A 67,484-nucleotide genomic window follows, 5' to 3' on the forward strand; every position below is an offset into this window, starting at 1 on the left:
TGAATTGAGATGTGCTGGACGACTTAATACCAAAAAAGTACGTAAACGATCTTATTGGTATTTTTGTATTGATTATGTGTTCAAGTTGTGAACTTAAAAAGGGGGGTCCTGTGGAAAGTAACCTCGCCAGGTGATCTGAGCGTAAATCCCGAACTGGGCCAGTCCTAGTGGGTAGTCACACCCCAGGCATACAAACTTGTGACTAAAAGGCTCATCTTTGCCTTAAGCAAGCCGTCCGTTGCTCCTGTCCATCTAGGTTAACACACCTTTGAAATGCCCCCTTTCAGACCCCTCGAGACAGCACGTAACCTTAACTATTCTGTAACCCCCATTTCCAGATGGCTTCCTCCTGCCTTCACGTAATCTTCCTTACATTCCCTCAATTTCAAATGCATAAAAGAAGCTGCCACACTTTTTTCTCTGGAGCATTTGAGAGCTTCCTCCAGGCCTATGTCATCAGTTTGACTCAAATTCTCTTATAAAAATTCTCTACACTTTTGGACGTTTCTCACGTGGACCAAGTGATAATATTTTGGATAAATTGATTTAAATAAAATATATTACTAAAATTAAGTTCACTTGTTTCTTTTTACTCTAAGAAATGTGGCTACTGGAAAATCTAAAATTGCATAGTGGCTCGCTGTGATATTGTGGTTTATAATAATATATACACACACACACACACACACACACACACACACACACACACACACACACACACACACACACACACACACACACACACACACACACACACACATATATATGGTCTTATATGGTCTTTGTCCACTGTTCCTGGCACATAGCTCCTGAAATCCTTAAAATTTTCTATTTAAGAACCATAGGGGCATCTCGTTATAGTACTTACAAATAAAGTCATCAAATAAAGGTGAAAGTGGTATCTTTTGTTACTGGTAACAAGCCCCCTTTCATCTGAGTTGATGTTAATGAGTGACTTTTGGAAAGCTTCTCAGGCTGGGAGCTGGTTGCCAGGGGAGCCAATGATGTGATTAGAGGGTTGGAACTTTCAGCCTCCCCACTCCCTCATCTTCCTGGGAACCAAGAGGAGCTGGACATTGACTTGATCACCGATGGCCAATAATTTAATCAATCGTGCCTTGGTAATGACGCCTCCATAAAAATCCTTGAATTACGGGATTCAGAGAGCTCCCAGGCTGGTGAACACTTGGAGGTGCTGGGAGGATGGTGCACTTGGAGAGAGCCTGGAAACTCCTCACCCCTTCCCACATACTTTGTCCTATGCATCGCTTCCATTTGGCCATTCCCAAATTGTATCCTTTTATAATAAACTGGTAACTAGTAAGTAAACTGTTTTCCTGAGTTCTATGAGCCACTCTAGCACATTAATTGAACCCGAGGAGGGGGTCGTAAGAATCTCTGATTTATAATTGGTCAGTGAGGGGAAAATATAATTTTCCCTCCTACCCTTTTAAGTTCCTCTGGCTGGACTAATAATCAAATTAACATGAGACAGATTTACAGGAGGAAATTGCCAAATTATTATATATGTACATACATGGGTTCCATAAGAATATGAGGCCGCCCCCAGGACAGATGGGGCAGTTAAGGCTTATATGCCATCTTGAGCTAAGAAGAAGGGTGGGGGTTGTGATTTGGGACTTCGAAGGGCAGGAAGGCAATTCATGTGGAAATAGAAAAGTAAATGTTTAGTAAATAATTGTTTGTTGGGGAATTAAAACCTGTGCTCTTGCAGAAAAATAATTGTTTGCTGGGTCATTAACATAGGACACAGAGAGGACCCTTAATTTTGCCAGGCTCCTATCATACCTATTTCACATTAAACTATAATTATCTATGAAAATACTCTCTTCCTGGAGCAGGACTTCTATATTTATTCTTTTTTATTTTATTTTTTTAGAGAAGGGAAGGAAGAGAGAGAGAGAAGCATCAATTTGTTCCACTCATTTATGCATTCATTGGTTGATTCCCATGTGTGCCCAGACTGGAGATCGAACCCAAAACCTTGGCATATCGGGGACAACACTCTAACCAACTGAGCTACCCGACCAGGGCTGAATTCTTTTAGTTAGGAGGTTAGGGTTTGGAAGGTCAATGGTTCTTTCTGATCTTTTGTTTCTTAACCAGCTTAAAATAATCAGTATCCCAAAAGGTGCATTTTGGGCGGCAAACTCTTCCTCTCGTAGCAGCACAGGTGACAACCTGGATTTGTGACTAGTGTTTGAATAGGGGAAGGGGCAGTCTTATGGGACTGAGCCCCTAACTTGCTATCTCCAGGTAGATAGTGTCCGAATTGAGTTAAATTTTTAGGACACCCTTTTGGTGCCTGCTGAGACTTTGGAGAATTACTTGGTGTGGGGAAAACCCCACACATTTGGCGATCAGAAGTTTCAGAAGTGGAGTGCTACGTGGAGCATAAAGGGAAATAGAGTTTTCTATTTCTACTGGACAGCACTGATCTGTAACCATGGAGAACCTGGCCACAAAGACTGCAGGAAGCAAGCCCGTACCGCGGGATCTACCAGCTTATCTGTTCCCAGTGGGGTTGCTCAGAGGAAGTTGTCCAGACCTATTGCCCTGAGCCAGCCAGTGGCCTGGAGTCAGAGTCAGACAGACTCTGGACCTTGGGGCTGCAGCCAGACACTGCCTCGGGGTGTGGCCAGGCCTCTGGGACGTGATTGCCATCACATCAGGCCTGTAACAGCAGCCTTGCAGCGCTGCTGCTGCTTCCCCAAGCTCCCTGGCCCCCAAGGAGATGGGCAGTTCTGCCAGGGCAGGATCTGCATTCCACTTCCTTTCCCTTCTGCGGCAGTCTCGCCCCAGTTAGGCGGAGGCCTGGAGGGTCTCCTTCCTAAAGATCTGTTCTATCTCTTCCCTCCTGCAAGCTCTGGCCTAGGCCCTGGTCACCTGCCTGGACGGCTGCAGGAGCCTCGGCATCCGTTCCAGCTTTCCAGTCTGGCCCTCCGCCCTGTACCCCGCGTTTCCTCTGAAACAGCTTCAAGCTGTGAGGCCTCCACGACACGACCCCCAGTGCGGCTGAGTGTTTCTGGGGCGGACTGCAGGGCAGGACACTGTGTGCATCTGTAGACCTCTCTCTTCTACATTTCCTGTTTCTATTTTGATGGACTGGACGAGAATTTCTCAGTGGACTGGAATTGCATTTGTAATCAGAAAAAGCTAAAAATACCCCTAACACAGACACACAGACACACACACCTTGGATGTGCACAGATCAGCTCAGAAAGGACACCCAAGAAACAGATTAGATATGGTTGCTTCTCAGAACTGGGCAGTCCAGGGTGAGAGAGGAGAAAGGAGTTAAGATTTGTGCTGTTTGTGTTTTGTTAATCTGCACCCGAGGATATTTTTGTAATTGAATTTTTCTTAGAGAGAGTGAAAGGGAGGGAGGGAGGGAGGGAGGGAGGGAGGGAGGGAGGGAGGGAGGGAGGGAGGGAGGGAGGGGAAGGAAGGGAGAGAAGAGAGAGAGAGAGAGAAACATGGATGTGAGAGACACATCGATTGATTGCCTCCCACATGTGCCCTGACTGGGGCGGGGATGGAACCTGCAACCCAGGTATGTGCCCTTGACCAGGAGTTGAACCCAAGACCCTAGGTTAGGCCGACATTCTAACCACTTAGCCACACCAGCCAAGGCAAGATTTGTGCTGTATGAATTTACCATGGGCCAATTTAAAAAAAAACCAAACATCTTTAGAAGGCATATGCAAAAGCTCCAAATGACTCCAATTAAATCGTAAAGCCCACCTCTCGTTAGCCTGGGAAAATGGGCTCTGAGTCTGACCCTTCCACCCCGCCCATACCAGCCACCCTGCATTCTCTGACCCTACCTGTCCCTGCCTGGCTGGCTCCAGCGCCTGACCTGGGGAGTCTCCCCGCCTACTGGAAACCTCCTCCCGTGCAGGGCCTGCTCAAAGAGCAACTTCTGCCAGGCTTCTGTCTCAACACTACTCAGATTCTGGCCTCGGTAATTCTTGGTTGGAGGGAGGAGCTGCCCTGTGTACTGTAGGATGTTTAGAAGCATCCCTGGCCTCTACTCACTAGTGTAGTAGCATTTCTCGCCCCTTCCAAAAATGCCTTCAGACATTTCCAAATGTCCCCTGGGGGCAAAATCACCTGTAGTTGAGAAGCACTGTGTTAACACAAGCCACCAGTATGTCCTGTTCCCCGCAGCAGTTCTGACAGCCATGTGGCACTTATCACACTGGTCCACAGTGAACTAAGTGCATTTGGTTCTTTTTGCCCTGCCTGCTTACTGCAGGGTGCCTGAGGGCAGGGACCAGATTCTGGCTGAAATCATAATCAAATCCCTGTCCCTACCACTTACCTGTGTGACCTTAGGCCAATTACTTGGCCTCTCTGAGCCTACATTTCCTCATCTATAAAAAGGAAATAACAGCTGTATCCTAGAGGGCTGTGTGCCTAGTGCCCAGCCCATAGCAAGGGATGGACAGATGCTGGCTTTTGCTATTAATAAATGCCCCGAGTTGTCAGTGCCACAAGAAGAGTCTTCCAGGGTGTGGCGGGGCCACCAGCAGTTTGGAAGTTCTCTATTCTCTGAGGTTCGTGTTTGCAGGAAAGGCAGTCAGCGAAGGCTTCAGAGGGGAGGTGACACCCAGTGCAGATCTCGACAGATGGAGCAGCGTGCCCCAGGTAGCCTGTGCCGGCTCTCGCGTATGGGTTTACAGAATATACAAATGACACCAAGATCCAGGCTTGTTTGGGAAACACAGACCCTCAGTGTCCTGACGGCCTTTCTTGCCAATCATGGGCTCTTAACACCTCTCCCTGCAGACCCCCGCCCTGGCACGCATGCACTCAGCCACCCAGGCATCTCCCACTCAGTGGTTTGAATGACTTTTAATAGAAACTCTCCTGCCTCTGCCTGTCCCTCCCTCCAGCGACATCCGGGACAGGGTGACGCAGTGCAGTGTGTGGACATATCACTCCTTTCTCCCCAGCAAGGATCAAGTAGAGGATGGCGCTGTGGCCTCCATGCCTTTCCTGCGTTCCAGGAAGTCTGCTGAGTCACCATCTCCGGGGACAATGTGTTGCTCCATGACAGGAGCCAGGAAAGGGGGGGCTTCCACAGTCCCAGGGTCAGGGTGAGGACCTGAGTCTGACCCAGGTCTCGCGTCTACCAGAAGCTTGAAGCGGAAGGCCCTGGGGCTCAGCTCTGCCTGGGAGGAGCCCGGGGTGGCACCTGCCCCTAGAGTCTCTCTTCTGCTCAAGTGTCACAGACGGAAGAATCAGAGGATGGGGGGGCTGGGTTTGTCAGGAAGACAAGTAGAAAAGTTGAGTTGGTACAACACAGTGAAAGTGAACAAGCAGCCTGGGGCTGGGCCCAGAGCACCAGGAAAGCCAGAGCCAAGGAGGTGTCCTCGCCTCGGCCTACGGCCCAGTCTCTCCGATGGCAGCTCCAAGAACAGCGGGAGGTCAAGACCCTGGAGACCGTGACCGGGTTCCCTGGGACCCCGAGGCCCCAGAGGCTGCTGGGCAGTGGTTGTTGGCAGAGAGGAAAAGTCCGAGGTGGCCGGGCCTGGCCACTTAGGGATCGACGAAGGAGACGGCGATGTAGCGGGTGCCCTTGGTGGTGGGGAGCCCCTCGTGGTAGTGTGTGAGTCTCCCGGGGTGCATGAGGGTCCAGCCCTTCCGTGGGGCTCGGATGGAGCAGTTGTAGCGCAGGAACCGACAGCCCCCGCCCTGGGAGACATGAGGTGTCAGTTTCCCAGCAGGAAGCTGGGCCCTTCCCCCACCGCTCCCCTCTCTTCTCCCATCTGAGCCCCCACGGCCAAGTGCCCTCCGCACAGCCTGCCTGGGATGCCCTGTGGAGTGACAGCCATGCGCTGCCTAAGGAAGTCACTGGGCAAGGCAAGTGATCAAGGTCAGGCAGCTCCGGGCAGATGTTGGGCACACCCTTTACCAGCTTAGTGACCAACCTGAGCCTCAGTTTCCCCTTCTGGAAAATGAGCGTTAAACTGCACAGGGTTGTGAGAATTCAATGAGATGATACAAGTAAGAGTTTAGGGCTGGGTTTCTCAACCTCAGCACTATGGACATTTTGAGCTAGACAGTTCTTTTTTTTTTTTTTTAATTGCAGTAAAACATGTAACATGAACAGTTCAGTGGTATTAGGTATATTCATACTGTTATACAGCATCACCACTATGGGCCAGATAATTCTTTCTTATGGGGGCTGTCTGGGCATCCCTGGCCTCTACCCACTAAATGCCAGCAGCACCCCCATAGTTGTGACAACCGAAAATGTCTTCAGATATTGCCAATGTCCTCTGGGTGGGGAGGGGGGGAAAATCCTCCCCTATGAGAACCCCTGGTACATTGTCAATTCTCAAAAAAACATAGGTCTTTTTACGGTGTCCTTCACAGTGCCTAACCTAGGACTAAGTCCCGAAAAACTCCTTAAAAATAGCTTATGGAATGAATGGACGGATGAATGGCTCCAAAGCTGATCACACCCGGAGGCCTCCCTTGGGGTCCTGGGGCCCCAGAACTGCTCCCTCCTCGCCCTCACGTCTTCCTGGTTTCCCCAGATTTCCCTTCCAGGCACAAGCCTGTGCCCCATACCCAGGCTAGCCTGGGTTTAGTCATTCCCAAAGCCGCCCTCTTCCTGAACTCCGTTACTAACAGCTATCATTCCTGAGTACTTACTATGGGTCCACGGGAGAGTTCTCAGGATGAGCTCATGTCATCCTCACAACTGTGTGGAGGGCACCCAAGTTTTCCTCCTGGGCCCTCGCTCTAGCGTGTCTAAAGCCCTCTCCCTCCTGCCAAACTGTTCTCTGAGCCCACCCCTCCCAGGAAGTCTTCCCCAGGGACCTGGCGCCCTTTCTCTCTGGCTCTCTAGTCCTCTGGTGCTGGTGCATCCGGGGCCCCTTAGCTTCAAACGCCCTGCAAGCTGCCCACCAGCCAGCCCTCCCTCCTGCCTGCCCCCTGGGCCGGGGCGGCCCCTGCTCACCTCATAATCCACTCCGACCCTGTTCAGGGCAATGTTGATGGTGAAGGTGGAGGCGTCGTGGTGTGGCATCAGCGAGGGCTGCTCGTCGGGCTTGTAGCGGACAACAAAGGCCAGGTCGAACTGGGCCTGCACCAAGGAAGTGACACAGAGAACCGAGTCAGAGGCTCTGCGAAGGCCGGGAAAGCCAGGGGTGTGCAGAAGGGCCCCTCATCCAGTCTGCTGGAGAGTCGGCTCCCTGGGGGCGGGTTTATTGAACACTGTGTTCTTTACTGCCTGGCACAGAAAACGTTCTCAATAAAAATGTGGGGAGGAGCCTGGCCCACGTGGCTCAGTTGGTTGAGAGGCGGCTGGGGAATGTACCATGAGGTTGCCGGTTCAATTCCCGGTCAGGGCACAGGCCCGAGTTGCGGGCTCCGATCCTGGGCAGGGGGCGTGCAGGAGGCAGTGGATCAATGACTCTCTCTCATCAATGCTTCTATCTCTCTCTCCCTCTCCCTTCCTCTCTCTGAAATCAATTAAAAAAAAAAAAAAGCTATTTTAAAAAAAATGGGAGGAAGGGAAGGAAAGGGAAGGAGAGGAGGGAGGGACAGGTGGGATGAAGAAATCTAATCCTCACATCCCTTTCTGGCAACTCTCTAGGCTGGTGATCCCTGGAAGGCAGGGCCCAGGCACACCCAAAGCATGTATTTGGAGAAAACCATGGCAACGAGGAAGTGATGGAGGGAGGGAAGCACCAAAGCCAAAGAGGCGGTCAAGGGATTCACGAGTGAGCAGGCTAAAGGGAAACCGAGGGAAGAGGGCAAGCTGACCACTGACTGGGGGCCTGTCTGGTGAGCTGGCATCGCAGCCACTGGTGGATGCAGCTCTTAAAGACACAGAGGAAGGACACAAATGGTCAGGTGATATCAGAGACCAGAGGCAGAGTGGCCCCACGTTCTCTGGCCCTAACACCTGATGGGAGACTTGGCTCCGGCCTGGAGACCAAACATTCAGTCCTCTGCCCAAGCTGGGAATGCTTCTCTCCCCTCCTTTCGCCCCCTCCCCTCCCACTCCACCCCGGCCTTGGTCCTCACTGCATCCAGGCCTACCCACCCTGGTATAGTAGCCAGGGTAGAGCTTCTCGGTGATGGGGGCGATGTACTCCACCAGGAACTTGTGCCACTCCCGCTCGAAGTTGATCTGGTTCATGTGGATGTCGATGGTCGGCACGTTTTCGTAGCCACCCTGGATGCGGTTGTCCTGGAAGGGACCCAGAGAGGGAAGTAAGCAGAATTCTATGACACCCCGATTCTAGCTACCTGTCTAATCCCCTCCCCCTGACCTTGAACCTGATGGGATAAGGTTAGGTTACAGGGCAAAGATGAAGGGGTTTTGCGGGTGTAATTAAGGTGACTAATCAGTCAACCTTGGTTTAATCAAAGGGAGACATGCTGGGTGAGCCCTTTAAAGGAGGACCTTGGAAAGAGAGAATCTTCCTGCTGGCCCGGAAGAGGCAAGTCATGGTCAGTTCCAGAGCTGCAAGGAAAGGAATTCTGCCCTGTGAGCTTGGACTAGGACCCTGAGCCTCGGATGAGCACCAACCGGCTGACACCTTGATGGCAGCCCTGGCTCCCCTGGGCAGAGCACCTAACTAAACCACACCCAGAGTCCCAACCCACAGAAACCCGGAGACAGATAATAAACGGGTGTTTAAGCCATTAAACTTGATGTTAACTTTTTATACAGCATAGAAAACCCATGCAGAGAGCCAGGGTTCATTCAGGCACGAGAGTCCCACGGCAGCCCGGTCACTGCGGCCTATGGGTGAGCCAGGCCCCAGAATGCACGGGCCATGCCAGTTACTGGGTTCTGGAGATTAATTCTGCCTCCAAAGCACATGATTAGGCAGGTAACCAGAACCATGGGTTAGTCAGCTGCCAGGTCAAAGCTAGCCAGTCTCCAAGACACCGGCCCAGGGGCTCACAGCCTTTAAAAAGGGTTCCTGGACTTTGCGAGATGCGGGCAGGCCTGGGATTCCTCCTTGAGCAGAGCGCCCCTTGCTTCTGCTGTCTGGTGACGCCGCTTCCTAATTCCTCCCCCATCCATACCGCTCATCCCTCACCCGTCCCCAGCCCAGCCTGGGGAGGGGGCTCCGTCGCTCTAATAACAAAGCAGAACCTGGAAACCTCGCACCCAAGGCTCAGGCAGCTCAGTCGCCCAGCGGCAACGGCAGCTCGGGGACCAGCACTCCACCCCGTTTCTCGATCCCCCTACTCCTAAGCGCCTGCAGGTACCTCTCCAGCGCCCCCATCTAAGAGTCCCAGAAAGGTTGGCGAGCGTGCCAGGAAAAGAGCCCAGGGGGCAGGCGTGGGTGGAGGGGCAGCCTCCCAGCAGCCCCAGTCCAGGCGCCTGGGGTTCCCACCTTGTTATCTCCCAGAGACCACTGGCCGTAATGCTCCATCTCCTCCACCAGCTCGTCACAGGCCGTCTCCGTGAAGATGGGGAACCAATAGACGTCCGGGCAAGGCTGGGGAGGGCGAGGATTCGGTCACAGGGGTCCAGAGTGGCACCACCCCACCCTCACCCCTGAACCATGGCGCTCTGCAGAACCCACCGCAGGCAAGACCCCTAGTGTGGTCCATGCCCTGCCCCACCCCAGTCTGAGAGCCTCTGAGTGTCCCCATGAGGGTCCCCAGGGAGCCGGGACTCAGTGAGATGCTGAAGGAAGAAGGAAGCAGAACTCAGAGCTGGCCAAGGTCACAGAGCTACCCGTGTGTTGGAATCAGGGGAGCAGAGGCCGGCCGGCTCTGGGGGAAACAGAGGCGCACCTGCTTCTGACTCCTGGCCGATGGGCCATGGTCTGCAGTTGAGACCACATTTGGGTATATTTTTCTTCCCTTTCCTGCCTGGCCCAGGGAAGAAGCCTAAGGTCCCCAAGGCCCTGCAGACTCCAGCTGGAAAGTGCCAGAAGCAGGAAGGGGCCACCCGCTGTCCACTCTGCCAGGGCACAAGAAAGGTGCCTCCCCTCCTCCCCCAGGTCACCTAGTTTCATTCCTCCGCCCTCCATCCCAGCAGCAAGGGTCAGGTATAACCCAGCAGCTCTGTTCCCAGGACGTGCCCCGGCCTCACCATCTCCACCAGCTTCCCCGCCAGCGCCTTGGTGTAGTTCTCGTGGATGTACTTCTCCTTCCAGTCCTGTGGGGAGGGGGGAGCGAGCTGGGGTCCTCAAGCCTGGCCTGGGCCAGCTGGGACTCACCCCTTGCTCAACTCCATGGGATGGTTCCTCCGCCCAGGCCACACACAATGCAAGCGAATGTGTGTGTGCTTGGGGGAGCTGGGTTGGGTTGCGCCTGTGCCCGCTGGGTGCACTGTGTTTGAGCGCAAAAGTGTGCCCACAGGAGCAGGTGTTTGCACATGTCTACACGTGTGCATGCATGCAGGTATAGGCCTGTGCCCACATCAGCCACAAGCTCACAGTGTCTGGGAATATTGTCACAACTTTCTGAGCATCACACTCTCAGGGGCAAGCCAGGCTGGGACAGTATACCCATTTTAGAGCTAAGATAACTGAGGCCCCAAGGGTTGAGAGGCTCAACTAAGCCACAGCTGATGGGTGTGACTCCTAGTCCCTCCTCCACTAGATGGCGCTGCCACTCAAAACGCCCTCCTCTCCTTACATCCAGCCCCACAGGCTACAGGATCACTGCGGGCCCCTTCCACTCCCACCCCTGTCCACCCACCCAGGGCCTCACCTCAGGGTTGCTGAACACCTCCCAGAGGTCATTGTGGAGGTGGGTGGTCTGGTAGTTGTCCAGGGAGAGCAGGTGGCCAAAGGTGTGCCGGTTGGTCAAGAACATGAACACATCCTGGGGAGAGCAGGCCGGATGAGAGACCTTCCCCCACCTCCCCTGCACGCCCAGCGGAGGGGCACGACAGCAGCCTCCTCTGCCCCCCACGTTCCAGTTCTAAGATCAGGGAACCAATTACGGGTCACCCGAAGTCCCCGGCACCCAGCCTAGACCTGACACTGGGGATGCAATCAGGGAAGGCTTCCTGGAGGACTGAATGGGACTGAAAGAAATGTGCACAAAGGATGGTGTTCTGATCCTGATGTTTGGGGCACAGGGGAAACATCAACATGCTGTCACATTTTTAAAAATAGCCACAGCCCGGCCGGGCTTGGCTCAGTGGTTGAGCGTCGACCTAGGATCCAGGTGATCGGGGTTCTATTCCTGGTCAGGGCACATGCCTGGGTTGCAGGCTCGATCAATGACTTTCTCATCATTGATGTTTCTATCTCTCTCTCTCCCCCTCCTTTCCTCTCTCTGAAATCAATAAAGATATATTTTAAAAAAATAAAATAAAAATAAAAATAGCCACAAAAAAATATTGGGTGGGGCACAGATGTCTCTTGGGCACATTACTTAGAGTACATTTAGGTAGAAAGTTTCGTTTTCTTTAGATGTTCTCAGAAATATAAATAAAATAGATGTTGTGAAAACCAGTCTGCTAAAATGATTGCCACAGACCCTGAGGACCAGCCTGCATGCCAGTGCCCCAAGTGCCCCCACCAGGCCCTGGCAGCCTTTGAGCAGCCCTGCTGGAAGCTCAGGAGCTCCAGGGCCCAGGTGACATGGCAGCCCACCTTCCCTGTCAACAGGGCCTCTTCGGACCGCCCCGCGAGGCTGACCTGCTGCCGGATGTTGGCGCAGAAGGACATGTCGGGGTCCAGCTTGCTGTGGTGGAACAGGTCTGTCTGCTGCAGCTCAGCCCGCAGGGCACTGCCCTTGATCAGGTAGATGTTCGAGATGTAGGGCACGTTCCAGACGCCACTGAGGGAGAGGGGACCACAGGCCGGTGGTGAGGGTCAGAGACTAAGGGCCAGTGGCCAAGGGGAAGGGCAGAATAGTGCTGATTTGATTCCCCCACCCTGGGCAATGGGCCCAGGATAATTGTCGGGAAGTCTTTCTGTGTGTCTAACTGCAGGCTTCCTCGCTTCAGGTTCAGTGGGAATTCGAGGGCAACAAGGACAAGAATACTGGGGAAGGCAGTGCTGCAAGGCCAGGAGGAAGACAGGTGAGGGAGCCCCCAGCCCGCAGATACTCACACACGCCGCCCCTGCACAATGTCCACATAGTCCTCGGAGCGGGCGTAGTAGCCATCTGCGCTCAGTGCCCCCCAGAAGTTCGACCACAGCCTCCCGTGGCGGGTCATCAATGGGGCGATGACGTTCCTAAGGAAGGCAGCACCTCAGAGGGGTCCCTCTGCCCACTGGGAGTGTGGGGCAGATCGAACTAGGTGTGAGGGAGGGTGTGGGGGGGTTGTTTCAACCTGCAAGCACCTCCCTGGGGCAGGGCATGGAGGGGGGTCTGGCCCATCTGACACCTGCTCTTTCCTACAGGGCAGCCAGGAACAGAGGGCGGGGTGGGGGTGGGGTAGCTTAGGGCGTGGCAGGGAGGGGGACCATCTGGGACCAAGACAAGTTTCCAGGCTGCGGCAAGCCCAGGGTGGTAGGTGAGGCCAAGGCAGGCGAGGGCTCCCAGTCCGGGCCCGGGCCTATCAGGAGCAGTGCTGGGCCAGGAGCCCCGCTCTGAGGGCCCACCCCCAGCCTCACTTGTTCTGCTCAATCAGCAGGCGCAGGATTTTGGGCTCCGTCAAGGCCACGTCGGCATCCACGCTGAAGTAGTAGGTGCAGCCATGGTCCTGCCGGCACAAGTCCCTGCAGGCAGGGGGGTGCAGGGTCAGTGGGGTTGGGGCTCCAGTGCCAGCCTCCCCACCCAGGGTCTCGGAGCCACCCTGCAGCTGCACTCTCCACCCCAGCCCACACTGTGATCACTGGGTACCGGCCAAGGCTCTTTAGAGAGGTTGGGTCAGCCCTGGGGCAGGTTAGGACCAGCAGCCTCGAAGGTCCCACCTGATTGCAAGACCCAAACCCAGACGCAGATCCCAAACTCTCAAGATGAAGGCCTAGAGCTTGACAACTGGTATCAAGCGCCCTGAAAAGCCTGGCACTGGGAAGGCGAGGCCCACAGATAGGCCCCTACACTGCCTGGGGTCGGGGGGGTAAACTGGTTCTGCCCCCCCATAGGGCGTTTGGTAACTTGTTCTGTTCCTTTGTTCATCTGGTCCAGGGCTCAGTAAAGTATGATCCGTGGTCCAAAGCCAGCCCACTGCCTGGTTTCGTGTGGCTCGTGAGCTAAGAATGGTTTTACATTTTTAACTGGTCGGGGGAAAGAATCAAAATTAGTTGCATGAGAATCATATGAAATTCAAACTTCAGTGTCTATAAATAAATTTTGTTGGGAGCCCAGCCACGCTCGCTCACACTGCCCCAGCAGAGTTGAGTGGCGGTGGCTGAGCCCACGAAGCTGGTTTGCACAGATTCACAATCTAGTCCTTTATAGGAAGGCTGCCAGCCATGGATCTGGACAGTCTAATTCTTCTATAGTCAGCAAAGTACTTGTTTGTTTTAATAATAAAGGGGAAATCAGAGATTGTTTCTCTGCTTGTCAGCATTTATCAACTTCTGGCCCTTCAGTCCTTTCTCTTTCTCTTATTTGCTTCCTAAACGCTAAGGACGCTGCTCAGCCCCAGCTAATCGCAGGACACAGGACAGTTCCCCATTTGACAGATGGAAACCCTGAGGCCCAGAGAGGGGCAGGAACCTGCCCGAGACCACACAGCCTTCTGAACGCCTATCTCCCAATCTGGTGCCCCTGACACCATGGCCCCTCTGCCCACTACTGTCAGCAGAGATAACCACGGTCCCGCAGGCCCCCAACTCACGCGCCCATGTTCCTGGCATCAGCGTTCGCCACGCGCGCCTCGGGGCCCACCAGCTTCACAGACTGGTACTCGGCACCATGCTCCGCCACGAAGCGCTCCGCCTGAGCCTTGTGGTGTTGTTCCTGGAGGGGGCGGTGAAGATGAGGGCACAGATCCCACCCAGCGACCACAGCACCTTTGCTACTGGGGGCTGCTCCCCTTCATTCCTGGCACATCCCTGGCCACCTGCTTCCCTAAATCCACATCTTTGCCATGCCAGACCTTCTGCCTGGAGTGTACTTCTCTGGCCACCCTCTGACCACCCTCCCCTAACCAGGCCAGGCCCACAGGCCTCTTAGGAGCCTCTGTCCCCAGGACAGCACCCCCAACCCACAGGCCCCACATCCAGAGCCACTGATTCTGTTGGTCTGGGGTGGAGCCCACAATCTGCTTTACTACAATACGCTCCAGATGATGATGCTCGCACCTCGCTTTGAAGAGCAAAAGCCCACACCCAGGGCCCCCTGCATGGGGAAGCAGAGAGAGCAGGATCTTTAAAACCGAACCCAGGGTTTAGAGGCACGCCTGGCCCTGCTACAATCAGCTGTGTGGCCTCAGACACGTCACTTCCCCTGTCTCAGCTTGAGTTTCCTCCCCTGTAAAAAGGGAAGGCGATCATGCCTGCCTCACAGGGCCACTGTAAGGAGTCGACAAGTCAGATGGAGCACACAGTAGGTCCTCAAATGCTGCCTGTGACATTTCTCTTTTTCTACTCAAAGTCACAGTTCACGGGTATGCTGTTTGATGTCTCCAGGGAAGCTGGGGGCCTCCCAAGGGCAGGGCCTACGTCCTTCTGTCTCCATGTGGCACAGCTGAGTGAATGTGTGTGACGCAGGCGGAGAGCTCAGCCGAGTGTGGGGCCCCAGGTCCCTGGGGGTGGGGTGCAGGCTGTCAGGGCCGAGAAGTCTCAGAAGGGAGTGACCCTAGATGGGGCAGCTGAGAGACTTTAAGGAAGACAGGAGCCTGGAGAGCAGGCAGGACTTGAAACAGTATATCTGGGCTCCCAGGTAGGGACAGTGGGAGAAGCAAAGACTGAGAGCTGGGACTTTATCCAGGCAGGAAGGGGAGGCCTGAAACGGAGGGAACCAGGAATGCAGATGCCAGGGCTGCTCCCCAGAAAGCAGCAAGCCTCCGGGGCCCTCCCGATTCCCTGGAAGATACTGAAGGAATGAAAACAAGTTTGACTATCATCAGATCGAATTAGGAAGGACTGATTGGGGCTGGGAGGGAATCGGTGACCATGACAACAGCTACGAGCACCTACTATGTGCTGCCTGTGAGCCAGGCACTCTTCTATGTGCTTCACATGTCAACTTGGCTAACCCTTGCAGCACAGTTATTATCTCTAAGAGACAAGAAAACGAAAGCACAGAGAGGCTAAACAGCATGCCAGGGTCAGCCAGCCACTGCAGGCAGTGGTGCTGGCATTCAGACCCGGCCGGTCTCACTCCAGAGTCATCCCAGTAATTTGGGGATACAGCCCTCTGCTCACTGCCATTCGGCCCAGATAAGCCCGCTTCAGTCAGTTCCTCAGAGGTTTCAGGACACCCTGTGAGGCCGGGCCCTTGACCCAAGCCACCTAGCAACCCCGAGCCCCTGCTCCTCACGTGGTTGTGAATGAAGAGCCGCATCCGCTTCTGGGGGTAGTGGAGGCGCAGCAGCCGCTGGAAGAACAGGGACAGGAACGGCGTGGGCTGTTCGATGAACACGCCAACCAGGACTACGGGCAGAGCTTCATCCTGCATGGGGAGGGGACAGCAGAGTAAAGCAGTGTCCAGCCCCTTGGGTGGCCTGTGGGATCCGGAGCCAGAGGCACGTGGCCCTAGCAGGAAAGGGGCCTGGGCCGGGGAGCTCCGAGCAGATGTGCAGCTGGGCAGAGGCAGGAGGGCAGGAGGAAGCCCCTGCTGGGGACCAAGAGCCATGACTTGGAGCGAGGACCAGTTGATGGCAGGCTGTTGGGAGAGTTTGGCTGGCATGGGGATTGAAGTGGGGCCGTACATGAGGAATAAGGTTCGTGGGATGGGGAGGGGGCTGCAGGAGAGCCTGAAGGACCAGGCAGAATAAACTGGAACTTAGGCATCTGGGGGAAGCTGGAGCCATGTGTAGTCTGAGAAGGCTTCCAGGAGGAGGTGCCTGGCTAAGGAGGAAGATGGAACCCCAGACAGGGAGATGATCCCTTCACCTTCCACCAAAGACAACAGTCTCTTCCAGAGTCACCCATCCTCCCCCACCCCAGCTCCTGACAGCCTTACCCCAATGCCCTTGAGGCTCCGCAGGCCCTCGTCACACACGACGCAGCCAGTCTCAAAGGTCCAGAAGCGCGGGATGTAGTTGCCCAGGTAGTTCAGCTGCAGCTGTGGGGCGCGAAGGGTCTGAGAGGAGCCAGTCCCACCCACCTGTGGCCACTGAGGCCCATCTCCCTGCGCCCCTGGTGGGTCCGCACCCCAGCCATCTGCCACACCCTACGGGCTTTACTTTGGGGGTGCCTAGAAGAGCTCGGTCACACCCCCCCCAGAGGTCACCACAGCTACAGGAGGACAGAGGGAGGGCTTGGTGCTCTGGTGCTTTTCCATCTTTGAATGGGCTGAGAGCTTGTAAAATGCAGATTCCCGGGCCATGCCCCTCCAAGATTCCCACTGGCAGCTTTTCGGTGGGGTCGGAAAATCTGGGTTTTTAACACACTCCCCTTCCTCTCCCTTCCATGTGATGCTGATTGGGATGGTTGAGGACCTCCCTCAGAGAAACGGGTTGTGAACCAGAGGCTGGTTCCCCAGGGACCAGTTCCCCAGGGGCTTGTCTGTAGTGCCAGGAGCATGGGGACCAGTCTGTCCTGCTCATGGCTGACTAGGTCTCATGCCCTGGTACAAACATTCAATAAATGTTGCTTAAATGAACAAATGAGTCTGCCCTGGGGTCATCAAGTGTGGATGATTTGGGGCAGCCGGGCCCAGGGCTGGATGGGGACAGTGGCTTCCTTTGTGTCCTGTGGTCCAGCAGGATGAGCAGGGCCTCACCCACCACCATAGTAGGAAAGAGGCTCCACACTGAACTCAGATTTAAAGTCAGTGCCCATGGGCTCTCGGGGCCTAGGTGGGCGGCCCTGGACCCAAGGAGAAGCTGACCCTCTCCCACTCTCCCCAGGGGCCGGGGGCTCCTCCCTACCTTGGTAGGCCCGTTGCCATGGATCAGGACTGGGAGTGTGTCATAGGCCAGGTTCCGAGCTCGAACGTGGCTCATTTCAAACTTCAGCACAACCTCATCTAGGGGTGAGAAATGACAACACCATCCAGTATGAGACCCAGAGACCAAGCTCAGGGGCTGACGGGCTGGGCTTGAGTCCCAGCTCTCTGCCAGTGAGCAGGGTGTGCCCTTGGGCTAGTCACTTCACCTCTCTGAGCCTCAGTTTCCTCATCCGTAAAATGGGGATAAGAGTGAGAGGATTCCATATCCGGCAAGCACTTAGCACCATGCCTGGCTCCGGGTGAGCACGGAATCCACAGCAACCCACATTAGTTACTGTGATTACTTACTAGAGCTAAAAGCCGGGGAAGGGAGAAATGAAGAAGACCTGGGTATCCCAACTCCAGACACAACTCAGAGAAGAGCCACTAACAGGGTCTGGGAGGCGCCCACTCCGACAGACACGCAGAGCAGCGCTGAGTACATGCCAGCGACACAGGGAGGTCTGGGAGGGATGGGGATAGGTCCTATCCTGGTGGAGAGAGTTCTGGTGGCACCTAATCCCTATGCTAGGACCCTGTTAGTCTGCACATAAGACAGGCAGCTGCCTTGTTCAGCAGTTATAAAACCCAGAGTGGCCCTTTCCAAGGCCTGAGAGGTGCTGGGGAGGGAGGGCTTTGTGGTGGGTCACCGTGTGAGGGGAGCCCCTCTGTGCAAGCTCCTGGCCCACCCAAGGGGTGATTTAGACCCAGCTTCTTAACCTAGGCTCATGAACTCCCAGAAACCACAGCAAAAGGGTGTGATGTTCCCACACCTTCCCGGGAGAGGAGCCATAGCTCTCCTTGGATTCGTTAAGGGGTCTATTTATACCATAAAATCACCAATCAGTGATCTGGTCCAACTTCTCTTTTCTAAAGATGGGGAAGCTGAGGCCCGAGGTGTGTGTGTGTCTGTGTCTTGCCTGAAGTCACCCAGCAAGCTGGTGGCAAAGCAGTGTCATCACCAGCCACGGACCTGGGGTCAGCCCAAGGGCATTTGTGGTTTCAAGGACCAACTGGCCTCCGCTTCCCAACTCCCTGCCAGGTCCATCCCTGCCCCCAGCCCAGGAAGCCTTCAGCTGGGAGGCAGAGGACAGGGGAAGGAGGTGAAGCAGGCTCACCCATAAGGACCAGGGATCCGGGAGAGGAGTACCTGCTGTGTGCTCTGCCCAGCTCCTCCCAGGCTGAGAGGCTGCCTCTCTGCCCTGGTGTTGGGTGGGTTCTGTAAACTGATCTCATGAATCTCCTTCCTCCGCCTGCAGAGACCTACAGCTCTGCCTCAGGACACCCAGGTGGTCTCTGGAGACCTGGGGATGGGGTGGGCAGCAGGCAACCTCCCAGTACAATGGACAGAGAGGAACCAACCCTCTCTCCCCCTTGGGCTCAGGCCCTGCCTGGAATCCTCCTTTCCTCTCTCCAACCCTTCCCTGTGGGGGCTGCTCACCCAAGGCTCCGTCCAGGTTCTGGAAGATGCGGCAGCGGTGGTCCAGGGTGATATTGATCCGATCCTGCAGGAGAGAGGGCACCGGGCTGCAGCAGGGACAGGCCCTGGCACAGGACAGGGCTCCATCATATCCACTGTGGGCAGCCTGCCCTTCCACCTCTGCCACTTCCTCTCCCACATCTGCTTTGCCCAGTCACACCAGGCCAGCTGGGAGACCTGGGAAGGCCAGCCAGTGGCCAAGCTCCTGGGATCTACTGGCCTAGTGGCTCCATTTACAGAGAACCAGGGGCTCTCAGAACTGGAAGGAATCTAAGGAAACAGCTGGCTCCACTACAACCACTATCACCACCATAACAGCAAACGCTTGTTTAGCACTTTACTGTGTGCCAATCACTATTCTAGGCATTATATATACATTAATCCTCACAACATCCCTATGGAAAAATTCCACCATCATTGCATTTTACAGATTTAAAAAACAAGGCACAGAGAGGTTGGGTAACTTGCCCAAGGTCACACAGCTGCTAAGTAGCTGACTGGCATTTGAACCCAGACAGCCTGACCCTGAAGCCCCTGTTCACGGGTACAATGCTGCCGGTTCCACTGCACTGTGTCTCACGGAGCCCTAGGCCAGGCCAAGAAAGGGCAAGGGGCACTCTAGGCTCTGCACTCATCCCATGTAGAGCAGCTCCATTTTTATGGTTTAGTCCCTGGGCTTCTACAGTGATGTCACTGGAGGCAAAGGGGAAGGAGGAAGGACCGAGTTAACAAAAAAGTCGTTTATAGTTTCCACTGTACAGGCCCAACTGCTTCATTTCATCATAATGATGATAAAAACTGAGACCCAGAGAGGGGAAGTGGCTTACCCTAGGTCACACAGCACTGCATGGATAGGGGTTGGGGGAGGAAGCAAAGGAGAATCCAGAATCCTGACCCCTAAGAGCTCCCTGAGTTTCCTGTCTACCCAGAGGCTACTGGCCGGGTCTGGGGCTGCACTGGCCTGGTTCTGCTACCTCCACTCCCCTCCCTGACCCCTGCCTTGAGACAGGTTCAGTGGCCTATCAAGCTCTCATCAGCCCCCCCAGACACCTCCCCCCCAGGCAGAATAGGGGAGGGGCAGCTCAGCCTGTCATTCTTTTCATCAGCATCACCACCACCTGACATGAAGTTGTAAATTCCTGTCCCCTACTTGAGGGTCCATGAAGGCAGAGACCCCCAGCTCTCTGGTTCATTGCCACATACCTGCCCTGCACCTGTCAGTGCCTCCCACAGTGAGTGCCCAATAAATATCTGCTGAATACATGAGTGAATCGATGAATGCATAAATGGGGGTGTCAAGGCCAACCCAGGGATTCAGGCCTGGGAAGGGCTGCTCCCAGTGCAACCTGGCCCATGGGATCCAGGATTCCCCAGCCCCACCTGCTGACTCTTACCCTCTTCTCTGGGTCCAAGAAGATCTTGGTGTAAAAGAGCTGGTCGCTGTCACTGTCCTGGCCCTCCCACTCGGCCACCAGTTTGCTGAGGTTGGGGGCATAACCGATGAAGCCTGGGGATTGCAGAGACAGACACTTAGCTTCCAGCCTCTAAGCTAGGGGACTCTTCCCAGTCTCCTCTCCCCTCCATCTCCTATTCCTTTATCCACAAGACCTGCCTCTTCTCAGAAGTCCTCCTAGATTGAGGAGAGGTGATGTCTATAGACTGGAAAGGGTCTGCCAGTTAGTACCATTTGGTGACAAGTTCGCACTGAGCCCAGAAAGATCAATGGTGCCCACTAAGCTGCACCACCAGCTCAGGTGCTAGGAACCACACAGGTGGTGAATGAATGGAGTAGACCAGGAGTTCCTGGAGAGCAGAGCTGGTGGGCACAAGCTGGAGCCCTTTTTTGACACTTATCTGGGAAGCTTGGCCGAGAGAAGGCAGAGGCTAGGCTAAGGTCACACAGCACATGGGGGCATAAAGGGAAACACCCACACAGGTCCCTGGCTATGGTGCAGACTGGTGACAGGAGAAGAGAAATGGGAGGAGGTGGGTAGCCAGTGAGGGCCCCACCCCAGGGGATATCTATACCCCAGCGCCAGGGCCAGGTATCTGCACTGTGCCAAGTCTCTGTGCTAGTGAGGGGAAATGGCTACTGGGGGCAGGTCCCCCTTCCGGGGCTGGCCAGAGAAATCCAGAATAAATTAAGGAAAATCCTCTGCAGTGGGAAGCCACTCAGTGATGAGCATGGATCTGCTGCTGGGTGGAGAATGGACGGGAAGGGGTGAGGGTGGAGGCTGGCAGAGCAGTCTGGAGAATGCTACACATGGCCAAGAGCCCAGTGAGGCGGTGGCAGTGGGTGTGGACCTTGGAGGGCGGATTTGAGAGAGCTTTTTTTAAATCCTCACCAGAGGATATGTTTATTGATTTTAGAGAGAGAGGATGGGAGAAAGAAACATCAATGTGAGAGAGAAACATCCATCGCTTGCCTCTTGTATGCACCCCATCCAGGGGTCGAACCCAAAACCTGGGTATGGGCCTTGACCGGGAATCGAACTTGCAATCTTTTGATGTACGGGACAGTGCTTCAACCAACTGAGCTACCTGGCCAGGGCCACAGATCTTTTGATGTGGGAGTTGTGTGACCTGCCAAAGGACTATGGTTGGGGGAGGGCAAGGGAGGAATGGGGGCAACTCCCAGGTGCAGGTGGGTGGCTGTCAATGAGATGAGGAAGACAGCGGGGGGTGGGGGAGTTTAAGGATTAAAGAATCAGGATATCCTGTGTTTGGGATCTGAGAGACATCCATGTGGACACCAAGCAAGGGTGGAGCCCGCCCAGCCCAGCCACACGCTCCTCACCTCCGGAGCCCAGGAACCTCTTGCCGTCGGACACCATCGGGTACTTGGCCTCCAGCCTGCGGTCCGGGTAGATGAGCTCCTCCGCCGAGAAGACCACCTGGCTCCTGGCCTGCCGGAACTTCTTCAGGAGCTCCCGGGGCCCCGATGCAAACACCACGTCATAGCTGCAGCCAGAGCCAGGAGAAGATGGGGCAGGGGTGAGCAGGGGCGTGGTGAGGGCCTAGGAGGCTGGGATCGAGGCTTCTCCAGTGCCCCTCCTCCCACGGTCTAGGGCATGGATCTGCTCTGCTGGCCCTGGCCCTGCCAGCAGTGCTTCCACCCCCACCCAGGGCAGAGATGTTTCCCCTAACTCAGGCTCAGGGCATGGCTCGTCACACCTGGGCGGGTCCCCCGCCCATCTTTTCACTGAGAGCAGAAAATGGGCTACACCAGAGGGTCTTTCCTGGGCTGCAGAGACCTCCCTCAATACTGTAGGCAACCTTAGCCAGAGCGATGCCCCCTCATCCCACATGCCCTGGGAGGACTTCAGTTAAACTATTCCCCTACCTCTCTGCTGAGGGGCTGCCCAGGGAGCCCCCAGCACTGACCTGTCTGTGAAGAGAATGACCAGGTTCTCCTTGTCGGCATACTTCTCCAGGGCTTTCTTCAGCAGCCGAACCTTCAGCCCTCCCCCGGCCGATGTCACCTTGTCTCCATTCCAGTCCTCCCCCAGGCCCAGCGCCTGCAGAGAAAAGCCCACTGAAGGTGGTCCTGTGACCACGCCCGGGGGGATCAGAGTGTCGCATCCCTCCCCTCTCCCATAGCTGTGGCGTGAGCATGTGACTCAAGCAGAGCCTATCAGGGTCTTCTCTGGGCCTGTTCTGTTAAAATTAAGGAAAGACTGTCCTTTCTGCTGAGGCTGAGAAGCTGGGGAACCTGAGTGTGTGGCTGGTGGTCATCTTGCCACCATATAAAGAGAGTATGTCTGCAAATGAAAATAAACAGGGCCTAGAAATGAAAAAACAAAGACTTTCCCATGCTTGAACCCCTGGATCCAGCTATGCCTGAAGCAATCCCCTGGTTCAAATCTCATTCATATGAGCTAACACATTCTTTCTGGCTTAATGCCGCTAGGTTGCAAGTTGTGTAGGCAGTGACATGGTTTGTCTCATCCATCATTCCTGGTGCCTACCACTGTGCCTGACACAAGGAGGCACTCAGCACACAGCTAAATGGAGGAATGACTCCCTGTGGGCTCAGCCCCATGGGCCACACACACAGGACACACACCCACGATGCCGATTGACTGGGCATTAGCCGGTGTTTCTTCAGAGCAGAGTCTGTACAGTAAAGTCTCCAGACTGTGGTCATCCCCAAATCACCTGGGGGGAGCTGTGGAAATGCCAGCGCCCTCTAACCTAGCCACGTTCCCCCGAGGTGAGCTTCGCACACTAGCACTGAGCACCACCACACACCTCTCCAGTCTCACTTTGTCCATACTTTTCATCTCCAATTTTCAGGCTTCCAGAGGCTTTCCCTGTGGCCCCAAGTCAGTTGGGGAAGGGTGGACACCCGGCTCCTGGACTCTCCCTCCACCCCTCGGTTGTCTCTGCCCCACCTGCGAAGCCCCTCACCTGGATCTTGTAATTGAAGAACTGGGCTGACCGCTTGAAGCGCCGGAACCCCTCGGTCTCCTTCGTGGCCACCGTGAGAACTAAAAGGTTGTCTAGGGACAGAGAAGGGGGTGGTGAGTGGGAATAGACGATGAGGACAGGTGACAGGCAGGAGCAGGTCACTGTTCTTGTCAAATCCTGCAGGATGTGTCTCCATTTCCATTACAGGCAAGAGCCCAGGGCCCAGGTAGGAAGGGATGCGCCTAAGATCGCTCAGTTGGTTAGTGACAGAGCTGGGACTGGACCTGGTCTCCCGATTCTCCTCCAGGGTTCCACCCACCAGGTAACTGACCAACACGACAGGAAGTGTCCAGAGGAGAGGTGTCCTCATCTTGCATTGTGGGACTAAGTCTCTCTGGCTCTAGGGGGCTCTGGGCATAGGGGCAGAGGGGAGGACTCACTCTGAATGCCAGGAGGACCTCTCAGGCCCATGCAGGACATTAGCCCAGAGACAGCCACCACTATCCACAGCTGCACCCAGGGCAGACATTGCTAATCAATCCCACAGACTTTCCGGATGAGCATTACTCATCCTTGGCTTCTCCCAACACTGTGAGAACCAGTGGGAGGCAGCCAGGAATGGAAACCGACTTGAAATCCTGACCGTTGACCAGAGCAGCTGTATTACCTTTTTTTTTAAACTATGTTCTTTATTGATTTTAGAGAAAGGGAGAGGGAGAGAGAAATAGAAACATTGGTGCATCAATATTGATAAGCTGCCTCCTGCTGGGGATTGAGCCTGCAACCCAGGCACGTGCCCTGACCAGAAATCGAACCAAGTGACTCTTGGTTCGTGGACTGGTGCTCAACCATTGAGCCACACCGGCCAGGCTCTGTATTACCTTTTTAACAAGGGACCTCTCCCAGGCTTTGTAGTGCAGTTTCACCTCTACAACAGAATCTATGGGAAACAATTCCCCAGAAAGCATTTCCAGGATCCCTGGGGAAGCCCCTCCCAGGCCACACTGTGAGGCTGCTTTCTCTGAGTAGCGAAGGCTCTGTAGCTGGCCTGCCTGGTCAGAAACCTAGCTCTGCTCCTTACCAGCTAGGGGACCCTGGGCAAGTCCCCGACCTTTCTAGCTTCAGTTTCCCCCCTTGTAAAATAGGGATTAATAACACTACCTACTTCCCAGGGCTTCTGGACTAATTCCATGAGATCGGGCCTGTAGAATCCTCTTTGGGATGCTGGCACATGCTAAGAGCTGTTACTGGTGCTGATAAATGAGAAGCAAATGCCTTGCTCTGGCATTCGAGGCCCTTGCTGATCGGCCCGATGACGTACTCATTCGCTCCACAGAGGGGCCCTCCTCCAGCCAGGAGTCCCACCTTGCTGGGCTCCTCCCTCCTGCCAGGGCCCCCTCTCTCTACCCTTTCTCTAGCCTTCTTCCAGGTCCCAGAGCCAGGGACAGTGATACCTCTTCCCTGCCACCACCTCTATGAAGCCTTCTCAGATTTTTCCTGACCTCTCTCCCTCCCTCAGAGGCAGGACCCCACTTTGTAGCGCTCACCATTGTTCCACTGGGTGACCCTTGCTTCCTTGGGGCCCAGGACTTAACACTTCCAGGTGAACAGACCACCAAGTGGCATGGCCAGGCCAGCAGGGGCAGGTAAGGCACCCCACTCCCGCCCCAGGAAGTCAGGAGGAGCCGGGGCTAAAAGAACAAAGGCGTGTGGCTCAGCTGGTTGAGCACCATCCCGTACCCCGAAATGTCTCGGGTTCGATTCCCGGTCAGAGCACATGCCTGTTGGATCCCCAGACAAGAGGCAACCAATTGATGTTTCTCTTTCCCTCTCTCCCCCCTTTCCTCTCTCTCTAAAAATCAGTAAAAAATATGTCCTCTTGCGAGGATTTAAAAACGACAAAGAAGACTAAAGGGCCCAGCCTAGCAGGGCTGGCTGAGCAGAGGGGCAGGCTGCCGCCTGAGCAGGGCGTTGGCGCCAAGGCCCAGCAGGGGATGGCAGGAATTCGCTGGGGCTGGGCCCAGGGGACCTGGGGCAGAAGGGGGGGATTCACTAGGCAGGTGTGAAGAGGGGAGGCCTCACCACCTGACCCTGGGGTCCAGGAAAAAGGGGTGCTTCTCACCCTTGGGGAAGGGCTCCCCCTAACTCCTGCGAGGATTGTTAAGTCCCCCCCTGTCTCCACCCAGGTGAGGAGAGCCAGGGCTGCCAGCTCTGAGGCCCTCTTGTTATCCACAGGGGCTACTGGGGACAGGAAAAGTGTCACATTTCATGGATGGAAAAAGCCAGCCTGTGTGCCTGTGTGAGATTCTGGATTCTCCATTAGACCAGGGCTCCTGAAGTCAGGCAGCAAAGGAGGGAAGGGGGGATGGGGGCTGTGTCTTCAGGCTCCTTTTCTGCGGTTTCTGCTTCCAAATAACAACAACGATGGCTGACCTTTACTGAACACTCTGCTCGCCAGACTTTGTTCTAAGCCTCTACACACACTGACCGCATCCCCTTTACAGTTAGGAGCCCAGAGAGAGCAGGTGGGCGGGGCCTGGTGCTCCAGGGTGACACCCTACACCCTACGGGTGGCCCAGAGCTCTGACCCAGCCTGCAGAGAGCTGGGAAAGGATCTCACCACTTAACAGAGACGGAGCTGCGGCTGGGCCCGCAGGAGAGCTGACACCCAGGGCTCTCGGCCCTCATGACCTGCTGTCCAAAGTTCAACGGTGGTTTCCCCAGACAATGACCCGTGACCGTGTCAGCAGAGATAAGCAGGACAGCAGAGGGGAGTGGCCAAGAGAGAGCGGGCCAGTAACTGAGCCTCTCTGTGCTGCTTCTTCATCAGCAAAAAGAGAGTAACGACAGTAATGTGCCTTCCTCCAGAGACTCCTAGGAGGGTGAAAGGAGCGAATGTCCATAAAGTGCTGAGCACAGCCCCTGGCCATGGGGCGCCACGCATTCTGGTCCCAGGGAAGCTCCCCTGGGACGGGGAGAGTGTAAGGGCTACCAGGGTGGAGAAGAGCGCCTTCTGAGAGGCTGAGCCAGGGGTGAGGGGTACAGACACCTCTCTGGGGTCCTAAGAGAAGACTGAGCTCCGGCTGGGTTCATTGTGCTCTGGCTGATGTCCCCTTTGTCCCAAGCAGTGCCAGCCCAGGCAAGGGATTGGATGGTCAGTCGGCCTGTGGCCTTGGCTCTCCAGGCATTGTCATGACACACCCAGTCTGCTCTCTGGGGAGGTGGGAATGAATGAAGCTCACCCTGGAAAGCCATAAACTGGGTCAAGCAGAACAGCAGGAGATGGGGATCCCCAGCGCCCAGGAGCCAACCTTGCCTCCCACGGTCTAGCAGCCTCGGGTTTCCACAGACTGTGCCCTCGTGACTCATACACATCCAGCCAGGCCTGACTCGGGGGGACATTTCCATCCCCTGCAGTGTGACCGCAGTGTGATGGCATGACCTGGAGCACCCACCCAAGCCCAGCTAACATCCCTGGAGCCTGGGATCTCAGCAGCTCTAGGCTCCGGTGGGTTCTTCCCTCTCCATGCCAAGGCCTGCAGGGAAAGGGTGAGCCCTGGGAGAGAGCTAGAAGGCTCTGCAAAAGGCAGAAAGGGCCATGGGCTGTCTGGACTGTCCTGGCCCCTCACCTCTAAAGAAATTTGCTTGTTTAGATGCTGCTTTGTTGAAGGTCTTTTCCTGTCCCCCACATTGGTCTTGGGGCTCTCCCAGGACAGGGTATTCTCCCTCATGCACAGGGCTCTCTGGGAACAGATGGTTGTGTCTCCCCCATCAGACTAGGCATCCACTGGGGTAAGGAGTTCTGTGTCCCCCCACAGATTGGGAGCCCCCTAAAAGTGAAAACTGCCCATCTTTCTCTCCATGTGCTGAATCCATGTTCAGCTTAGTGGTGCACAAGAGTACCTCCACCCCAACACTTCATAGTAAATTCTGTGCCCCACTACAGGCCTTGCTGTGCTGTCCCTGTGCCTGCCCCAATGGGACACTCCTCAGCAGCTGCCCCATCCTAGCCACCTAGTGCTGGAATGGGCATCCCAGCCCAGACAGGAGAGGGAGGAGCTTGCTCTTTGGGGGCTGCTGGGCAATGCCTGCAGGAAAAATTGCCATTCCACTCTGTCCTCCTGGCCAGCAGGCTGAGGGTCACACCTCACCTGGGTCTGGGAGAGCTGGGCAGGTTCCTTCAGGCAGTGTCTCCAGGCAACAGCCCCCCACCCTGTCTAGAGGAAGAGTTCACAGGAATGAGCAGTGGGTCTGAGTCCCAGTCAGTGACTTTACTTTCAACCAGCTGTGGCAATCTTAGATCAGGTGTTTAACCTTTCAGAGCCTCAGTCTTCCCATCTGCAAAATGGGGCTAATGAGTCCTTACTTATCAAAAGTGTCCGAATGGAGCAAGGGAAGCACAAAGCCTCATCTTGAGAGCAGCTTGACATTAGCCCCATGCCCAGGGACCCGCTGTCTCTTCTCCATCCATGAATGTTTATGATCTACTAGGTGCTCTATCTGGGTCATCTCAGTGACACCCTCAATCCTGCACACTCTGTGGGGGCTGTCTTGCACCCTCTCATCACCTGCTGGGGGTCAGGATACCTGAAGGCTTGTCACTGATTTGGTCCCTCCCCGAGCACCTCTCTGGGCTTCCTTGCGCAGGGCTAGAGTTTCTCTCATGGGATGCGCTGGGGTGGAAGGAGTTCACATAAATGGAAGCAGAGGAACTCCCAGCAGAGGCCCAGGGAAAATAAAGGCTATTATAGGGTTCCTGGCTCCCAGCCAGTGAGTGGCCACAGGCCCTTTGCACACACTACCAGCCCAGCTGTGCTCAGCACCTCCCTCCCTGGATTTTTTGACCTGTCTTACTGCCCTGCTGGGATACTCCAGAAAAGATGGCAGCACTGGGCCAGAAAATGCCTTTATGGGCCAGGCATTGATCTGAACTCTCAACAGGCCTCATCCCATGGGATCCCTGGAAGAACTCTAGGAGTGAGGTATTACGGCCCATTTTGCAGGCTAGCACACCAAGCCTCATGGAGATCAAGCAACCGGCTTTACCAGAGACACGTGGCCTTGGGCACAACATGGCACAAAGGAATACTCAAGACATGGCGGTTCCCATCCCTTCCCCTGGTCCAAGGGTCTGCTAAACTACTACCCCACCCCTCCAGCTCCCAGGTTCTCCAGGTGAGTGGGTCCGGGGAACAGAGGATCAGGGAAGGTGTGGCCAGTTCAGATCTGCTCCCCCGGGACTGCCAGGATCTACGCCCTCTGGGGCTCCCAGATGCTCAGCGGGCAGCCCTGCGGGGGGCCCAGGCAAGGCAGGGGAGGAGAGCTGCACCCACTCAGGATAGTGGGGCCCACTCTGAGACCCCATCTGCCTTGGAGGTGAGGATGCAACACTAGACCTGAAGTCCAGAAGGCCCTGGAACAACCGCTCCGGGGCTGGGAATCCCTGGTTAGTCAGGGCACTTGTCTGAGCCTGTTTGCCCACGTGCAAACTGGAGAGAGTAAGACCCACGGGGCAGCGGCAAGGCAGACGACAGAGGGCATGGCTTAAAGTGCCAACAGCTCTGCCAGGGAAACCACCCGTTCTATGCCCCCACCCCACCCACCCCACCAGGTGGCCTCTCATCCCCTTGATCTCTTGTGGGGGGGCAGCTGGGCTCTGGAACTCAAGGCACCTGGGTGTTAACCCTGGTTCCCAAGCCCACAAGCGGCCTGACCTTGGGCAAGTGAACCAACTCTAGAGAGCCTCAGTTTGCCCAGCTGAAAAGTGGGGATAACAGAAGGACGCACACCCGAAGGCTGCCATCAGGCCCCGTAATCAGTGCTCCCGTGAATAGCAGCCACTGTCCTTATTACGGGTGCTATTATTTGTCCCTCCGGGTGCTGAGCGGGACTTCGGCTGTCCCTTCCCTCCCAGATGTGGGAACCGCAACCCCAAGAGGGGGCAGTGATTTTGTCCCAAGTCACCAGCGAACGGGTGGACAAGTAGCCGCAGCTCAGACACCCCCCTGTCCCCCCGCAAGCCCGGGCCTCCGGTACAGACCGGTCCTCCCGGAGGCAGCCCCAGCTCAGCCCTCCAGCCCGGCCCGCGCGCCCGCGCCCCCGCCCGCGCCCCCCGCGCGCCCGGCCCGCGCCCCCGGCCCGCGCGCCCCCCGCCCGCGCCCCCCGCGCGCCCCCGCCCGCCCCCCGCCCGCGCTCACCCTCGGGCCTGGCGTCCCCCTTCGCTTGCGCCCGCAGCAGCCAGCCCAGCTGGGCCAGCAGCAGCAGGGGCCGCATGGCCGGGGGTCGCGACGTCCGCGGGGCCCGCGGGCCAGCAGGCTGGAAACTTCGCGACGAGCCCGGCGGCCCCGCTGCCACGCACTGGGCCCGCCCCGGGGCGGGGCCGCGCCGCCCGCCGCCCCTCCCGCCGCCTCCTGGGGGAGGTTTTCGGGCGGCGCCGCCAAAACCCAGGCCTCCCGGTTGGAGCAGCTCCGCCCGGCCCGCCCGGGCTCCCGGGTCCTTCCGCCCGCCCGCCTGCCCCCTTCTCCGGGGTTCACTGCGAGGCCGCCGCTTCTGCCCCCCAGGCTCCGCCCCGAGGCTTGAGGACCTCAGACACCCAGAGCCTCAGCTCGTCGCCTAACGCGGGGTTGCGGTCGCACCTGTCCAGGGGTCTTGCGCGGGGTAGGGACCGTGGTACCCGCGGCGGCCTTAGAACAGCCCTGTGGTGCGCCCTCAGTCAGACTGCGCTCTCAGGGTGTCATGGGTCCTTCCCCAGGCCCTCGGGCGGGAAGGTCTGAACCCCCAGTGGGGTGGGGTGGGTGGGGTGGGGGGGACGGGGAGGAATGTGCTCCGAGGCGTCCGCGCCCCTGCTGACACTCCTGGCTGCTGGAAATGAAGGCAGCTTATCACCACCCCCTAAAAAAAGGGAGGCACTTAATTTGTCTTTCTGTCCCTGGGAGGCAACTCCAAGCCATGGCAGGTCCTGCTCCTGGCGTCTCAGGGATGGATGGGTGGATGGATGGATGGATGGATGGATGGATGGATGGATGGATGGGTGGGTGGGTGGGTGGATGGATGGGATGGATGGGATGGATGGGATGGATGGATGGGATGGATGGGTGGGTGGATGGATGGGATGGATGGATGGATGGATGGATGGATGGATGGATGGATGGATGGATGGGATGGATGGGTGGGTGGATGGATGGGATGGATGGATGGATGGATGAATGGATGGGAGGAAGGAAGGAAGGAAGGAAGGAAGGAAGGAAGGAAGGAAGGAAGGAAGGAAGGAAGGAAGGAAGGAAGGAAGGAAGGAAGGAAGGTTTAGGGCCTCTTCACAGATCAGGACTTCTCAAAGACCAACAAATAACTCAGGATCTCCAGAACAAGGGCTCCTGGAGCAGGTGTCCGCAAAGAGCTTCCACCTCTTGGGAGAGACCCTCAGATCCAGGGGCTTCTTTTTTTTAAAATTATCCCTTTTTAAAAAATAAAAAAAAAAATCTTTATTGATTTCAGAGAGAGGGAGGAAGAGGGAGAGAGAGAGACAGAGAAACATCAGTGATGAGACAATCATTGATCGGCTGCCTCCTGCACACCCCTAACTGGGGACGGAGCCCCCCAACCTGAGCATGTGCCCTGACGGGGAATCTAACTGCAATCTCCTGGATCATAGGTCGATGGTCAACCGCTGAGCAACAGCAGGCTGGGCCCAGGAGCTTTTTTTGCAGCTGAGTAGGCTCCAGAGGAATGAGTGGTGGGTGCAATCCTGGTGGGCAGGGCACCCCCCCAAAGGAACAAAGGGTTGAGGGAGGAGGAATGTCCTGATGTCAATGACAACATAAAGCAGGCCGTGGATAGGTGCTGGGAAAAAGGAAATCCATAGCACCTAAGACTGCTCAGGCAAGGGAAACACTCTGAGATGTTCAGTGGAAGATGTGGAATACACATTAGGACCCCACTGGGTAAAAATATACTTTTCTAGAGACAATAATGCATAGAGACAATACTGAAATGACAGCCAAATGTTTGCTGTGATTTTATATATGTTATTGCCAGGTAGGGTTTTTTTCATTGTTTTTAGGATTTTTTTTTTATACAGTGAATATATACTATTTGTCCAAACCAAACAAAACTAATATGTACTATTTTTAGAAGATAGGTACAATTCCTGGGAACATGGGCAATCATCTCATTGTACAGATGGCAGAGACCCAGCAGCAAGCCCAAGTTACACGGCAAGTAAAGAGCAGAGCCATGAATGCAACCCAGGGCTTCTGCCACCCAGCTGGGACCCAGCAAGGAGTTTCTGCAGCTGGGGATGGGACTCGGTGCCAGAATCTACCGGATGTTTTTGAATCAGAGGATGCGGACTGAAATTCCAGACCCTTGGAGGAGAAAATAGAGAGATGAGCAGAGAGAAGAGAATGAGCATATGTCAGCTGGATCAATTTTCAAAGCTCCGTTTCATTCCGTGTTCATAACAGCCCTTCGAGTTAGGCACTATTGCCCCCATTTGTGAAAAGAGGAAACAGGGGCTCAGAGAAGTGAAGCAACCTGCCTGAAGTCACACAGCTGATGTGGGACCATAGTAAGGGAGGCAGCTTTGGAACCGAGCTCTAATTTCCCATTTGTTGGGGCCCAAGAAGAACTTCAATGGTGATGTTCTGTGGACAGAAAAAATCCTTGGGCAGCGGGTTCCCATGGCCCGAGTCCCCAAAGCTGTTGCAAATCAGGAGGGGGAAGCAATCTTGAAGGCTGCTGGCTTCCCCTGGAGAAAGGAATCACCCTGGAGAAGCCTGCCCTCCACACCTTCGGTATCTGTTTCTTACTGCCTTCATCAGATTGCTAGAATTGAACCCAGTCCAAGTTTCCTCCAAAAAGAGAGCCTGTCTCTTTAACCAGGGGTGGCTACTGCCCAGATGTTACTTCTGGTACGTGCGGCACATGTTGTGCACAGTTAGAGGCGCAGGACCCTGCTTTCCTGGGAAAGTACCGAAAGAATAGCTGGCTGGAAGGGCAGTTGTCTGGTGCCACGGGGGCTTTTCTCATGTTCCTTCTCTTCCTTTACCCATATCCTTTCTTGGCCCGAAGACAGCCACACTCTGTGCTGCCAGACAGGCTGTCAGCTGGCCCTCAGTCCCCTCCCCCTTTACAACCATCAGCTAATCCCACTGGCACTTAGTCCCTTTAATAATAATAACAATGATAGTAATAATAATAGAAATAGAATTTCCAAGCTGTTCCCCTAAGTGAAAAAAGATGCAAATGTAAATCATACTCTACAATTTCTGTGAAAGAAAAAATCTATACTATATGTCTAGGTGCCTATATATCTGTAAACGAATAGAATATCTGGAAGAGTATCCAAGGAGCCGGTGGCAGTGGTTGCTGCATCTAGGGAGAGTAACAGATTAGCTGGAGCCCCAGGAGGAAGGAAGACAATTGTCACCCTTTTGCACATGTTGAATTTTGTATCGGGTATCCTGTTTCCCAGTAAAAATAAATTAAGTAATGAATGGTTCTTTTGAGCCAGGCCCTATGCTAAATGTTTCACGTGTTTGTTCAATTGAAGCCTCAGAGCAATCCTACTGTCTCACGATCCCCATTTTATGGATGGAGAAACTGAGACCCAGGGAAGTTAGTTGACTTGCTAGCAAGGGGTAAAGCCAAGATTCAAAACTCAGGCAGCCTGATGCCAAGGCCCTTATTCTTGATCCCCTGGCTTTGTTGTGGCTGTGTTGCTGTGAGTCCCCTCCCCCTGAGGTCTTTGAGAGTGGTGAGGGAGTTCCCAAATAATGAGCTTTCTGTTTGACTAGGAATCTGCTTTCTGAAATTGCTCCCCTCCCAAAAAGAAAATCATACAAGTGGGCCAAGGTATATGCCTATTAAATGGATGTTTGTAAAGGTAAAAATAATGACATGGATTTACAATTAAAATTACTTAGTGTGTGTCATGCACCTTGCTTGCTTGATCTGTATTAACTTACTTATTCCTCAAAAACATGAAAGGCAGGATTTCTGGTCATCTCCATGTCACAGGTGGGATAAACCCCTGTCTGGTATTTTTCCACTGCACTGTGTCTCCCAAGTACTTCTGTCTCCCTCAGGGGATTGGATGGATGGATCCTCTCTCTGTAGCTATAGGGCATGGATTTCCTACACAGCCACAAACATATTCCGTGGCTTTTGTGAACTCTCAGTGGTATTTAAAAATTTTGTTTGTGTTTTGATAATAACATTGAGAAGAAAAAAAGGTACTGTACCATCACCTGGATAGGCACCTTTCCACAGGGGGCTGGCCCTCAAACTTGACAAATACTGTACATCTCTGTCTGCTCACAGCCCAAAAGAAGCCACCTGGAATGACCGATTAATTTTCAACAACTGGGAAGCACTGTCTGGCTTTGGAATGTCCTGAAAGCAAAGGCGAAACAATCGCCCCACTGTCCGCCCCCTGCTCAGTAACAAAGCAAAATGTCTCTTTTGCAATGATGATTCACAATTTAAAGGCATTTTCAAAGTATGAGACTTTAGCGCCTTAAGTTACTTACTAAGTTAAAACTCAGGGTCAACAAGAAGGCGACTTGGTGCGGTAGAGAAACGACCGTCCTAGGCTGGATTCCTGTCCCATATGCCCTGCGTGCTGCCAGGCAGGTCTGGGGGAGCTGTCAACAAAATATTTCCTAGGAAGTCTAGTGTCGAGTGGCTATTTCCTTTTCTTCTTTCTCTGTTTTTCTTTCTTTCTTTTTCTTTCTTTCTTGTACTGTTTGTGTTTTTTGTTTTTTTTTTTGCGGCGAGGATCGTCACTTGTACAAAAAAAAGTTTTATTATTACTGTTGAATCCATTAGTAGCAAACGGGGCCCCACACGTGCTCGGCCTGGCTGCCTCGGTGGCTTTTTTTTTTTTTTTTTTTTATGAGCGTGTTGGTTGCTTCCTGGGCTACCCTGGGCGTAGCTCCTCCCTCTGACGTCACTCTATGGGCGGGGAAAAGAAACCCCGCCCACTCGCCCCGCCCCTTTCTCCCGGTGGCTCCGCCCCTTTGTCTGGCCCCGCCCCTCCTCCTTTTTCCCACATGTCGCAAAAGACTCGGTGGCGCTTGACGGCCGGCGTCGTTTGACTGTCGGAGGCCACCGAGGAAGAGGAGGAGGAGGAGGAAGAGAAGGTGGCGGCCGCTGCGACGCGGTCGGGGGTGGGCTCCGCGGTCCCGGCTGGAGAGTGAGGCGCGGGCGGCCGGGCCGGTGGGCTGGGCGGCGGGCCCGGCGGCCGCCCCCGCGCCGCGCCCGCGCCCGGCGGCCCGATGTGGCTGCAGCAGCGGCTGAAGGGGCTGCGGGGACTGCTGTCGAGCAGCTGGGCCCGCCGCCTGCTCTGCCTGCTCGGCCTCCTGCTGCTGCTGCTGTGGTTCGGGGGCTCCGGGGCGCGGCGGGCGGCGGGCGGCCTGGGCCTGCCGGCCTGGGCCCGCGGCGAGCCGGGCGCCGCCGAGCCGTCCGCCTGCCTGGAGGCGGCCACCCGCGCGTGGCGCGGCCTGCGGGAGCGCGGCGAGGCCGTGCCGCTGGGCCCCGGGGTGCCCGCCCTGGTGGCCAACGGCTTCCTGGCCTTGGACGCGGCCGCCAACCGGCTGTGGGTGACCCCCGGGGAGCGGGAGCCCGCCGTGGCGCCGGACTTCGTGCCCTTCGTGCAGCTGCGCCCGCTGAACGCGCTGTCGGAAGCTGGGGAGTCGGTGCTGCTGCTGCGTAAAGGGCTCCTGCGCCGGGTGCGCTGCCTGCAGCTCGGGACCTCGGGCGCCGGCGCCGCCGCCGCCCCCGGGCCGGCCTCGGCCTCGGGCCTCGTCACGGGGTCCGGCCGCGACTGCGTGCTGCTGCAAGAGGACTTTCTGGCGCACCGAGGCCGACCCCACGTCTATCTGCAGCGCATCCAGCTCAACAACCCCACGGAGCGCGTGGCCGCGCTGCAGACTGTGGGCCCCACTGCCGGTCCGGTCCCCAGGGCCTACACCAGCACCTTGGAGAAGGTCGGAGACCATCAATTCCTCCTCTACTCGGGCCTGTCCCCGCCTCTTCCCACGGGCCTGGTGCACCTGGTGGTGGTGGCCGCCAAGAAACTAGTGAACCGGCTCCAAGTGGCTCCCAAGACGCAGCTGGATGAGACGGTGCTGTGGGTGGTGCACGTCTCAGGCCCTGTTAACCCCCAGGTGCTCAAAAGCAAAGCAGCCAAGGAGCTCAAGCTGCTCCAGGACTTGGCGCGGAAGGAAATGCTGGAGCTCTTGGAGATGCCCGCGGCTGAGCTGTTTCAGGACCACCAGCGCCTCTGGGCTCAGCTTTTCAGCCCAGGTGAGGCCTGGCAAGTGCTTGGTTTATAGTTCACACCTTGCACCAGGATGAACATGGTCCACCCTGGAGATGCCCCTCCAAAGTCTGGAGAGGGGACGCTGAAGGGGAGCAGAGGCATGGTTAACACTTGGGCAGGGCATTTGACCTGGGACTTGCCTCCTTTAGTGCCTTTGTGACCTGGACCAGTAGCCTAATCTCTCTGGACTCATATTCAAGGGTTTTTATGAGATTCTAATGAAAGAATGAGTGTAATGGGTAGGTCTTGTTACTGTTTTGTAGGTGAGGCCTGATTTGAGCAAAGTGGTTTGGAGGGTCAGCTTGTAAAGGGTAAAAAAGCAGGCAGAGAGAGGCCTGGTTGATCCCCAGATTCTTTCCTCAGTTCCCCATAGTCTGGCTGGTCACAAGCATGGGCTTCTTGACCTCCCTTGAAGCTGAGGTGCCCTAGCTGTTGTGGCTGCAGTTTTTTCACAAGGTGGTATAGGACCTCTTCAGCAGGCAGGATGCCCTGTCAAATGAAAACGTCTTTCCCCCTTGACTGTTTAAAAAAGTCATGTTCCAGAGGAGGGAGAGATTTTGGTTTCCAGGGTTCTACTTGTCTGAATCCTTACATTTAGTTGCTCAAGGAGTCTTTAATTCACTCAACAAGTATTTACTGAATGCTTCTGCCAGAGTCTGTTCTCGCCTGGAGACAACAGACATAAACAGGCGAAGACCCTGTGCTCATAGTGTTGCTTAAATTCTGGACGGGAGGAAGACAAATATTAGAAAAGTGAAAACTTGGATAAGAAAAATAGCTTTCTAGAATAAAAAGTACTATGGAGAAAGGTTAAGAATACGTGATTGAGGGTGCCCAGAGGGGGAAGTAAGAGAAGTGGGACAGCCTCTGTTTAGCTCCAGTTGTCAGCGAGGCCTCTCTGAGGAGGAAAACTTAAGCTGAGACCTGAATAGCAGGGAAGCCAAGCCAGCAGGCCAGAGCCCCTGAGGCAGGAGTGGGTGTGGCTGAGTGGCCAGTGTGGCTGGCAAGTAGTGAGCAAGGGGAGGGCAGTGGGAGGCGAGGTCAGACAGGGGAGGCTGGCAGTGGCCAGATCGCAAAGGATCTTGTAGGGCTTGGCGAGGATGGTGAATCTTACTGTAAATGGGATGGAAAGCAGGGCTGAGACACCATCTGCTGCACGTTTTTAAGGGTCCCTGTGGCTGCTGTATGCGGAGTATAGACTATACGGGGCAAAAGTGGAGCGTGCAGACCAGGTAAGAGGTTTTTGCAGGAACCCAGGTGAGAGAGGAGGGTGGCTGGGATCAGAGTTGTGACTGTGGGGACAGAATTGGATGGATTCTGATACCTTTGGAAGTGGAGCCACCAGGACTTCCCAAGGACTGGCTATGGGGAGTGAGAACTTGAGGTGACTCCCGAATTAGGGGGGAGGGCTTGAGCAGGTGTCTGGAGACAACTTAGGGAAGGATAGGTTTGGGGCTGGAAAAATTTAACCACATCAGGTTCAAAATGCCTGTTGGACATCCAGGTGGAGACACCAAGTGGGCGGTTCGCTGGGTGAATCTAGAGGTCGTACATGTTTGGGAGATGCTGTGTCTAGATGTTATTTAAAGCTATAGGACTGCAGAGAGACAGAGAGAGATGATAGAGGGGAGAAGCCCAAGACTGGCCAGGGCACTGGTGATAGTGTTCTGGAGTGGGATTTTTTTACTTGGCTCTATATGGTTGGTGCCCAGTTCTGGCTCTGTCTGGGTTCTTTTGTTCTCTGGCAGGAGGCACCACTGCCTTTCAACAAGATTTTAGGTTTCAGACCCACAGGGTTCCAGTTGGTCATGTGAGGAGGCCAGGCAGGATAGCTTTCTCACTCCAGGGAAACGGGAACTGCCACTTCATCCCCAGGGACAAAACCTTTGTCTCCAGTGCTCTTGATCTCCATTTCATAGCCTTAGCTCCCGGCCATGCCATCCCCGTAACGTGCAACCTCTGGCCTTACAGGTGTGGAAATGAAGAAGATCACAGATGCCCATACCCCGTCCGGCCTGACGGTGAACCTGACCCTGTATTACATGCTATCCTGCTCACCAGCCCCACTGCTCAGCCCCAACCTGAGCCACAGGGAGAGAGACCAAATGGAGTCAACGCTCAACTATGAAGACCACTGCTTCAGTGGCCACGCCACCATGCACGCAGAGAACCTCTGGCCGGGCCGGCTGGCCTCGGTGCAGCAGATCCTGCAGCTCTCTGACCTGTGGAGGCTGACCCTGCAGAAGCGAGGCTGCAAGGGGCTGGCGAGGGCGGGCGCCCCTGGCATCCTGCAGGGCATGGTGCTCAGCTTCGGTGGGCTGCAGTTCACCGAGAACCACCTCCAGTTCCAGGCGGACCCCGATGTGCTGCATAACAGCTACGCCCTGCACGGCATCCGCTACAAGAATGACCACATCAACCTGGCCGTGCTGGCGGACACCGAGGGCAAACCATACCTGCACGTGTCCGTGGAGTCCCGCGGCCAGCCCGTCAAGATCTACGCCTGTGAAGCGGGCTGCCTGGATGAGCCTGTGGAGCTGACCTCAGCGCCCCAGGGCCACACCTTCTCGGTCATGGTGACGCAGCCGATCACTCCACTGCTCTACATCTCCACGGACCTCATGCACCTGCAGGACCTGCGGCACACACTGCACCTCAAGGCCATCCTGGCCCACGATGAGCACATGGCCCAGCAGGACCCCGGGCTGCCCTTCCTCTTCTGGTTCAGCGTGGCTTCCCTCATCACCCTGTTCCACCTCTTCCTCTTCAAGCTCATCTACAACGAGTACTGTGGGCCTGGGGCCAAGCCCCTCTTCAGGAGCAAGGTAGAAAGCCCCTGTGTCGGCAGAGCCCGCAGCCCCGGCCCCGTGTTCTGTCCTGATCTAGGACGGGGTGAGGCTGGGCAGTCACGGGGTGCCCTCTAAGCCAGGGCCCTCAGCCCTTAACACAGAGAGAGGAGCGCATGTTTTCTGAAAGGCCATTAAAAAGTGACTTTTGAGATGAGACCATAGGAAGGGACAGCTGTGCATAGATCAGCCCGCTGGCCTCCCAGGGACATGGGCAGTTGTCCCCCACCCCACCCCCACATGAGTCTCAGCATCTGTAAATGCAGCAAAGGCCTAGATTAACCTGAAGCCTCTGTCTAAACTGCTGGTGGGACCACCTCCTAACCCTGTTCAGTCCCTGTGGGCCAGCCCGGAGTGGTCATCTTGCTAGCACAGGACAGGATCATTCCCCTCATGTTTCCTCAGACACCTGTGCCCCTAGGAAGCTATGGTTTTGACCACAATTGCTCTGGGGCTCACATCTGGAATGTATTTCAGGACATCAGAATTGGTGTCTCAGGGGAGGCCACCTGCTGCCCTGTCACCCAGTCAGTCGTCTGTGCTTTCTCACTGTCAGGATGTCCTGGGAGAAAGGGCAGAAGGGAGTCCACTGTTGGCAGTCACAGGAGAAGGTGCTAGGGAGGAGCTGAGCTTGGTCCCCTCCCCTGGCTGCCTGAGAGTAGAGAGGTATACGAAGCTCTAGGTCTGTGTTCTCAAATAGTTAAAGAGCCAGGGCCCAATGCAGGAGCAATGCCCCGTCACCTTCAGAGAGGGCTTTGGCGCCAGGAGTTAGAGAAGGAAGTGGAATCCAGTCTGAAGGAGTGGGAGAAGGGTGGGAGGCAGGTCTGAGTTCCTCAAGCTTGAAGAACAAATTGGAAATCAGATCAAAAAGAGACGTGCAGATGTCCGGTGAGCCTTCCGGCTCAGCTGTAACAGAGCAGCTGCGTGGTTTGCATTGCTTGGGTGGCAGCTTCTGTTTAGCCCAAGGCTGCCTTTCCCTGCTGGTTGGTGGACTTCTCTGCTCTTAAAGTGGCATCCACCCATCCACTTGGGTTCCCCACGGAATCGGGGACAAGCCAAACTACCTTCCTGGGGCACTGCCCCACGTCCTCAGTTTCCTTGTGCTAGAGTTGGCCACACCACAGTAGAGCCCGGGGATCACTGCACCAGCCCACCGAGTCCCAGCCCACTAAATCCACGGTAGCTCTAGCCTGTGGCTGGGCCAGGCGCTGTCTGCCTATCCAGATCGGAGCTCTGACTGGCTTCCCGTAGTATTTCTGTAGCTGTCCATGGGGTTGGTGGCAAACAGTAACAACTTGTTTTGTTAATTGAACAGGAAGATCCCAGTGTCTGAGTGAACCAACAGTCCTGCTTTCAGCCACCAATTGCACAAGACACCCAGCACGGACACTGCTGCTGCTACGAACAAGGGATCCTTTGACAGCACCCACCCTTTTGTGCCTTGTTGGGGACACCAGTGACGCAGAAGCGCGTGTGGATGTTCAGGAGTTTGCATTGGGGAATGGGAGGGGAGGGGCCAGTGGACTTTTTGTAAGCTTTCGACTCAATAAAATGAACCTATATGGAAAATACTTGAAATCGAACTCACTCCTTCCCCTTTTCCCCTTTCCTCTGGCCCAGGAACTAGACCTCTTTTGAAAAGACTTTGGGAAAAATTGTGGGGTTTTTTCTAATTTAATGTGTTCCTTCTTGACTGCATTTTTAATTTATTGTTGAGATTTTGCTGGATGGCTTTGGCATCCACCTTAGACTGAATCTTGGTGGTGATTTCCGATCTCTCCACAGGGATGGCATTTGGGGGCCCCACCGGTGGCCTGTGTAGAGGGCTTGGGTCTGGGGTCATCCTCAGGTTTGCACATGGTCTCTTTCCAATGAGCCCGCGGACATCGGTGGGTTTGTACTTCTGGGCTTTAGGGGACGTGTTTAACTTTCTAGTGATCGATGATTGTCGGGTTTTGAAATACCAAAGCTTTCTTTTGTTCTGTTTTTAAATAAATCTCTTTCAAACTTCATGATGGGTCTGTGTGTGGTTGAAACCCTTGGAGACACCCTATCTCCCTCCGTCACCAGACTGGGTAGTGTCTGAGCAGGAGGGCCCCTGCTGTGGCAATAGGAATCCTTTTCCCACGTCTCCTCCCCTCAGAGGAGTCCACTCAGATGGGAAGGCAGCTACTTTTCTGCTCCCCTGAGGGGTTCGCTGGGTAGTCCTGCCCAGTAGGCAGGTTGAGAAACATCACCCGGTCCTTTCACTGCTGCAGCGCCCTGTCCCCTCACCTGCCCTAAGTAGCCGAGATTTGCCTGCTCTGGGTTTTGCTGGCCATAGGACTGGGCAGCAGAAAACCCTGAGTGGCCTTCTACCCCTTTCCTAAAACTAAGATCTGACCCTGCCTTTGTGGGAAGAGGATGGAGCTGGCACCTGGACCAAAAAGGGCTGAGCTGGGCGCGGCAGCCCACCTGGGGACGCTGACATCCTCAGTGTTGTTCTCAGCAGCCGACACCCTGGGTGGTTTGCCAAGGAGCTGAATGGCCCCCACCGATGAGCAAGTAAACAAGGGTCAGGCTTCACTGCCAGCTGCCCTGATCGTCCAGCCCTCAGTCCCAGGCACCTTCCACTCCTGCTCGGGGTAGTGCAGAGCTGGGAAATACTTCCCCTCCCCCCAGCCTGGGTCCTAGGCTGGCTGCCCATTTCCTAGATGGGGACCCTCATGGGCTGCAGTTGGGTGTGGCTAATATGTCATGCTCTCCAGTCACAGCATTAAACCAAACCGGAAGCTGCTTGACAGGAACCACACTTCATAGCCCCACTCCCTCTGTTTAACTTGCACCCCAACATGTAGGCTGCCATCTATGGAGAAGTGAACCCACGTACCTGGTGCCTGGGATACCTACTCAAAATTTCAATAAACTAGTATTTGTGAATTGTAGCTCTCACTTAAGTGCTCACCATACGCGTTCGGTATTTTACATGAACCTGGCCCTGTGCAGGGAGGGTGTTGTTGAGGGTTAAGATCCCGCTTGGAGAAATGAGGAAATGACCTGGGACTGAATAATTTGCCCAGGACCAAGGGGGAATGCAAACTGGGGCTTGCCACAGGCCCCGCCTCTGCCTCTCTCTCAGCCCCACTCCACCCCATGACCCCACGCACTGCTCCTCTGACGTATTCTGGAAGATGGACTAGGGGTGAGGCATTTTCCTCCCCTCCAGGACGGCATCAGCAACCTGCTGTCAAAGTGACTCAGCTCCTCCATTCGGGCCCCTTGCAGAGGGGAGGCGCTGGCAGGCCTCGGCTGGGAGCAGGCCTCGGCTGGGAGCAGGCCGGGCACCGACCCTCGGCCGCCCGCCTCGCACCCGCGCCGGGAGCTGCCTTCTCAGCCTCTCAGGCGGGATGCATAAGGAGGCTTCATCTAAAGCTGCTTTTGCAGGGGCGGGCACCTGGTGTGGAAAATCTGACTGCGAGCTACCCAGCACTCCCAGGGCTGACAAAGCTGGTTCTGAAATGCATCAGCTTCCTGAAAACCCACCTGCCCCACGGGCCTCTGGCGCCGCATTTCCCGTCCTCTCAGCCCACCTCTGACTCCCGCCCTGGTTGCAGCCACAGCTCTGCACGGGCCTGAGGACCCAGTAGCCTCCTGCTTCAGTTTCTCTCCTAAATTTCAGGAAGTTGCAGGATTGGGTCAGGAGGGTGGAGCCCTCAGGCATGGAATTAGTGCCCTAATAAGAGAGACCCCATAGAGCTCTCTAGTCTTTTTCCTGCCACGTGAGGACACAAGGAGAGGACAGCGGTCTGCAGCCCTGAAGAGGTTCTTACGAGAGCCTGACTGTGCGGGCACCCTGATCTCGGGCTTCAGCCTCCAAAACTAAGAAATCCATTTCTGTTATTTATAAGCCCCCTCCCCCCCCCCCCCCCCGCCTACTGTATTGTTACAGGGGCCCAAACGGACAAAGATGGGATCATACTCCTCCAGTGAAGGAAGAGAACTTTTCAGGGGTGATAACAAATCACAAATACAAGGGACCCACAGAATCTTAGATGAGGAAGGAACCGAGAGCTCTGCTTGCTCGAGAGTTCATAACCTGGCTTCAAGGGACCTGTAACCCCTGGAATTGCAAATATATGTACTTTTTTTTTTAAGGAGAGGTTCTATAGCTTTCCTCAGATGCTCAAAAGGATGCCTGACTTTAAAAACCTTAACAAGATAACTTGTTTTCTCCCCCCTCCCTGCAAGCAGCAGCGGCCTGAGCTTCTGACGCCTGGCTAGGGGGCTGGCAATTGGGCGGATCACCCCACACGCCGTGAGGCAGTTACCCTCCCTGCAGAAAGGAGGTTCGGGGAGGGTGGGGTCACCTCAGCTGCTGGGTGCTCGCCAAGCAAACAGCCTCGCCCTGAGCAGGCTACCTGCAGCCTGGCACCCCTGGTTCCTGAGAGCCTCTCCTCTGAACTTTGGCCCGTGGAAGCTTCAGATAATCATTTGCTTCCACGAATGTTCACTGAGAATCCTCTAGCAGGCCCCGCACGCCTGCACGGGGGACGTTACATCTGATGAACACCTACTGTGCGCTTAAGTTCTGCGAAGGCAGGGGCTACATCGTCTCCGGACGGGTGTAGGAAACTAGCACAAGGCCGGAAACTAGCACAATACCTGGCACAGGGTAGGTGTTCAACGAATGCTTGATGACCTCAGTAGGATGCCTCTCCCCACCCCTTTTAAAATAATTTTTTATTGAAGGGAGAGAGAGAAAGAGAAACATTGATCGGCTGCCTCCTGCGTGCCCCCACGGGGGAATGGAGCCACCTTCAAATAAAGTTAAAAAGTTATATCTAAGTCAAGTGCAAAAATCAGGCTAACTGGAGCCAGGCCCTGAGAGAGGCCCTGGGAGCATATTACCAGTTGCAGGTCTGCAGCCTGGGAATATTCTGGGCATAACACTCAGACTTGGTGATGAAAATGAGTCCCTCGGGTGCCCTTTCCATAAGATGCTCTCAGGTAAAAACACTGATCTGAAACAGCTCAGCCACAGACTCTTCTGCACACTCCCTAATCCTATTTACAAAAACACACCTTTATTCCCAACCACCCACAAACTTGGGGAGTTGACTCCCCAAAAGCAAACTCTACTTTTTTGGACTGCATTAGTTAGCCTTGCAGGTGCAAGGCCTCAAAAAATTGGTTCAAAACTCAGAATTGTTCCTCTCCACGGAAATCTTTAGTAAAAGGCGAAAGATTTATGCGATCTGAAGAGAAACCAGAGTATGCCCTGCGCCCGGCGCCCACATTCCTCGGGTAATTGGTACCCCTAATTCTATAACGGTGATTATTTACCCGAAACAGCCAGTGACTTTTCCCTTCTCCCCAAACAGTGCTGTGAGAGAAGTCTCATTTTGTGGGGAAAATAGTTCAAAGGAGATAGGCGAATCCAGGAATTTCTTTAAGTCGGAAACGGAGCTCGTCTATGTGCAAGGCATTGTGGGTATGCAAATGAGCCTCAGCCGCCACGCCCCCGGTTTCCGGGAACACCTTAAATAGATCCTTCGTTTTGGTGCTGGGACCCGGACCACCACCAGGGGGCAGAGCGGAAGCCGGATTTAAGAAATGTAAACCTGAGCCTCGCCCAACCAGAAAAAAGTCTGACTCCTTTATAATTGGCCCTCTAAGTAAAATTTCTTTGGGACTTCAATAAAAAAAAAAAAAGTAATTAAAATTATAAAATAAAACTTGAAGATAATCACCTTCATTTATTCATGAAACAAAAGTGTACCGAGCACTGTTTTAAACCATGGGCTGGCCTCTAGGGATAGAGCATATTCAAGGAGCAAGCTATGTGATGGGAAAGCCAGGTGTGTGGTCAGCACCGATCACAGAATGTTTGCTGACACCTGGGCAGAGCATTAAATGGTCAGCAGTAGTAGGGTGGCGAGGACATTCTGGTAGGAAGGCACAGTGCCGAAGGGGTGAGTGACCAGGTGGCCTTCAGCACCAAGCTAAGAGCTTGGATTTACCTAGAAGGAAGAGTTTTAAAAGAAAATAGCATGATCAGATTAGTATTTTATTACAGTGCCCCTGGACCAACCAGATCAGCATCTCCTGGGCACCTAGTAGAGATGCAAATTCTTGGGTCCTACCCACTCCAGACCTGCTGAATCTGAAACTGGGAGTGGGATCGTTGGTTTTTTTGTGTTGTTTTTTTTTTAAATGTGGGTAATTTTAGCTACTTTATTTTTTATTTTTATTTTTTAAACTTCACCCTAGGATATTTTTTCCATTAAGTTTTAGAGAGCAATGGGGTGAGGGCGAGGGGGAGGAACATCAATGTGTGAGAGACCCATCAATTAGTTGCCTCCCACATGCACATGCCCCCACCAGGGCCGTGTATGGAACCTGCAACCCAGGTACATGCCCTTGACCAGGAATCGGACCCAAGACACTCTCGTGTGAGGGCCGACACTCAAACCACCGAGCCCCACTACCGGCCAGGGCCAGCTGCTGGGTCTTAACAAGCCCTCCAGGTGACTGCGACACAGGCTAGGTTGAGAACCGCTGCTGGACAACCATTCCGGCCACTGCGGCGATTGTAGGACACGGGGTTTGGAGAGGGGATTTAGGAAGCTGAGCATTAACGCCACAGAGAACTTGGTGGTGGGCTAAGGTGGAGCCTTAGAGGATGGTGGCATAAAGGAGGGTGGGCTGGGTGTGGCAGGAGGAGCATGTAAGGGGACTTGGAAGATGCCACAGGGGCGGGAGGAAAGCCAGGAGCGGGGGCTGCGCAGCAGTCAGTTGTGCCAACCGTCCGTGAGAGGTCAAGGAAAGTGTGTGTGGGGGGGTCTGCAAAGGCCCGTGGATGTCACAGCAGAAAAGTGGGTGCCCCTGGCCAGAGGTGTTTCTGGGAGTGAGGGTGATGGAACCCTAACTTCCAGGAGTTGTTGAGGGAGTATGGGGGGGCAGGGAGAGTAGAGGCTCAAGAGGGACCAGCTGGAAGGGGTACGAGGTTAAAGGAGGCCTTTTTCTTTCTCTGATATCAGGAGGGTGACACTGGTGGAAGAGGGGGGAAATTTCAGGAGGAAACAAGCAGAGTGGGGGTGGGATGGGAAATTGGGGGGCTGCGGCGGACTTCAGGTGAGAGGAAGGGCCCCAGCTCCGTGGCAGTGTAAGGACGAAGTGATACATACAGCATGTAAGTGGACTTAGTGCCACTGAATTCTACCCTAAAAAATGGTGAAAAGGGCAATTTTTGTGTTCCACGTACTTTACCATAATAAAAAAGCCCGTCTTTCCCGAAGCCGCGAGGATAGTGCAACTATTCCTTCTCAACAATCATTTCCCACTGAACTTCACCGTCTAGCTGATTGATTTCATATGTTTTTATTGATTTTTAGAGAGAGAGGAAGGGAGAGAGACAGAGAGATAGAAACATCAGTGAGAGAGAAACAGCTTTGATCGGCTGCCTCCTGCGCGCCCCCTACTGTGGGTCAAGCCTGAAACCCGGGCATGTGCCCTGACCGGGAATCGAACCCGCGACCTGTTGGTTCCTCGGTCGACGCTCAACCACTGAGCCACACGGACTGGGCATGTCCAGCTTTTTGTGCTGAGAATTAATTCTAAAATAAAAAACAAGACCAGACACATCTGTAGTTTGGGTTCAACCAGCAGGCCGCCAGGTTCTCATCTCTGGCGTAACTGACTGAATGGCCATAGGACAGCAGCCAGCAGTCACTTGCTGTACACCAGGTGCCAAGAAATGCTTGACGATCCTTAAATCCCCTTGACAACCCTGTGAAATGGATGAAAAGCTGGTATTCAATACATTGAATGTCAGAAAGTGTAAAATACGAAAATGACAAACCTGAATCTAATCAGGCCTGCAGGTCTGATGTTCTAGTTTACAGGAAGTTTAGAGGACATAGGGACAAATTGAATTAGGAGGAAGGAGTATCTACCATGAAGGGGAAAGATCAGACGACTTCTGCATGAGGCGCATTCCTTAGGGCCCTGCTGCCCCCTTCTCCCAGGTTCCTGGGGCCAGTGTCACCCCAGACCCCCCACTGCAGCTGGGAGAAGAAAGAGAGGGAAGGTGCATAGTGACAGTGGTCACAGGCTAATGGTCATGATTATTATGAAAATTTCAGGCTGATCAGAAATAGGAATGACATGAGACCTCAGCTGGCCCCTCTGATCTTTTTCCTTTCTGGACCCAAACAGCCAGGGCAGTGTTCAGAAAACTGCAGAAAATTGCCTTGCTTCCAGGCTACAGCAATTAGCCAGTTTTTCTCCTAGCGTGACCTTCAGCAGTAGACATGCCTCTACCCATCCATCCATCCATCCATCCATCCACCCATCCATCCATCCATCCATCCATTCATCCATCCACCCATCCATCCATCCACCCATCCATCCATCTACCCATCCACCCATCCATCCATCCATCCACCCATCCATCCATCTACCCATCTACCCATCCATCCATCCATCCATCCATCCACCCATCCATCCATCCATCCACCCATCCATCCATCTACCCATCTACCCATCCATCCATCCATCCATCCATCCATCCATCCATCCATCCATCCATCCACCCATCCATCCACCCATCCATCCATCTACCCATCCATCCATCCATCCATCCATCCATCCATCCATCCATCCATCCATCCATCCATCCACCCACCCATCCACCCACCCACCCATCCATCCATCCATCCATCCATCCATCCATCCATCCATCCATCCATCCATCCATCCATCCATCCATCTACCCGCCCACCCATCTACCCTTCCATCCACCCACCCGCCCACCCACCCATCTACCCTTCCATCCATCCATCCACCCACCCACCCATCTACCCTTCCATCCAACCATCCATCCACCCACCCACCCTTGCGAGGTCAGGCTCCTGCTTTGAGCCTTCCAGCTGCAACTTTCTAAGGCTCTGGCAGGAGCAATATCCATCCTTGTTTATAGGCTCAAGTATAGAAGCTAAGCTTCTGAGAGGCAGCCTGGCCCCTCTCCCTGCCCTTTGTCATATCTCACCCCAGTCTCCCCAGTGGCCAGGGACCACATACTCTGGAGATACACAGGCCACTGGAGATGGTGTTATAGTATCTCCAGCAGGTGACGCTAAAGGCTCTCTCTTCACCTGGGTGACATTGCCTGCTGAGTCCTGGCTTTGAGAAGGAGCAGATGGGCCAGACTGGGCAGTGGCTCAGCCTGAGGCCAGCAGGCGAGGCAGGAGAACTCCCATAAGAGGTCTGGGTCCTCATGTGGGCGTTTCCAGGCTGTAAAGGAGGGCCTGTCCCCCTTCTGTCTGGGATCAGTGGCACAGTGGACAGAACCAACCTCACTCTGTCTCCCCAGAGTTGTTCCCAGGGCATTGGAAAGGCCATAGACCTTGCAGTTACACAGACCTCAGTTCAAATCCCAGCTCTGCCTGTTGAGGCCTGTGTGACTGTAGGCAAGTTGCTTCGTCTCTCTGAGCCTTAGTTTACTCACCAGTAAAATGGGGTAATGATGCCTAATGCCAGGTCAGTGTCAAGGTTAAATGAATCATTGTGTAAAAGCATCAAATTATAATAGGTGGTGGGTTCCCTCTCCTTCCACACACTTAATATTTGTGGCCCTGTCAGCAGTCTGAGCCCAGCCAGGGGCTGTATTTCTTACCCCCCCTGAGCAAGGACAGAATTGGGCTCCTGGTGAGACAGAACTGAGGGTGGGGTGACCAAAGCCACACTAGTATCTGCCCCCTACTGGGGGCACCTGGACACATCACCCTGATTTTGCAGTACCCCCTGCTTCTCTCACAATAGGGCTGGAGGAAAAATGCCTCTTTATTATTTTTTTAGTTGCTATTCTAAAAAAAAGCCCAGCCAGGCAAACATCCTCATGCTCATATAGGATCTTAAAACATAAAAGAGCAGGGATTTTAAAAAGCAGCAAAACCCATCCTAGAGGCCGGATTTTGACTTAGTTTCCTTGGAAGAGCCTGTCTGGCCCCACTGGCAAGCCCGTGGGTGCTGGGGCGTGTGTTTCTGAGCAGAGGTGGCAGAATGTCAGGGGCTGGCTGGAGCCTCAAGTGGGGAGGGTGGGGGAGCGACAGGACCCCAGACAGGACCCACACCCAGGAAGCAGCAGTTCAGCCGGGGAAGGAGAGGGCGGCAGAGCCAGGATCCCAGAGCCAGGGAGGTTGCTAGACAGGTGTTTCCAAAGTGTGTCTGTGGCCTGAGTGTTCAGAGGCTGGGTGTCCTGTGGACTGAGCTGGTGGGCAGGGCCGTCTTTGGTCCCAAGTGGCTTCTCTTGGGTCTCCTTTGGGGCACCAGTAATGCCGCCTGGTCTCCAAGGCAGGGTCCCAGCAAACCAGTTTGCTTCTGGGACACTGAGTCCAGTGGGAGGCATGTGGGCGGCCCTTCCCACACCGGGCATCTCAGAACTCAGGGCTGCAGGACCCCAAGAGGCAGGCAGGGAGTGAGGACCCTTTGGAGGGCGAGGAGCCAGGCGGGTGAGACACAGGAAGCCACGGGTGGGGAGGCGGCCTCAGAGGTGGGGCAAGTCTCAGCCTGGAGCTCTTGGGATTGACACTGGAATCTGCCCATCACCGACACCCTGTCCATCACCTGACCCTTCGTCTCCGCATTCCACCCAGCCAGACCCCGGGGGAGGGTGGGGCTGTCTTTGGAGCTGCAAAAATCTTGGTGTCACATGTCCCATCAGCACCTCAGCACCCTTATCTCCACCCTTAGCTTTTCTCAGGGAGCCGGAGCTCAGGTAATAGGATGGGGGCAGCTCTCCTGGTGCAAAAGCGCACAGGGTCTCTACTCCTGCAGGCAGCCCCACCCCTTCCCTCGCCACATGGCCTTGACATAGCCGAGGGGAAGGAACACCTCTCTTTGGGATCAGAGAGATCTGAGTTGAAATCCATGCTCTACCACTGCTGTGTGACACTTGCAAAGTACTTCACTCCTCTGGGCCTCAGTTTTCCCAATCTGTCGGATGGGCAGAGCAGACCTGCCCCACCTGCTCACAGGGTCAGGGTGACAATGACACAAGACAATGTGCTTTGTAAATGAGAAAAGCATAATTTTACAGCAAATGCTGCCTCCCCGGCCCTCTCCATAGCTGTATACCACCTGCAGACACGTTTTCTTAGGAACTCTCAGCAGCCAAAAAAAACCAAAAAACTAATTTTTGGCCAAAATTTAAAAATCAGATTTTTACCAAAGATTTTGAATTTACTTCTGCATCGGACAATACACGTACATCCCTCAGCACTCGGGCGGGCTGACCTCTCCCTTCAGACAAGGTTCTCTAGGTCCCCGCAGCCCTCTGATGTCCTGTGATGTCCCCCACACTTAGGTCAAAGGTCAGGCTATTTGCCCCGTGGCTTGCCTCAGGCTCCCAGGCTGCAGAGCGAGAGCCCATCACAGCAGCCTGGCCACAGGCGGGGCCCCAGTGGAGAGCACATGCCTCTTGAGTCCCTGCAGGGAGCCCTGGATGCGGGAGCCTGCTGAATCACGGCTCCCGGACGCGGGTCACTCAGCCTGCGCGGCCTCTCCAGACAGCTCTCCGCTGTGAGCGCCTGGGCCTGTCGGGGAGGGCCGCTGGCCCAGCCTTCCCAGGCCTGCTGCCCACACCTGGCTGCTCCCCGGGTGGACCCACACCTGGCTCTCTCGGACCCCTCACCTGGGGGAGCCGCAGTCTCCTTCCAGGAAGGCCGCCTGGATCTTAGGGCTTCGGAGCTGGGTGTCTTCACCATCACCAGTGTGCCCTGCGACCCCCGGCGAGCAGGCTGCCCCCTGGCCTGCTGCTTAGGAAGCCTGGAGAATCTGAGTGGAGTGGTCTGGGGAAGGGCTGGTGGACAGGGTGCCGCTGTGAGGATGGAAGCGGGTGACACCACGTGAGCCATGAAGCAGAGGCTGGGGGTAGGTTTACTGAGTTCAGACCCCGGTTCCACCCTTTGGTGGCCTCACAACCTTGGGGACAATCACAGGTTTAAATGAAAGCATACCCAAGAAGCCCTTAGCCACACAGCAAGTGGTCCGAACAGACTTAGCAATTGGTATTATTGACACAAAAATGGCACAGAATCTGTGAAACAGAAAACAGGGGTTCCCTGGGTCAAGGTGGCAGCTGAGCTATGATTTCTTTTTTTTCTCCACCCAAAATATGTTTTTATTGATTTCAGAGAGAGGGGAAGGGAGAGAGAGATGGAAACATCAATGATGAGAGAATCACTGATCGGCTGCCTCCTGCACCCCCCTGCTGGGGATCGAGCCCACAACCCGGGCATGTGCCCTGACCGGGGATCGAACTGGCAACCTCTTGGTACATAGGTCGATGCTCAACCGCTGAGCCACACCGGCTGGGCTGAGTCGAGAAGCAGGAGGGGACCTGACTTTGGGCCACAGGAGCGCGTGCCACCCCTGAGCATGGCAGACCCCCAGGGAGGAGGCAGGGTCGCCCGGCTGATGCTGTTGCTGTGGGAACCCGGCCGGGTGGGCTCCGCGAGCTGCCCTCTCCTGGGGCGAGTCTGGTCACACGGAACACACGGCAGGGACACGGGTCCCTCCACCCAAACCCATACAAGGCCTTGGGCCTGTGCTCTCTGACTCAGATCACGGGGATGTGGGGGGCTCACCTTCTCCAAGGAGGGGCAGGGACAAGAGGGAAAACAGGGAGCTATTTCGAGAGGTGTCGAAGGCCTGGACACTAAAATTAGACCCTTGGTTCCTAAAAAGACACTGGCGCCAACCGAGGCCTTGGAGAAGGGCTCTTCAGCGCGGAATGTGACCCCAGGAAGGGCTCCCGCGGGCCTGGACAGTGAGGTCAGCCTGCAGGCCAACGGGACCGCCCGGTGGCGGTGGTCACAGCGCGGGTCCCCGGCCGCCCGCCCGCTGGCACAGTCCCCGAGCTGGCTCCAGCCGCTCCTGCGCCACGCACTCCTGGCACTGCCTGACCGCTCTGCTGTGCTGTTCCTCTTTGGACTGTCCCTTCGCCTCCCATGCTTTCTGCTCCATTCGAGGGGCGGGGGGTGTATATGTGTTGGGGGAGAGGGGGCCTCACAAGCAGCATCCACCTTGACGCCTGGTGCTCCCAGGGCGGGGCCTGGGGTGTTCCCAGTGAGGGGCCAGGTGTCCATGCCCACTTGGGCCTAGGCGTCTGCCCCTGTGCCCCAGGGTCGCAGAAGCCCCCTGTCACTGGACTTTCTTTGTCTCCTCCTCAGTCCCTAAGCCTCACCCCAGCCCTCAGGGATGCGGCCCAGGGGAGCTGGGGAGGTGCCAGAGCTCTCAGCCCCGGCTCTGAGGTGGCTCCTCTCCCCTCTCCCCTCCCCAACCCTGGCCTGGGGTCTAAGACTTTGCCATTTGCCTCTCCGCTTCCCCCAAGTTGTTTTTCAGAGCAGGGAGGGTGACAAATTAGATCTTGTCATTATAGCCGTTTAAATTCCTCTAACAACAGGTCATGGCCCTGGGGACAGGGTCTAGAAGGCCCCCCTGAGGTCCAGCCCTGCCTCCTCCCTGTCGCCCCACAGCCCAGCTGCCCAGGCGTCTTCCGTTCTCCGACGCGCCAAGTTCCTCTGACCGGGGGCTGCCCACCTCTTCGCCCAGCTGCGCCCATCACTCAACGCAGCGTCCCCTCCTCGGAGAGGCTGCCCAGGCTGACGCCGGGTTAAGTCCCCCCTCTGTGTCCGCAGGACCCTTTCCCTTTGCTCACACTCCCCATGCCCGTGTGCTCGCCCGGTTCGGGTGGGAGCTCCGGGTGAACCAGCGCTGGCCGCTCACTGCCCCAACTCCAGTGCCTGGCACATAGGAGGGGCTGGGAACACGCGGAGTCCCTGAGGTGGAGCCTGAGAGGGCAGAGCCCTGGTCACTGTGGGGAGACCCGGGGAAATGGCTGTGCCCTTCTGCAGGTGGGCTGCCTGGGCAAAGAAGGCCTGGGCCACCAGGTAGGTAGGAGGGGAGTGGGAGGAGGGGGCACATCCAGAACAGGGTCCCTGGGCAGTGTCGTCTCCTCACTGGCTGTTCGCTGGCTCTCCTGACATGTGTGCCTGGCAGTCCTGGCTTCTGTCCATTGCCCGGTTTTTAACATCACCTACTTCATGCTCAAAAGCATCCTGGCTTGGACTTTATGTTACATGATTATGCTGTTAAGTCAATATATGTTCGTATAGGATTATCTCTAAGATTATTTGGTAATTTTAGGGCTTTAGTGATTGAATAGCTTAAGAATTTAAGTCAAAGGGTAGAAATATGCAAAATACTGATGTGCAGTTAGGCAGCCGTGTGCGCCGGGTGTGGGTGTTTTACCCATGGAGCAGCTGCGAGCACTGGCCCGGTGTCCGGCTCAGAGGGGAGCGGAGCCGAGGTGCAGGGTTCTAGGTGGTGCACCCGGTTCAAAAGTTTGATTTCCTGTTTATTACTGTGAACATGTGTTACTTCTTTGCAAAAAATAAAATTATAGAAAACAAAGGGCCGGCCATCTGCCACCCCCCTCCCCTCGCCTGCGCACCAGGTGTTTATTACACGGCTCGGGGCCTGCTCCTCTGTTACTTTCCTATTTTTATTTCTGGGTTTTGGTGGGAAACGTCGTGAGACCTGGCCTTTGCAATGAATAACGCAGTAATATAACAGGATATAACAGAAAAAGGGTTGGTCTTTCCTTCTCAACTACCAACTCCTCCAGGGCAGGGCCCTGTTGGGGCCCCAGCAGAGTGCCAGGCTCACGGTCAGGGTGAGTAGATGTTTGCTGAGACCCAGGGCCTGGCGCAAGGCCAGCCTCACTCTCGGAAGCAGGAGGCCCGCGGGGTCGCTCGGGGCGCCTGTCCTTGGCTGCTCACCCATCTTTTCTGAGAGTTTCTCTCGGTCTCCTACCGGGATGGAAGCATGGTCCATCTTGGGACAGATGCTGGTGGCCTGGTGGCAACAGCTCCAGAGCGTGGTTAATGGTGCCCAGTTAACGGTGCCCGGGGTGGGGGGCAGGGTTCCGGGTTATCCTGTGGGACCGCAGCAGAGGGGGTACAGCTTATCCTGCACGTGGCCGCGGGGGGGGGTGAGGGTGTGGGGGTTACAGGTTGTCCTGTGCGATGGCAGCTTAGGCTCTCATCGCGCTGGCAGCCCTGAAGCATCCCCGGAATGTGACGGGGCTGCTGACAGCACTTCACGCTCTGAGTTGTGACCACCCATGTGACTTCCTCCGGGATGCGAAGAAAAGTGTGTGCGTGGGCCCCAGCACCCCCATCCTGAGCCTCCCAGGTATCCTGAGCCCCAGCTCTGAGGAATAGGGCAGGGTGCTGAAAAATGTCAGAGGGGCCCCGGAGATGAAATTTAAGGGGACTTAAGAGGAGTCATCATAACAGTAATAATCACAACGGCAGCTGGCTAGTGAGAGGCTGCAATGAGCCGAGAACTGTGCCGAGCAGCTACAGGCATCATCTCACTTGATCTTCGTGAGTCCCACGGGGGGGGGGGGGATGGGGACACAATTGCTGTACCCATTTTACAGACTGGGAAACCTGAGGCTGTGCTTTAGACCTCCAGAGCCACGTGGCCCAGGATCATTATTCCCTGGGGGTAAAAAGCATCCCACCACCCAGCCTGGGATGGTGCTTGCTTAGAGCGATTAAATGTGGGCTTTAGAGCATTATTTTAGGTGTTATGAGCAGCAACCAAATGAAGCTTCTGGAAGCTAAAGCCTTACTTCCAGGGACCTGTTACATGCAGGGTGGCCGCCCCCAAAGGAGTAATTGGAACATGGTCGGAGACTGGAATTGGACAGGCCTGGGCTCCACCCTGAGCCCACCCCTAGCAGCGATGTGACTGTATTTGTCTGCTAGGGTTGTTGTACTAAAGACCACAAACCAGGCAGCTTCAACAACAGAAATTTCTTGTCTCGCAGTCCTGGGGGCTAGAATTCCAAGACCACAGTGCCCAGGGTTGGCTCCTTCTGGACTGAGAGAGATAGTCTGTGGCCCCTTTGTGGCTCCCGGCGGCTCACCGGCAGTCTTTGGGGTCCTTGGCTTGTGGACCCATCACCCTAATCTCTGCCTTCTTGTTCAAATGTGTGCACACTTCTGTGTCCAAATTCCCCGGTCATTAAGGACACCAACCCTATCGGAATGGGACCCACCCTAATGACCTCACTTAAGTTTGACCACCTCTGTAAAGACCCGATCTCCAAACAGGCTAATTCTTTTTTCTCCCTTTTTCTTTTTGATTCCTGACCCGAGGATACTTTTTCCATTGATTTTTTTTAGAGAGAGTGGAAGGGAGGGGGAGAGAGAGAAACATCAATATGAGAGAGACACATCCAGAGGCCGCCTCCTGCACACGCCCCGACTAGGGCCGGGGATGGAGCCTGCCACCGGGGTGCGTGCCCTTGACAGGAATTGAACCCGAGACCCTTCGGTCCGCAGGCTGACACTCTAACCACTGAGGCGAACCGGCCAGGGCCAAATAAGCTAATTCTGAGGTTCTGGGGGTTGGGGCTTCAACATGACCACAACAGTGCCCCTGGGTGAGTCCGTTAATAGCTCTGGGCCTCAGTTTTCCTGTCTGTAAAGTGGAGTTTGTAATAACCACTCCCTTCGAAGTTGCGTGTAGAGACACTATGCGAAGAAACCCGCTTGGCACAGCGCCCAGCTTGTGTAATCCCCTCTCGGAGAACAGCTACTATTTCCTACGACATTCCCAGGATGAGAGGCTGCAGGGTCAGGAGGGCCCTGCATTTGGTGCCTGCAGGCGGGGCGGGGCGGGGCGGGGCGGGGCGGGGCCTGGCTGGGCCTCGGGGAGCCAGCCTGGGAGATGCTGGGGAGTCTGGCCTCTCCTAGCCGTTTGGTCCCCGAGGGAGGGCTTAGCCTTGGCTTCTGCATCCCTGGGCGAGGCATCCGGAGGCCCCATTCCCGTGTCCTCCAGCTCACAGTTCCTTACCCTCGGCAACACCGACATACGGGGCCGGATAATTCTCTGTTGCGGGGCGTCCTGTGCAGTGTAGGATGTTTAACAGTATCCCTGGCCTCCACCCGCCAGCTGCAGGTAGCACCCCCTCCCTAATTATGACAACCAGTAATGCCTCAGACAGTGCCAAGTATCTCCCAGGGGTCAAGGTCACGCCCTGGGCTGGCTGGGGGGCTAGGAAGGGCCGGGATGCTGTGAGTTTCGTGTGCCCCACGTGGAGGAATCTGGAAATAGCAGCCTGAACGGCACTTGGCCCCACTCCACATCCTGCGTGAACTGTCCTCCATCCTGCTGCTGCAAGCCCGGCCCTCAGGGGTCATCTCAAGGTGACTGTGGCCCCACCTAGGCACAGTGGCCAGGGCTTGGCTGTAAACAGTCAGCAGGAAACACAGGCCAGGGGTGGGCTCTGGGTGGCCCGGCCGGGAGCAAGTGTGGACATGGTGCTGACAGGCCCGGCTTATCAGGCCCAGAGCCCCAGGCCCCAGACAAACAGGTTGTGAGGATTTATCAGCAGCGAGAGTTTGCGACAGGCCTGCTGGCAGAGGGTGCTGACAGCCAGGAGTTAGGCGGGCACAGCTTCTGCCCGGTGCCTCCGGTTTCCAGCGCAGGGACATTTGAGGAGAGGAGAGGATGGCAGAGACAAGGAGAGAGAGAAAGATGGGCCAAGGGGCTTGCTTTCCCCCCCTTCTTTCCTTCAAAGATTTAAAAATGTGTTTACAATTCCAAAGCTGATGCCTGCTTACTGCAAATGATTTGAAAAGGGGGTGGGAAATCTTGGGGTGCATCAGAGGGAGAAAGGAGGAGGTGAGTGAGAGAAAAGGCGGGTGGGCGGACACACCAGGAACAAAATCCGAACCCTTCCCACCTACGACCACCCTAACCTAGCTCCGCAGCTCCCCTCCCAGCCTTGCCATGGCCCAAACCTGCTCCCTAAAGACAGCGGAGCTCTCCTAGTTCTGGAGGCCAGAGCCCAAACTCAATATCGCTGGGCTAGATCAGGGTGTGTGTGGCTGGGGGCAGGGGACACACTCCCTGGGAGGTTCTGGGGAGAAGCCTGGTGCCCTCCAGCTCCTGGTGGCTGCACCCCTCCACCCTCTGTCTGTCCGCCTGGTCACGGAGCCGTCTCAGCTCTGCGTGTGTCAAATCTCCCTTTGCATCCCTCTTATGAGGATACCTGTGATGGCCCTGAGGGCCACCTGGACCGTCCAGGATACTCTCCCCATCTCAGGTTCCTTCACTCAGTCACATCTGTGAAGTCCTTTTGGTAAGGTGACATTCGCAGGGGGCAGGGATAGGATGTGGGCTTCTTTTGGGGGCTGTGAATTAGCCTTTCTCTCCCTCCCTGCTCCAGCCCTTTGGTCCCAGCCCCTCCGTCTGCCTCGGGATCATTGTCCCCTGGAATCTTGGCTCCTCCGCATTCTTCAAGCCTTAATGTCACATCCTTGGAGAGAACTTCTCCAGTTGCCCTCTATGGCCGGCACATAGTAGGCGCTCAATGCAAAAGAGAATGAGAGAGGAAGAGACACCTCATCCTGAGCCCCTAACAGCCCTAAGCGGGGAGCTGGGCCTCTTGAGCTCTGGAACATTCCCTGAGTCCTCCCTGGCTTTGTTCTGAGCAGAGGCTCGGCTGACAGCCCCCAGCCCCCAGCCCCCAGCCTCTCCAGACACCAGTAATGCCGGGTCCAGGCTGGGCAGACCCTGAGGTTTGTGTCTGTACTGGCCTTGGTCTTAGGGGACAGGGCCTAGGCCTTTCCCCGACCAAAGCCCCTGGAATGAGTGTCCACAGAGCAGGGTGGGGTGGGGAGGGGCTACACACATGCCCACCTAGGCCCACCCTAGGCCCCAGGCTGCAAAGCTCACTGAAAGGGGCTGCATTTCAGGGCCCAGCACAGCAGGGCCTGAGGACTGAGCAGTGGGGTGGGTGCCACCACCGTCGCGGGCACCGCCGCTTGTGTGCCAGGGGCTTTGGGCAAGGCACATGGCCTTCCTGTGACGCGGTGTCACAAATGTAAACGTCGATGAGCCAGATGTCGCCATGAGGGAGACGACAGACTTCAGGGCTCGGAAGCGTCCGTGGCACGTGGGACGTGCTCGGAGACACCCCGTGTTTGCAGGGCCCTTAGAAACCTCCGGTGAGTGTCTGAGCACAGGAAGGAAGTGTCAACATAAGAAACGGCCAAAGCCCTAGAGAATTTTTATGAGTTTATTTGAGCCAAACAAACGACAATTGCCGGAAAGCAAAATCTCGCTGGATTGAGAAAATGCTCCGGAGAGGGGCAGTTTTACAGCTTATTTTACACATTAGATTCAAAGCAGGAGCCGTAAAGGGGGTAACAGGAAATCATTGGCGGTGGATTTGGGAGGCGGGAGAAAGCAAAGCGGGAGGCCTCTGGGTTTGGATAGAGTAAAACGGAGCCCGGCCAATTTGGCTCAGTGGCTGAGCGTTGACCCATGAGCCTGGAGATCAGGTTTGATTCCCTATCAGGGCACATGCCCGGCTTGCGGGCTCGATGCCCAGTACGAGGTGTGCAGGACGCAGCGGATCAATGACTCTCATCATTGGTGTGTGTCTCTCTCTCCCTCTCCCTTCCTCTTTCTGAAATCAATAAAAACATTTTTATTTTTTTTTAAAGAGTAAAACAGAGAGACACATATTTCTTTTACATTGCTGGGTACAGGACAGTTAGCAATGAACACTTTCGGCCCACAGAGATAGTGTCCGGGAACAAGATAAGGGGGAGGGGCTCTGTGGTCTCTGCTCTAGTAGGAGGTTGTGCCCTGAGGGGTCTGGAAAAGGGGGGTCACTCTGACAGTTCAAAGGTATGTTATCTTAGATGCAAAAGATAATAGACGGGCTCGCTTAAGGTCAAGATTGACCTTTGTCAAGGAAGCTACAGGCCCAGGATGTGACTATCACCATGACTGGCTTTCAGTTAGGAATTTTTATCTTCAGACCATCCTACGCGCTTACTTTCCCTCTGCGTTTGCAGGGCCCGCCACCCTGGCCTCCCCTGAGCTTGTCGGGTTCAGTAGGTGGCCCCTTTTCGTCCACAGAAGGGAAGGAGGGAGGCAAGAAGCTGGCTGTGTAACCAGGACCAATGGCTTCACCTCTCTGGGCCTCAGGTTCATTTTCTGTTTAAAGGAGGTGGTTGGAAACGGATGATTATAAAAGTCCCCTTCATTCATTCTTGTTTGTTTTTGAGGCTGAGAGCAGCTGAGCTGTGACAGGGGCTAAACTCAGGGGACAGGAGACTTAAAACTCACCCAGGCAGAGGGCCTGTTAGATGCCCCGTGTCCCATTGTTTCTGAGTTGTCTAGCAACCTGTAAACCACCCATTCTCACTTCTGAAATCTAATACTCCATCCCCGCTTTCTCCTTTGTCCAAAAGTGTCTTATATATCCAGCGGTGCCTCACTGTCTTTGACATTTTCATGCTTATGTGAATTCCCCATGCGCATGCATTAAAATTCTGCTTTCTCCTGTTAATCGGTCTCTGTTGATACGATTATTAGCCCAGCTAGAAGAACTTAAATGGTAGGAGGAAAAGTATTAATACTTTTTTAGTCCCCACATAACCCAAAACTCACTGGCTTAGAACAACAACAGTGTAGTCTCTCTGATGATTTCTGTGGGTCAGGAGTTTGGGCAGGTTTGTGGGGTTTCTGGCTCTGGGTCTTTTTTCATGCCATTGCAGTCAGCCGGCGGCTGGAGCTGGGGCAGGTGGGGGCTGGCCAGCCATTTCTCTCGTCATATGTCCTGGGGACATCTCTGGGTGGGCTAGTTGGGCTTCCTCACAGCATGGTGGCCTCAGGGCAGTGGGACTGCTTCCGAGGCTGCTCAGGGCTCCAATGCAAACGTTCTGGCGAGTAAAGCTGAAGTTACTTCCTGAGAAGTCATCAGGAAGCGTTACTTCCACCACAGTCACAAGCTCCTCCAGATCCAAGAGAAGGGAACCGTATCCACTTTTCTTTTTTAAAAAATATATCTTACCCGGCCGGGCGTGGCTCAGCGGTTGAGCGTCGACCTAGGATCTAGGCAATCGGGGTTCGATTCCCGGTCAGGGCACATGCCCGGGTTACGGGCTCGATCAATGACTCTCTCATCATTGCTGTTTCTCTCTCTCTCCCTCTCCTTTCCTCTCTCTGAAATCAATAAAGATATATTTTAAAAAATTAAATTGATTTCAGAGAGCGAGGAAAGGCGAGAGAGAGAGAAACATCAATGATGAGAGAGTCATGGGCCGGCTGCCTCCTGCACGCCCCCCTGCTGGGGATCGAGCCCGCAACCTGGGCGTGTGCCCTGACCGGGAATCGAACCCCGATCTCCTGGATCCTAGGTCGATGCTCAACCACTGAGCCACGCTGCCCAGGCCGTATCCACTTTTTGGTGGGAGGAGATTCAAAGATCCATTTCAAGAAGAGCATGCTGGCTGGGAGATCTTGCAGCCGTTTTCGGAGGTTCAATCTGCCACAGCTAGTAAGAGGCGGGGCTGAAATTCGAACCCGGGAAGGCTGACTCCAGGGCCCCGGCTCTGCCTCGCTGCACAGTGTTGCCCCATTAAGGACCCAGGACCCCCGTCCAAAGACCTTTTGCAAATAGAAGACGGCTGCATTCTTCTCTGTGGCAAAAGCACCGCAGGCGGGGTGGCTTAAAACAACAGAAGTTGATTCTCTCGTGGTTCTGGAAGCTGGAAGCCTGAGGTCAAGGTGTCGGCGGGGCCGTGCTCTCTCTGAAGGCCCTCGGGAAGAATGCTGCCTTGTCTCTTCCAGCTTTCGGTGGCTGCCTGAGGTCCTCGGTGTCCCTTGGCCTATAGACACATCACTTCCACCTCTGCCTCTGTGTTGTATTTTTAAAAAATTTTTAAATATGTTTTTATTAATTCCAGAGAGAGGAAGGGAAAGGGGGAGAGAGATAGAGGCGCCGATAAGGGAGAAACATCCGTCGGTTGCCTCCTGCATGCCTCCTACTGGGAGATCGAGCCCGAAACCCTGAAGCCCATGTGCTCAGGCCCGGAATTGAACTGGCGACCTCTTGGTGCATGGGGGCGACGCTCAGCCAGCTGAGCCACACCGGCCTGGCTGCCTCTGTTTCTGCGTGGCTTTCCCCGTCTGTTCTGTGGCTCTCCTTTTCTTATAAGAACACCAATCATATTGGATTCAGCGCCCACCCTAATCCAGTCTGACTCATATTAATTAATTACATCTGTAAAGATCCTATTTCCTAAGAAGGTCACTTTCTGAGGTTCTGGGTGGCCATGAATTTGGGGGGACATTGTTCAACCCAGTATAATGCCCCTTTCTGATTTCCCTGTCACACCTGGTGACATTCTTAGTCCCTCACACTGTTCCACGCAGCTTTTTAAATGGAGGAAACCCAGCTCCAGGTCTCCAACCATGTTCAGGAGGTTGTGGCTAGCCACGGAGGGCCTGGGACTGTGAGCCTGCACCGGGGACTCCCGTCAGGGGACAAGAGTCAGCCAGAGGGCCTCTGGTGCCTTGCCAATGCCTCCCCCATTTCCGGTGGCGGGGCTGTCACAGGGCCTGCTCCCTGCACACCCGGCCCTGCTCCTGTCTGACCCTCCCCAAGCACGGAGTGTCCCCTCCTCGAACAGCTCTATTAATATCCCTCATGTGGACATTCTGGGACAGCCATTCATGCTCTCATCCTCGTGTGTGACCCCAGCTCCAAGCCATTCATGAATGTGGCCCCCCCAGGTTTGGCTGGCTCCCCGCTCTGCCCTGTGCCCTTCCTCTGTTCTCGGCTCCTTCCCTCCCTCCCCTTCCAGAGTGTCTGCAGGACCTAAGCCAGCGAGTGCCTGTTCTTCTCAATGACCCCTCACGCTAGGGGCTGCTGCATTCAGGTCATCCTCTAAATCAGGGGTGGGGAACCGTTTTTCTGCCATTTGGATCTTTATAACATCATTTTGCGGGCCATACGAAATTGTCAACTTAAAAATTAGCCTGGCCCTAGCCAGTCTGGCTCAGCGGTTAGAGCGTCGGCCCACAGACTAAAGGGTCCCGGGTTCGATTGTGGCCAAGGGCACATGCCTCGGTTGCAGGCTCGATTCCCTGGCCTCGTCGGCATTTGTGCGGGAGGCGGCCAATCCATGTGTCTCTCCCCCTTCCACTCTCTGAGAAGCAATGGAAAAAATATCCTCAGGTGAGGGTTAAGTTAAAAAAAAATTTAGCTGCTATAGTTGGTGAAACAGTTCATGAGCTCAGCCCTGCTGCGATGGCGGGGACTGCTGCTCTTTGGCGAGGCGAGTCCGTGGGCTGCTGGGGATGACGCTGCGCCTCGCAGCTGCTTTTCCAGGTTGGCGTCGGTCAGTCTGAGCGCCGTCGACTCTTCGCGACGGTACGTTTTGGAAAGAACTGCTCGTAGCAGTAAGTTGTTCCGAACGCAGAGGCTTATTTGGACGCGTGTCTCCTGGAAGGGGGAGGCCCACGGCTGCTGTAAGGCCTGTGAACTCAGGCCTCGGCTTTCAGCCCCTGACCGCTCGGCCGTGGGAGGATTTCGCGTTGCGGGTTAGCAGCCCGTGGGCTGGTCCCACCCGGCCGTGCAGCAAAGATGTTCAGTTCCACCTGTTTACCTTTCCCGCCCCGGCATCTTCCCTGCGATGCCTCCGTTAGGTTCGCCCGTTCAGCAGCGTATCCTAGTGTCGGGGGGCTTTTGTCCTTCCAGGCGGGGAAGGGCCCCGTGGCGTTGCTTCCGAGCTGCGCTTTCCGCAGCCTTAATTTAGCTTCAGATGATTTCACGTTTGGAAGCAGGGAGCTGAGAGGCTGGTGGGGGCCCTGCCGCTTGACGTTCAGCCCTGAGAGGTACTTGGTGACGTCCACCGTGATGCTAGATCCCAAGCCACTTGCTGTCACCGAGTTCCCCGACGGGTTTTCCCTCCATCTCTATGAACGGCCCGACTTCACCCCGCAGTTCCCGAAACCTCAGGAGCATGTTCCCGCGACTCAGCCACCGCACTTCACCGTGATAAACAAGGTCACCGTACTGAGCCCTGCACGCGAGGGCTCTTTCACAGATGCCCCCCGCTGTTCCCAGGTGTTCCCATTATCCTGACCTTTGTGACCAAAGACTGTTGGGAGGGTAACGCGTTATCACAGAGCCCCGTGAGCACGCACATAGCCTCTCATTCAACCTCATTCTTGGGCTTTTATTGTTAGTAAAAGATCTAAAACCACGGTTCTCAACCGAGCGCGATTTTGTCTCCCATGTGGCAGGCAGTTGGACAGACACGAGCAGAGACGGGCCAGGTACAGAAGGTCATCAGGGCAGAAACCCCCAGGGGCCTCCCACACAGGCAACTGTAGGGTGGGACCTCCCCCCAGGGCGGCCTTTCCTCCCCTAGCATATTCCTGGTCCCATTGCTCGGACCCCATGTCCTTTCCTTCCTAGAGATAACATCTAGGCCTCAGTTATATTTCAGCTCCAGGTCCAGAGAAAAACAGCAAAACCAGGCCAGCAGCCCCATGGCTGGCCTCAGACGGGCTGCACTGGACAAGGACCCCCTGCGCTGGCGCCGACCAGTCAACCAGCGGAGACTGCTGGCAGCCTGCCTATTCCTTCTGCGGCGTGTGGTGTGTGCGAATGCACGCCTCTGAGCTCGGTTTCCTCATCTGAAAATTGCGGAACAGGGACAGTATTTTTCTCACTCCGTTTCTGGCAGATGCTTTTTTTTTTTTTTTTTTTTTTTTTTTAGGCAAGATTTGTTTAGAAGTCACGGCTTCTGCCCTTGATGGCCCTTTCTCCACCTGTGTCATGACCCACCTCCCCTCCTGGGCAACCCTGCCCCTCGTCCGACTGCGCGTTAGCACGAGCTCCCTGGAAGGGGCGGTGACACCGGTCACGCACGCTGTCGGGGGGATTTAACCCGCTGCGCCTCTTCCCGGGGCCGTTGTTCTTTGGAGCCTCCCCTGTAATCACAGATGAGGGGTCCGGACCATCTGCTAATGGGAATGAGATCACGGATGAGCAGATGAGGGCACTCCTCACCCCCCACATCCCATCACATAGATAACCATCGCCCGGCTACGCCTGCTTTCCCGTTACGCGCTGGCTTGGTGACGGAGAGGAGGTGTTGGCACCTGGAGGAGATGCGATAGAAGGCATTTCTGGATGACTTCATCTCTAGGCCTTGCCTCTCAAAATTCCAGCCAAATCAGCTCTACCCTTTAAGGGTTGGAAGCAGGGTCAGCATTCCAGAAGTTCCTTGTCATACCCAGGCTTTTAATCAGGTGACGTTGGAGAATCAGCATCCTGGGGCAGGGGGTTGTGGGAGGCGCAGGAGGGGTCCCACGCTTGTCCTTCTGGCTGGACCAGCGTTGCTGGGGCAGGACCTCTTGCCTTGAGTTCGCTCAGGGAGATCAGAACCACGGACAGCGACCAGGGCCCGGTGGGGAGACCCACTGGCGCCTGCGGGAGGACACCCTGCAGTGGTGGGGTGTCCCCTGGGGCTGTTCTGCCTCTGAGTCACCCAGTGCACCCTGCGCTTGCGTAGGGCCTCCGTAGGCTGGGGTTCCCCCTTCCTTCTCCAGGAATGGTTGGGGGTGAGGGGGATCCCCGCTAAGGTTCTGGGGTTTTTGCAGGAAAGGAGAAAGTGGGAGGTGAGGGAGCTGTTGGTACGTGTGTGTCCCCGCCCCCCCAACACACACACCCTGCTCCTCGAGCTCCTGTCCCCGGCCAGGCTCATTTCTATACAAGGCCTGCTCTCCCCAGCCCCCCCCCACCCCCGGCGAGTACTGGTTGCAGGAGCTGAGGGGTGCATTCCCCTGCCCTGAACTCAGCGGGTGGGAATGTGGCTGATAAATCTGAGATAACTCTGGAGGGCAGGGCCTGCGGGCACCCGGGCTCAGGATAAAAGGCCGTGGGTGCCAGGCCCCAGGAGAGTGCCCTTGGACCAGGAGGAGGTGAGACGTGACCCCAGACACAGCAGCAGCTGTAGCAGCAGCCTCCGCCCGCCTCTCCAGCAACATGGACCCACAGACAGGGCTGTCCCGAGTGCTCTTGTTCCTTCTGTTCTTGTACCTGTCCCCACTAGGAGGTCGTTCGCACCCACTGGCTGGCTCTGGCCCCAGACCAGACTCGGATCATCACGAACAGGTGAGCAGTGCAGGAACCACATAAACGCGTCAGGTCTGGACACCAGGCAGCCGCAATGCACAGGTCTCCACCGACTGTCAGAAGAGGCCCCCTTGAGAATCAGCAAGTGGCGAGGCTGGGAGCCAGGGCCCTGTACCCAAGCAGTCAGTTCACTTGGGCGCTATGAAGGATGGTTGGGCTCAGGTGAGGGTTCCTGAGGCTCAAGCTATTTCCACCCATTGCAGGGCCTGAAGCACCTTCCTCAGGGCGTGCTTTCGAAGCGGCAGAGTGAGCAGATGGACTCGAAGCACCTTCAGCAAAGATTCAATTCCACAGAAGGCCAGGAGGCCAAGGAGGCAGATCCTGCTGCTGACCCTGAGGCCACTGGCCCTGGACAAAAGCCCAAGGAGAAAACTGATTCGGGCTGCATCACGGGGAAGAGAGACCAGATGGGCGCCCACAGTGGCCCGGAATGCAATGGTGAGATCCCTCCCTGCCACCCAGGCCACTCCCACCCCCATTCCCCTTGGTTCTGCCACTACAGTCAGTTCTGGGGTTGTTGTCTCCGGGGACCACACTCTGAGAAAGGGACACCTGGACATCCCTACCTCTTGCTGACAGTCCTCAGGGCCAAGGAGTGGCTTTCTGGGAATAGTCACTGTGGACACCACTCATTACCAAACCCATGAGACCCGCCCGCCTTCTCTCCACCACCTGCATCTGTGATGAAGAACGCAGAGTTGCTTTAGGGTGGAACTCAGTCATGTCTGGTAGCCCCCCCTTGGACTAGAAAGAGCCCTAAATACTTACCTCCTGGTTTCCCTTCGACTGTCTATAGCTGCAGAGACAGGGGGCGGGATCCCCAGGGCCGCCACTATCCCATGTACAGATGAGGAAACTGAGGCTCAAAGAGATGGATTATTCCAAAGCTTCAGATATTCAGATCAGCCGAGGATGGGGGTCGGGGTGGCGGTGGCAAGGATGGCGCACAGTGAGAGGAAGCTCAGGTCCTGCCTCAGTCTCCCACCCTGACACCATCATCACCCTCTCTCTCCTCCCACAGTGCCGGGGAAGAAGCAATAGGAGGGAGTCCTGGCGGCAGAGACCTACGGCCGGTTCGCCACCCACCCCCTGGATGCCTTTGGAGCAAATCTTCTTTATTATTTTTTAATTTATTTGATTGTTTTATCTAAGACGGATCTTAACTTTGATCACACATTTTTCATAATGGGAGAAAGTCAGCATTAAATCTTTCTTTGGGGGAACTGATTTGTCTCAGTGCATTCAAAATAATTCATCATTTAAAAATAAAAACACCAAACAAAACCACAACCCCAAATTTTGTGTTTTCTTGGAGGTCTCAAAGGTGTCTTAATGGTAGGGTGGGGACAATGACTCCTGGGCTGGTCAAACAATGGGGGCGGGGGGGATTTTCTCTTCTTTAAGGGTTTTCATGCCCTGAAATGTCTAGAAATACCTCAAGCAATCGAGACACTTCCCAGGAGCTGCTTTTCAAGGCTCGGTGGTCGCTTTCTGCAAGCAGACCGGGTCCGAGTCTTTGCCCCACTAGTCTTTCCTCTGCCTGCAATTCCGTCAGAGGCACTCTCCCTGGTGTTGGCTGTTTCCAGAAGGTCTAACTGAGCTGAAATCTTCGAGGTTGGGGCAGAGTGAGCGAGTGAGTGAGCACATGGGCGCACACACAAATGCCAAGACACCCTGGCTCATGGGCACTCCTGAATGAGGGTGAGCCCTCCTCCCTGCTCCAAGCCTCAGCTTCAAGCCTTCAATTCCTGTTGTCATCTGAAAGGAGCCTTCAAAACCCAGAATTTTAAAGGATTTTCATTTCCGAAACCCACCGGCTTAGAAGCGTCGGGCGAGAGTGTGGAGAGCGGCTGACCCTGGAGGCTGGTCGGGACTCGGGCAGGAGCGAGGCTGTGCCCTGAAGACCCCGAGGGACCTGGGCCGGGGCAGAGGCAGAGCCGTGCCTGGAGCAGGGGCCCCGTCCACCGCGTGGGCCGACACGCTGGCCCGAGCAGAGCTCCTGCCAGAGGCTAGCAGATGCCATCAGCTGGGCCGCGGGCAGGGGCCAGCTTCCGTGTACACCGGGGGCAGCTGTCACAACAGAGAACCCCCAAGATGTTCTGGGCGCAGCAAAGCAGCATGTGCTGAGAAAGCTTGCCAAGGGGTTGTTCCTGACATTTTCAGCTAGCCGAGTTTCCTTGAAGAATTGCTACCCTGATGTACGTGATAAAGGCACTGAGCTTGCTTGGGGCCCCTGTCTCTCCATCCGAGGGCAGGGTGCCACCCGGCCCAGCTTTAACCGTCCTCCCTGTCTCTGTGCATTTCTTAACCTCCGGTCGCTCCCTCTCAGGATCCCCCACCTCCCCGCGCAGATCACCAGGCAGCGCCTGAGCGGGGAGCTCAGCACACAGAGGCGGAGCCGGCCCAGGAAGCGCTTCCGTTCGGCACAGAACTTAGGTCGGGAGCGCGAGAGAATGAACCGGGCGTCAGACACGGGCCCGCTAGTCCCCGAGAAAGAAATCCATGGGTACCAATTTTAAACGCGAAGCTTAAAGCTAGGGGATGCCCTGTTAAGAAACAGCAGCTGGCCGATTTTTTAGATTATGTGCAGGAAACTTGCCCTCGGTTCTCAGAGGAGGGGACTGTCGATTTAGGGACCTGGGAAAAGACTGGTCAGCAGTTGAGGGACCCGTACGCTACTGAAGGGCCCCAAAAGTTGCCGGTCACGACTTTTTCCCTGCGGGGGGCCGATTCGGGATTCGCTTGACCCAGAGCAGGAGGTGGAAGGGCTGCTGAGTCAGTGCGCCGCAGGCAAGCGGAAAGCAGACTGTAGACGGATACGAGGGGCTCGCGGCTCGTGCCCGGAGCGCAGGGGCTGTGCCCCCCCAGCGCCGCCACCGGTAGCTGGGGGGGTCCCCAACGAGCCGCTCCCGCCCCATATTTGAGCATGAGCTAGAGTATGAGGCACATGAGACCAACGCCAGTAGTGTGGCAAAAAGGAAAGTCACGGCAGGGAAGCAGGCAAGCTCTGCGCAGGCTGGAGACAGGGGGCCAATGGCCCCCGACAGGAGAAAAGCTATAAGCCGCTCAATTAGTTCGCGAGCAGCTGCAGGCGGGTCCTATGGAGCCCACCTTTAGTCCTTGGAATACTCCTATTTTTGCAATCAAGAAGAAATCAGGAAAGTGGAGGCTGCTGCAGGATCGTAGAGCAGTTACCAAAACCATGGAACTTGTGGGCCCTTTGCAGCCTGGATTGCCGTCACCACTGGTCCTATCATTTGCTTATTTTAGATTTAAAAGATCGCTTTTTTACAATTCCCCTGCATCCAGAAGATCGCAAGTGTTTTGCTTTGAGGATTC

At 55.3% G+C, this 67,484-nt stretch overlaps 2 protein-coding genes and 1 non-coding gene across 4 annotated transcripts; 1 reads left to right on the forward strand and 2 right to left on the reverse strand.

Annotated features, from left to right (window-relative positions):
* Positions 1-4,869: 4,869 nt before the first annotated feature.
* PLOD1 (procollagen-lysine,2-oxoglutarate 5-dioxygenase 1) lies at positions 4,870-29,211 on the reverse strand. Its single transcript, XM_087820103.1, has 19 exons — positions 29,107-29,211; positions 22,910-23,001; positions 21,884-22,017; positions 21,297-21,460; positions 19,894-20,006; positions 18,461-18,524; positions 16,961-17,058; positions 16,051-16,152; positions 15,406-15,537; positions 13,760-13,881; positions 12,588-12,692; positions 12,081-12,206; positions 11,664-11,805; positions 10,726-10,839; positions 10,103-10,168; positions 9,396-9,500; positions 8,087-8,233; positions 6,995-7,120; positions 4,870-5,721 (listed from the first exon to the last, which is right to left on the reverse strand). The coding sequence occupies exons 1-19, from the start codon at positions 29,180-29,182 to the stop codon at positions 5,566-5,568; spliced, it is 2,184 nt and encodes a 727-aa protein (XP_087676229.1). The 5' UTR covers positions 29,183-29,211; the 3' UTR covers positions 4,870-5,565.
* A 4,960-nt stretch (positions 29,212-34,171) lies between these two features.
* On the forward strand, positions 34,172-40,089 carry KIAA2013 (KIAA2013 ortholog). Of its 2 annotated transcripts, XM_016205643.2 has the most exons (3): positions 34,172-35,215; positions 37,203-38,056; positions 39,393-40,089. In XM_016205643.2, exons 1-3 carry the CDS (start codon positions 34,186-34,188, stop codon positions 39,408-39,410), a joined length of 1,902 nt encoding a protein of 633 aa, XP_016061129.2. In that variant the 5' UTR covers positions 34,172-34,185; the 3' UTR covers positions 39,411-40,089. The 2 variants fall into 2 exon arrangements, with proteins under 2 accessions (XP_016061129.2, XP_087676906.1); XM_087820780.1 differs by lacking the exon at positions 39,393-40,089 and having other exon boundaries at positions 37,203-38,399.
* Positions 40,090-43,215: 3,126 nt separating this feature from the next.
* On the reverse strand, positions 43,216-43,331 carry LOC148092332 (U5 spliceosomal RNA). The gene has a single exon (XR_015715067.1). It is a non-coding gene; the product is annotated as a U5 spliceosomal RNA (small nuclear RNA).
* Between the last annotated feature and the right edge of the window lie 24,153 nt (positions 43,332-67,484).

Source organism: Miniopterus natalensis, chromosome 9, assembly GCF_054644295.1.
Source record: "Miniopterus natalensis isolate mMinNat1 chromosome 9, mMinNat1.hap1, whole genome shotgun sequence".
Lineage (NCBI taxonomy): Eukaryota > Metazoa > Chordata > Mammalia > Chiroptera > Miniopteridae > Miniopterus > Miniopterus natalensis.

Coding starts and splice junctions, on each gene's coding strand:
- PLOD1 (XM_087820103.1), bottom strand. CDS start 29,182: ATGCGGCCCCTGCTGCTGCTGGCCCAGCTGGGCTGGCTGCTGCGGGCG. Junction 15,538..16,050: donor GGAGCCTCAAGGGCATTGGG/GTAAGGCTGTCA, acceptor CTCCCCATGCAG/GATGAAGCTCTGCCCGTAGT. Junction 12,693..13,759: donor GATGCCAGGAACATGGGCGC/GTGAGTTGGGGG, acceptor CCCTGCCTGCAG/GGACTTGTGCCGGCAGGACC.
- KIAA2013 (XM_087820780.1), top strand. CDS start 34,186: ATGTGGCTGCAGCAGCGGCTGAAGGGGCTGCGGGGACTGCTGTCGAGC. Junction 35,216..37,202: donor GGCTCAGCTTTTCAGCCCAG/GTGAGGCCTGGC, acceptor CTGGCCTTACAG/GTGTGGAAATGAAGAAGATC.